The sequence below is a fragment of the Microtus oregoni genome, unplaced genomic scaffold (genome assembly GCF_018167655.1).
Source record: "Microtus oregoni isolate MIOR12 unplaced genomic scaffold, Mior012 000097F_ref0000449, whole genome shotgun sequence".
In the NCBI taxonomy this organism is placed as follows: domain Eukaryota; kingdom Metazoa; phylum Chordata; class Mammalia; order Rodentia; family Cricetidae; genus Microtus; species Microtus oregoni.
In genome coordinates, this window is record NW_024544710.1 from 2,351,157 (window position 1) to 2,423,245 (window position 72,089).

Consider the following 72,089-nt stretch of genomic DNA (forward strand, 5'->3'; position numbering starts at 1 on the left):
CCTACCAGAGATTTCTCAGGTAGTCTTCCTTGATCAATCCTGATTTTTATTAACCCAGAATGAATGCACAGCCTCTCATTTCCTGTGGAAACAAAAGCAAATCCTCTTCTTCAAAGTAACATACCTTTTGACTTCAATTTTGAAGTCAAGGTATTTTCAAAATACCCATTGTGAATTAATCCAGCAGCATTTAAAAGAAAATATCTTTTAGCAGTTGTTGCTCCTTTCTCAGCATTCAAACAATTCAAAGACAGCATAATAACATACAGTCTCAAGATTCTCTGTGTATTTTTCATCTTTATGTGGCTTTATTTTAAACTCTGTTTCTTTTATTTTACTTTTATTTTTGAGATAGGTTCTCTGTTGGCTGTCCTGGAACTCCCTCTGTAGACCAGGCTGTCTTTGAACTCACAGAGATCCACCTGCCTCTCCCTCCCAAGTGTTGGGATTAAAGGTGTGTGCTACCACACCTTGAACTCACAGAGATCTGTCTGCCTCTGCCTCCCAAGCATTGGGATTAAAGGTGTGTACCACCACACCCAACTACTCTCTTTCTTTTTTATTTTAAGGATTTTAACCTTTTTTTCTTCCAATCCTGCATTTATTTTTAACATACAGTAAACCATTTAGAGGTGTTTTTCTTTGAATCTCTCTTTACTGTATATCTCTCTTTTTCTGATTACATGAGTCTTTGATTTACCAAGCAATATGGGTAGGCTTAAAGCCATGGCTTTGACTGCTGGATCCAGCCCCTTTCTGCGATTCCAGCCTCATGGCAGAGGTACTGGCTGTAGCCATGTTTACTGCCACAGCCCTATAGCGTTTCAAGGTCCCTGCCAGCAAGCAAGCTGCAGCAGTGTGCTCACAAACCACACTCAAATGCTCTGTAGTCAGATTGCCTGCCTGAAAGAGTCAGAGTTTGCCCTGGCTGGACGGCCCAGAAAGCTGGCATTTTAAAACAGTGTGGCTTTTTTCCTGGTATGGCTGAAAACCAAAAAGCATGTGGTCAGCTTTTCATCAACACTATGTAAGTGTTTCGTGGAAGGACCTCTTAAAGGAGCTGCAAGGTTTTGCAGCTAATGCTGAGTCAGGAAGCCTCTCTTAAATGAGAGTGCTTGCCTCTAGCAAGCAGAGCAGACCCAAGAAATTGCTGCTCCCAAGAAGCCATGCTTTACTCTATTCTTTTCTGCCCAGAATTACTTCCCACACTCTGTCAGGCTTTATGTGGATGCAGTTGTCCACGTGGGCACCACTCCGTTGTAGAAGGAGCAGGCTGTGTCCTGCTGACTGGCTATCTTAGCCCTGAAATAACCACACAGAAACTGTATTCAGTTAATTACTGCCTGGCCCATTATCTCCAGCCCCTTATTGGCTAACTCTCACATATTAGTTTAACCCATCTCCATTAATGTGTATCGCCACTTGACTGTGGCTTACTGGCATGAGTCTAACCAGTGTCTGTCTTGGGGAGGAGAATCACGGTGTCTGCCTGTCTCTGCTTTCTTCCTCCTAGAATTCTGTTCTGTCTTCCCTGCCTACCTGAGTTCTGCCCTATCAACTAGGCCAAGGCAGTTTCTTTGATAACCAATGAAAGCAACACAAATACAGAAGGGCCTCCTACACCAAAAGTAAGACTGTCCTTCAGGGTTTCTTCTTCATGAAAGAGTCTGCCAAACATTCTGCAGGACACAGAAGAAAATGACTTACAAACTGCCAATATAGGTGGAACTGTCTTTGAAATTTCCTGCTTTATGGAAAAGTCTTCCATATACTATGGACCTGTATGCTGAATATGGGTGTCCCAATATTACAAAAGAATTTTGGGTGACAGTCCAGTAGCCCCAAAGTTACAAAAGAACTTTGAGTGACAGTTCAGGAAGCAAGATGTCTCTGTCAATTCTAGAATTTTAGAAGTTGCTTACTGTTTACGTAGGTAATAGCATATCCTTCTGGAGTCTTTATGGAGTTGAAGAATAGACAGTTATAATTATAATTTTCCTTAGTTATGATAAAAGATTAAGTAGATATAAATATTGTGACTGTAATTCTTGCTTGATACCTATTTTGTTATATGCAACTTTACTATGTTAAAGTTAAAACCTTCCTTTTTATTTAGACAAAAAAGAAGAGATGATATAGGAGGTGATATATGCTGTGAATATGTTTTATTGCCATTGGTTAATAAAGAAGCTGCTTTGACCAATGGTTTAACAGAGTAAAACCAGGTAGAAAATCCAAACAGAGTTGTAGCAAGAGAGTAGGTGGAGTCAAGGTGATGCCATGTAGATGCTAGAGGGAAAAGATGCTCGCATCCCAGTACCAGTAAACCATGAGCCTCATGGTAAAATGTAAAATAATAGAAATGGATTGATTTAAGATGTAAGAACTAGCTAGAAATATACCTGTGATTTATCAAGCAGTGCTTTAATTAATATAATTTCTGTGCCATTATTCTGGGTCTGGAAGGATGAGAAATGAACAAGCAGGCTCTGACTACAGAAACCATCCAGCCCTGGGTTTTTTTGGTTGGAAGGCTTTTGATGACTGATTCTATGTATTTTATGTAGGCTTGATTTGTTGGATATAAACTTTTTTAGGTTGTTTATGTTGTAGAAACTTTCTCTTTCTCCTTCAACCACACAGATAATTTCACTGTGTATATTAATCTATGTTGGCTGTCACATTTTTTTATGACTATTACCTTTTATGACATTTAACAATTGCTTTGAGATCCTCTGACTGTCAAATTTCCCATTGAGAAAACAGCTGCTATTCTGATGGGTTTTCCTTTATATGTGACTTGTGCTTTTTCTCTTACAGATTTTAGTACATTTTATTTGTTATATATACTTAGTGATTTAGCTATTATATGTTGTGGGGATTTTCCTTTTTGATGTTGTCTATTGTAACGGTGTAAACGAATTCAGACAGATTGTAAAAATATATACAGCTTTAATGGAGGAATAGACTTACAGAACCACCTTTCCCGTGGAGACCAGGAAAGCAGAAGCAAGTGCTGTGAGCATGTTCGCCAGATTTATAGGTAAACATTAGCCTGAGGCAAACACACCCCTTAAGGGGCGGGACTCATCCCTACAGTCTATTTTGTGTTTTGTGTGCTTCTTGTATTTGTATGGATGTGCCTTTCACTAGTTTGCTGAATGTTTTTTCCATGATCATGTTGAAGCTATGATCTATGCCACTAACTTGGGATTCATCTATGCCTATATGTCAAGTTGGGAGCCTAGGCCTCTGCCCTTCACATCTATCCCAGCCCCCAGGCCTGGTCTGGACTCCAAATCCCAGGGAGGGGTTAGGACCACTCCCCAGGGTACTTAAGTGATCTCCCAAAAAAAGAACGCATGGTCTTCCTTTCTTCCTCCTGGGGGTCACGTTTCCACAGCTTCCCAGTTCCCCCTTGGGGCCGCCTGAGAGCACAGATCTCCCATTAAACCTGGATATTTCTTAATTTCGCTTGTTTTGATTTGGCTTGATTGGGAATTTTGTGTCGGCAGGGAGCTCATGTTAGGAAATATTCCTAAAATTTTGTAAGTTCCACCGAGATAGGGCAGGCCCTTTCCATGTGTCAGGCCACGTGTTGAAAGGCCCCTAGTCTACACTTTGAGGTCTCTATGCCACACTTAAAACTGGCTTCTGGGCTACAGCAGCTGCGTCTTGGTGAGTCCCTTTTCTTGGCTATGCTATAGGGTTTGGGGGTTACCCATTTGTACTTATTTTTGTCGTTTTTGGATTCCTGCTGAAGTTGTGAGCTCACGTCGGGAATTCGAGTCCCAGGGTGCGGTCAGTCCCATGGAATCAGGCTTGGCTGAGGCGGAGATCTGTTTGTCCTGGGACACCGGGCATCCAATCTCTATGGCCCCTTTTGGACTTAAAAGCCATTTTGGAGGATGCCCTGAAATGGACTTAGGCCTTGTGATTGGACATAGACTCTAAAATGGGCACTTACAGTTCAAAGCCATGTCTGCTGTTGCCCCTGTAAGCCTCTTACAAAAATCTTTTAAAATTGATCCTGTCTGATACAAATAAACAGAGCTTACATATATATGTCCATGGCTTTTGGGCTCTGTGCTCTTGCCCCCCACTTACTAGCCCCCCACTTACTAGCCAGTGTCTCACAGCACCAGAGGCACTGGCCTCTCCCCCACTCCCTCCAGTCCATACTTCCCAACCCCCTCCTGTGTAACAACATTCTTTTCCCTCCCTTTCCCAATTCGGAGGTTCAAGGTCAACTTCCACCTTCCCCTCCCCCTCCTACCTCACTGTTCCACTCCTGGACCCCCTCTGCACACTGGGTTATCCCCTCCCATGCTCCCTTTTCTCTTCCAAATCTCTCTCAGGTAGAAAAGCAGCTAGGTTCCTTTTCTACTAATTATTCTGCTTCCTCAGTCAGTACTAGATATTAGGAAAGAGTTTAAAAAAAAGGTTGATGATAGTCCCCAAACTCCTATATGGTAATTGGTGAAAATGGCCTTTAAAGTTTTTAATGTGAGAGAGGAATCAGCTGAGTCTTCCCAATAGACAAAGTTACAACAATCTATAGGCCTTAGCAGCTGCCCTAAGGTCACAGGAAGGGGAACAAGGGAAGCCAACCACAGGACTCTATCAAGTGTGGCCTAAATGGTCACGTACGATATTGCACTACACCTGCTCTATCTACCAGCAACCTAGACACTGGAAATCACAATGCCCCCATGCAGGCTTGTCCTCTATGCCAAGCCATGGAAATCTGGCCTCATCACCATTGGCAAGTGAAACTGTATACCTATAATTCAAAGGTTTGTTTGTTTTCATGGTGTCCCACATTTTCTTTGTTTGTTTCATTTGTTTTTTATTTTTCTTTTCTTTTGTTCTAATACCTCCACTTTATCTTCTAGTCTTGATATTTTATCTTCTGCTTGATTAATTCTACTTGTAAAGTTTTCTTTTGAGTTTTCTAGTTGAGTTACTGGGTCTTTCAATTTTACCTTAAGTCTCCTAATGGCATTAGAAGGAAAACTTTAACCCAAAGAGGTTAACTATACCCACAAAATCACAGGCAATAAGTAATCTCAAACCAGCAAAACCCAAAGACAGGAAACACATCACACACACACACACACACACACACACACAACCACCATCACCAACAACTACAAAAAATAACAGAAATTAAGAATCATTGATATCTTTCGGTATCAATGGTATCAATTACCCAGTAAAAAGACACAGACTAACAGAATGGTTGCGTCACATTGAAGTTGGACAAGGCAAACCAACAGAAAGCATAAAGCACCAAAAGAAGGTACAAGAATCACAGACCCAGTCATTCACACATTCAGAAATCCCATAAAAGCATTAAGCTGAAAGCTATAATATATACACAGAGGACTTGGGACAGAACCACGTAGGACCTGTGCTTGCTGCTTCAGTCTCTGTGAGTTCATATGAACTTTGCTTAATTGATTAGAGGGACTTGTTCTCCTGCTTTCCTCCATCCCCTCTGTTTCCCATACCCCTGCCTCCTCTTTCAAAGGGTTTATTCCTTGAGCTCTAAGGAAAGGCATTTGATGGAGACATCCCAATTAGAGCTGAGTGTGCCAAGGTCTCTCTCTCTGCAATATATCTGGCTACGGCCACTACATTTGTTCCCTTCTGCTGCAGGAGGAAGCCTCTCTGATGATGACTGAATAAGGCTCTGATCTATAAGTATAGCAGAATATCATTAGGAGTCACTTTATTTTTACTCTCTATTTTTTTAAGAACAGAATTATTTGGTTTAACCCTAGGTCTCTGGGTTATTTAGTCTCTCATTCTTGGTTGCCCAAGCAGTGTGTGGTTACATCTCATGGAGAAGGCCTTAAGTCAAATCAAACATTGGTTTGTTACTCCCACAAACTTTGTGCCATCATCGCCCTAGCATATTTTACAGGTAGGTCAGAATGTAGATCAAAGGGCTTGTGGCTAGATTGGTGTTTACAGTTCACGTTAGATAACCCTCAGAGTACTTCCCATACCAAAGACACTGGGACACGAGAGTGAAGGTTCTATATAGCACTAGCTTGACCTCTCCATGTTCAATGAGTTGTGTAGTTGATGGCCTTGATGTCACTTTGTGGAGAGCAACCTATTGTCTTGGCAATAGCCTGGGTTTCTTGGGGATTTCCATGTGACTCCCTTGAACAACAACTCTATTAGATGTATCCTAGGAGGGGGAAGGGGGAAGAGGCAGAGGTGGAGGCAGGCAGGGGGATTGGGGGAGGCAGGGGAGGAGGGACAGAGATCTGGGGCTAGGAACTGGCTGCCACTGCGCTCTGCTTAGATGTTGGACTCAGTGTGTAGGGGGTGGGGGATGGGGGTGTTCCACTGTGGAGGCAAATGGGAGCTCAGGCACCTTGGGCAGCACCAGCGACTCCCAGCCTGACCCCAGTAAATTGTTTATTGGTGGACTGAGCTGGAAGACCTTACCAGAAAGCCTTAGAGACTATTTTAGCAAATTTGGAGACATCAGAGAATGTATGGTCATGTGTTGAAATAGGAGCAGCAGGCTGCGTCCCCGGCACCCGGCCGCCCCACGGCTAGCTTTACTCGAAATAATTACACGGAAACTGTATTCTTTTAAACACCGCTTGGCCCATTTCTATCTAGCCTCTTTTAGGCTAGCTCTCGCACCTGGACTAGCCCATTTCTAATAATCTGCTGTAGCCCACAAGCTGGCTTACCAGGAATGATCTTAACCTGCCTCTGTCTGGAGTGTGAGAATCATGGCGACTCACTGACTCAGCTTCTTTCTCCCAGCCTTCTGTTCTGTTTACTCCACCTACCCAAGAGTGGGCCTATCAAATGGGCCTAGCAGTTCCTTTATTGCTTAACCAATGAAATCAACAGATTGATATATGACACTCCCCCATCACTTCCCCTTTTTCTGTTTAAACAAAAAAAGGAAGGCTTTAACTTTAACATAGCAAAATTACATATAACAAAACAGTTATCAAGCAAGAATTACAGTTACAATATTTATATCTATTTTATCTTTTATCATAACTAAGGAAAACTATAACTATCTATTCATTCTTCAACTCCATCAAAGACTCCAGAAGGATATAATACTACCTAAGTAAACAAGAAATAAGAAAACTCTAGAAATGACAGAGACATCTCGCTGCCTGGACAGTCACCCAAAGTTCTTTTGTACCATTGGGGCATCCATCTTCAGCCTTCAGGCCCAAAGTATCCAGCAGACATTTTCATCAAGCAGGAAATTCCAAAGACAGTTTAGTCATTTTCTGCTGTATCCTGCAGAATGTCTCGCAGACTCTTTCATGAGTCAGGAACCTGAAAGACCATCTCACCTTTAGGCAAGTTCAGCAGTCCTCTCTCTGCGGGTTCTCTTTGTCCAGTTTATGCAACAGTCCAGGCAAGAACAGTTTCTTGCCCAAATGGCTATCAAACTCTATAAGGATCCTCTTCGATGCCCATCTTCTTCTTGAAGTAGATTGGTGCTGCCAGGAGCAGAGTGTCTCATTGTCATGAAAAGTCCTAAGTTATTAAAACATTTAAAATGCCATATTCTGCAGTCTTTGAAAGATATGAAGAAAGCCTATCTGAAATATATCTATATATATCTAGAAAATCTAAGTAACATGACTACAAACTTTACTATCATCGATGATTATCCATTAGCAACCTCTATTTTCTATTATACATTATATTTTAAATGAACTACACAATCACAATACCTTAATCAAGAGCAGAATTACATATACATATAACAAAATTGACCTCAAATCTCTATCAATAAAGCAAAATCTATACTAATGCAAATTATTCATATCTATATCATATCCCCCTTTAAATGTAAAAGAACATTTATAAACAATATTTTGGGAACATGGGCGCAGTTTTTTCTCTCCAAACTGCTTCCTGCTGAATGGGGGCGTCATTAATTAGGTCTTTCATGGTATAACCTGTGTGCTAGTTTCATCTCAGTTGGCAGTTGAGCGAAGCAATTTTCTGAAGATGTTCACAACAACCTTTCAGGAGGGCGTGGTCTATCATACCAAATTGGAATAGAAAAAATCCACAGGGTCTGGTCCTCTGTGAAAACAAAAGAAGACCCTCTCCAAAGCATCATATTCTTAGACCCAAAATTTGAAATCGTAATACCCTCATATCCATTCTGGTTTAGCTTGGCAGCCCATGTAATGAAATGTCTCTCTGTACTTAGCTCCTTCACAGTCAAAAATTTTAAAGAAAACACAATGTACATAATCCAGACTCTCTGTGAATTTTCCATTTTTACGTGGCTTATTTTTCTTTATTTCTTTTAATCTACAACTATCTGTACTCTGTCTCTTTAAAGACTTTACCCTTTTTTTTAATATTTAGCTATTTTTTTTTATTTTTTTTATTGCGAAAAGAAGAAAAAAAAACATAAACAAAAAACAAGTTTCCACCTCCTCCCAGCCTCCCATTTCCCTTCCCCTCCTCCCACCCTTCTCCCCCTCCTCCCACCCTTCTCCCCCTCCCCCCACTCCTCTCCCCCTCCCTCTCCAGTCCACAGAGCAGTCCGGGTTCCCTGCCCTGTGTTAAGTCCTAGGTCCTCCCCCCTCCGTCCATATCTAGAAAGGTGAACATCCAAACTGGCTAGGCTCCCACAAAGCCAGCACATTAAGTAGGATCAAAACCCCCTGCCATTGTCCTTGGTGTCTCATCAGCCCTCATTGTTCGCCATGTTCAGAGAGTCCGGTTTTATCCCATGCTTTTTCGGTCACAGTCCAGCTGGCCTTGGTGAGCTCCCCGTAGATCAGCTCCACTGTCTCAGTGGGTGGATACACGCCTCGTGGTCCCGAATTCTTTGCTCATGTTCTCCCTCCTTCTGCTCCTCCTTGGGACCTTGGGAGCTCAGTCCAGTGCTCCTGTGTGGGTCTCTGTCTCTATCTCTATCCATCACCAGATGAAGATTCTATGATGATATGCAAGATATTCGTCAGTATTGCTCTAGAATAGGGTCATTTCAGGTTCCCAATCCTCAGCTGCCCAAGGAACTAACTGGGAACCTCATCTTGGGCACTAGGGAGCCCCTCTAGGGTCAAGTCTCTTGCGCACCCTAAAGTGGCTCCCTTAACTAAGAACCGTGCTTCCGTGCTCCCCCATCCAACCTTCCTTCATCCCAATCCTCCCCCTTCCCCAAGCTCCCCCCATTCTCCCCGTCTCCCCCCTCTCTCCCCATCTCCCCTTACCCCCATCCCACCCCACCCCCAAGATCTCAATTTTCTCCCCGGCAATTTTGTCTACTTCCCATAGCCAAGAGGACAACTATATGCTTTTCCTTTGGTTCACCTTCTTACTTAGCTTCTTTGGGATCACCAAGTGTAGACTCCGTGACCCTTGTTTATGGCTAGAAACCAATTATGAGTGAGTACATCCCATGTTCATCTTTTTGGCTCTGGGATACCTCACTCAGGATAGTGTTTTCTATTTCCATCCATTTGCATGCAAAATTTGAGAAGTCATTGTTTTTTAACGCAGCATAGTACTCTAATGTGTAGATATTCCACACTTTCTTCATCCATTCTTCCATTGAAGGGCATCTAGGTTGTTTCCAGGTTCTGGCTATTACAAATAATACTGCTATGAACATAGTTGAACAAATGCTCTTGTCATGTGATAGGGCATCTCTTGGGTATATTCCCAGGAGTGGTATTGTTGGGTCCAGGGGTAAGTTGATCCCGAATTTCCTGAGAAACCGAAACACCGATTTCCAAAGTGATTGCACAAGATTGCATTCCCACCAGCAATGGATGAGTGTTCCCCTTCCTCCACAGCCTCTCCAGCAAAGGCTATCATTGGAGTTTTTTATTTTAGCCATTCTGACAGGTGTAAGATGATATCTCAAAGTTGTTTTGATTTGCATTTCCCTGATTGCTAAGGAGGTTGAGCATGACCTTAAGTGTCTTTTGGCCATTTGAACTTCCTCTGCTGAGAATTCTCTGTTCAGTTCAGTGCCCCATTTTTTAATTGGGTTAATTAGCATTTGAAAGTCTAGTTTCCTGAGTTCTCTATATATTTTGGAGATCAGACCTTTGTCTGTTGCGGGGTTGGTGAAGATCTTCTTCCAGTCAGTAGGTTGCCTATTTGTCTTGGTGACAGTGTCCTTTGCTTTACAGAAGCTTCTCAGTTTTAGTAGGTCCCATTTATTCAATGTTGCCCTTAAAGTCTGTGCTGTTGGGGTTACACATAGGAAGCGATCGCCTGTGCCCATCTCCTGTAGGGTACTTCCCACTTTCTCTTCTATCAGGTTCACTGTGTTCTGACTGATAGTGAGGTCTTTAATCCATTTGGACTTGAGTTTTGTGCATGGTGATAGATATGTGTCTATTTTCATTCTTCTACAGGTTGACATCCAGTTATGCCAGCACCATTTGTTAAAAATGCTCCCTTTCTTCCATAGTATACTTTAGGCTCCTTTATCAAAAATGAGGTGTTCATAGGTTTGTGGGTTAAAATTCGGGTCTTCTATACGATTCCATTGGTCGACTTCTCTGTTTTTATGCCAGTACCACACTGTTTTCATCACTGTAGCTCTGTAATAGAGTTTGAAGTCAGGGATGGTAATGCCTCCAGACAATCCTTTATTGTATAGGATTGTTTTGGCTATCCTGGGTTTTTTGTTTTTCCATATAAAGTTGATTATTGTCCTCTCCAGATCTGTGAAGAATTTTGATGGGACCCTGATGGGGATTGCATTGAATCTATAAATTGCCTTTGGTAGAATTGCCATTTTTACTATGTTGATCCTCCCAATCCAAGAGCAAGGAAGGTCCTTCCATTTTCTGGTATACTCCTCAATTTCTTTCTTCAATGCCTTAAAGTTCTTGTCAAATAGATCTTTCACTTCCTTGGTTAGAGTTACCCCAAGATATTTTATGCTGTTTGTGGCTATTGTGAAAGGTGAAGCTTCTCTGATTTCCCTCTCTGCTTCCATATCCTTTGTGTATAAGTGGGCGACTGATTTTTTGGAGTTGATCTTGTATCCTGCCACATTACTAAAGCTGTTTATCAGCTGTATAAGTTCTTTGGTGGAGTTTTGGGGGTCGCTTATGTACACTATCATATCATCTGCAAATAACGAAAGTTTAACTTCTTCCTTTCCAATTCGAATCCCTTTGATCCCCTTATGTTGTCTTATTGCTATTGCTAGAACTTCAAGTACTATATTGAAGAGGTATGGCGAGAGTGGACAGCCTTGTCGTGTTCCTGAGTTTAGTGGGATGGCTTTAAGTTTCTCTCCATTTAATTAAATGTTAGCTGTCGGCTTGCTGTATATAGCTTTTATTATATTTAGGTATGACCCTTGTATCCCTAATCTCTCCAAGACTTTTATCATAAAGGGGTGTTGAATTTTGTCAAATGCTTTTTCAGCATCTAATGAAATGATCATATGGTTTTTTTCTTTCAGTTTATTTATATGCTGGATTACATTGATAGATTTTCATATGTTGAACCAGCCCTGCATCTCTGGGATGAAGCCTACTTGATCATAATGGATAATTTTCCTAATGAGTTCTTGGATTCGTATTGCCAGTATTTTGTTGAGGATTTTTGCATCGATGTTCATGAGTGAGATTGGTGTATAATTTTCTTTCATGGTTGAGTCTTTGTGCGGTTTTGGTATAAGAGTAACTGTAGCTTCATAAAAGGAATTTGGCCATGACTCTTCTGTTTCTATATTGTGAAATACATTAAGGAGTATAGGTATTAGGTCTTCTTGGAAGTTCTGGTAGAATTCCGCATTGAAACCATCTGGTCCTGGGCTTTTTTTGGTAGGGAGGTTTTTGATAACCTCTTCTAATTCTTCGCGACTAACAGGTCTATTTAGATTGTTCACCTGGTCCTGGTTTAACTTTGGTATATGGTATTTATCTAAAAAAGTGTCCATTTCCTTTACATTTTCCAGTTTTGTGGCATATAGGCTTTTGCAGTAAGATCTAATGATTCTCTGAATTTCCTCTGTGTCTGTGGTTATGTCCCCCTTTTCATTTCTGATCTTATTAATTTGCAAATTCTCTCTCTGCCGTTTGATTAGTTTGGATAGGGGTTTGTCAATCTTGTTGATTTTCTCCAGAAATCAGCTTTTTGTTTCATTGATTCTTTGGATTGTTTTCTGTGTTTCTATTTTGTTGATTTCAGCCCTCTGTTTGAGTATTTCCAGTCTTCTACTCCTCCTAGGTGAGTCTGCTTCTTTTTTTTTCTAGAGCTTTCAGTTGGGCTGTTAAGTCTCCAATGTGAGCTTTCTCAGTTTTCTTTAAGGGGGCACTAAGTGCTATGAACTTTCCTCTTAGGACTGCTTTCATAGTGTCCCATAAGTTTAAGTATGTTGTTTCTTTATTTTCATTGAATTCCAGGAAGACTTTAATTTCTTTCTTTATTTCTTCCTTAATCCAGGTATGGTTCAGTAGTTGACTGTTCAGTTTCCATGAGTTTGTAGGCTTTTTGGGGGTAGCATTGTTGTTGAATTCTAACTTTAATCCATGGTGATCTGATAAGACACAGGTGGTTACTAATATTTTTTTGTAACTGTGGATGTTTGCTTTGTTACCGACTATGTGGTCAATTTTTGAGAAGGTTCCATGAGCTGCAGAGAAGAAGGTATATTCTCTCCTATTTGGGTGGAATGTTCTATAGATGTCTGTTAAGTCCATTTGATTCATTACCTCCATTAATTCTCTTATTTCTCTGTTAGGTTTCTGTCTGATTGACCTGTCCATTGGTGAGAGAGGAGTGTTGAAGTCTCCTACTATTAGTGTGTGCGGTTTGATGGCTGCCTTGAGTTTTAGCAATGTTTCTTTTATGTACGTGGGTGCTTTTAAATTAGGGGCATAGATGTTCAGAATTGAGACTTCATCCTGCTGAACTGTTCCTGTTATGAGTATAAAATGCCCCTCTCCATCTCTTCTGATTGATTTAAGTTTGAAGTCAACTTTGTTAGAGATTAGTATGGCCACACCTGCTTGTTTCTTAGGTCCATTTGCTTGATAAGCCTTTTCCCAGCCCTTTACTCTGAGTAGGTGCCTGTCTTTGTGGTTGAGGTGTGTTTCTTGTAAACAGCAGAATGTTGGATCCTGTTTTCTTATCCAATCTCTTAGCCTGTGCCTTTTAATAGGTGAGTTGAGTCCATTGAAATTAAGTGATATTAATGACCAGTGGATGTTAACTCCGGTCATTTTTTTAGTCGTAGAGTTTGTGTGTTTCCCTTCTTTGATTTGTGTTGATGAAGGGTCTCTAGATGTCTGAGTTATTGTGGTCATTGTTGGACTCCTTGGTTAGTGATTTTCCTTCAATTACTTTCTGTAAGGCTGGATTTGTGGCTGCGTATTGTTTAAATTTGTTTTTATCCTGGAAAATTTTATTTTCTCCATTTATAGTGAATGAAAGCTTGGCTGGGTATAGTAATCTGGGCTTGCATCCATGGTCTCTTAGTTTCTGAAGTACATCTATCCAGGACCTTCTGGCTTTCATGGTTTCCATGGAGAAGTCAGGTGTAAGTCTGATAGGTTTACCTTTATAAGTAATTTGGCCTTTTTCCTTTGCAGCTCTTAATATTCTTTCCTTATTCTGTATGCTTTGTGTTTTGATAATTATATGGCGAGGGGATGTTCTTTTTTGATCCATTCTATTCGGTGTTCTGTATGCTTCTTGAACCTTCATAGGTATATCTTTCTTTAGGTTGGAAAAGTTTTCTTCTATAATTTTATTAAATATATTTTCTGGACCATTGAGCTGCACTTCTTCTCCTTCTTCTACTCCTATTATTCTTAGGTTTGGTCTTTTTATTGTGTTCCATATTTCCTGAATATTTTGTGATGAGAGTTTGTTGGACTTGCTGTTTTCTTTGATCAGAGTGTTTATTTTCTCTATGGTATCTTCAGAATCTGAGATTCTTTCTTCTATCTCTTGTATTCTGTTGGTTATGCTTGTTTCTGTAGACTCTGTTTGTTTACTTAAATTTTCCATGTCCAGCCGGCCCTCTGTTTGTGTTTTCTTCTTTGCCTCCATTTCAGTTTTCAAGACTTGCACCGTTTCCATTATCTGTTTGATTGTTTTTCCTTGGTTTTCTAGGGTATCATTCACTGATTTATTCAGTTCTTCAAACTTTCTGTTATATTTCTCATCCATTTCTATAAGGGCATTTTTTACATGCTGTTTAAGAGTGTCAATTACTTTCATGAAGTCAACCTTATCTACTTCTTCTTGATTAAGGTGTTCATGTCCTCCTGTTGTGAGGTCGCTGGTTTCTGGTGGCTTCATGTTGCTTTTCAGCTTGTTGGGCAAATTCTTGCCTCGGTGTCTACCCATCTCTTCTTCCAAATGCTCCCTTATGGATCTTCTTTACCGGATCAGGTCTCCTTGCCTACCCAATGCTGGATCTCCCCAACATTGTCTCTCCCCAACGCTGGGTCTCCCCAAGGCTGGGTCTCCTGGTACCGAGAGATCAGGCCTCCGTGCTGATGGGCAGGTGGCAAACAAAGCGCCTACCCTGCTTGGTGCAGGCAGGCCAAAGAAACGAAGGAACTCCCGCCTGCTTGGGTGCCCCGAGGATTCGGACCCAGTGCCCAGACAGGCTGGGCTGGGTGATGTTATGTGCAGAAAGAGGGCGGTGGGGCAAAGTGGGGAGGGTTCTGGATGGAAGCTGGGTGGGCTAGGAAGAAAGAGGAGGTATGCAGGGAGTGGGGGCCCTGCCGAGAGCTCAAGAAGGATAGAGGGCCAAGGAAGCTCTGAACTCCCCTTCCCGGGCTGGCGCCGCAGGGTCAGAAACTCACCCCAACGCTGGGTCTCCTGGCGCCTAGAGATCAGGCCTTACCCTTTTTTTTAAACCATTAACTTTATTTTCTATATTCTTTTTCTTCTCTCTCTCAAGCCTACATACATTCATCCAACAGTGTGGTCTTTTATGTCTGAATCTGTTTTATTGTGAATCTGTAACATTTTTTTACTATCCAGGAGCATTTCTTAAAATGTTAAGCATTTCTTTTCTTTTTTTCTAATTTTTTAATTTATTTATTTATTAAAGATTTCTGGCTTTTTGTTTCCATAGCCTGCCCGCAGCGAGCGGGGTGGGCCCTTTGTTTGCGAGCTAAACAAGCAGCGCAGTTTCGATCCGGGCACCGAGTGAAACATCATTGTGGTGAGTGAGTGCTGCGGCAGCTGGGATCATACCTCAGCCCGCCCACACTTCCTGGCCATCCTACAGGGGCTATACTGCCCAAACCGCCTCTCTCTTCCTATCCCATTCAGCTTACATCCAGATGCCCACGCCCCCTGTCTCCCTCCCTCCCTCCCTCCCTTCTTTGGGGCATAGCACCTCCCTGCTCAGCCTGATAGGGTGCTGGGACAGAACCCGAACCAGGAGGACAAAGGGGTGGCCGGTAGTTCCTTTGTTCCCATAGCCTGTCCGCAGCGAGCAGGGTGGGCCCTTTGTTCGCGAGCTAACCGAGCAGCGCGGAGTTTCGATCTGGGCACCGAGTGAAACCTCATTGTGGAGAAACATCTCTGGGGAGTGACATCACTGGGAAGGTACATCAGTGGGCAAGAAGATTTGATCCTATAAAAGAAGATCCAAAGGGGAGTATTGGGAGGAAGAGATGGGCAGACGCCAATGCAGGAATTCTCCCAACAATCTGAAAAACAACATGAAACCACCAGAAGCCAGTGACCCCACAACAGGAGGACATGAACACCTTAATCAAGAAGAAGTAGAAAAAACTGACTTCATGAAAGTGATTGACAACCTTAAGCAGCATATAAAAAACGCCCTTATAGAAATGGATGAGAAGTATAATAGAAAGTTCGAGGAATTGAGTAAATCAGTGAATGAGACCCTAGGAAACCAAGGAAAAACAATCAAGCAGATAAAGGAAACAGTTCATGACTTGAAAACTGAAATGGAGGCAAAGAAGAAAACACAAACAGAGGGCCGACTGGACATGGAAAATCTAGGTAAATGAATAGAGACTACAGAATCAAGTATAACCAGCAGAATACAAGAGATAGAAGAAAGAATCTCAGATTCTGAGGATAACATAGAGAAAATAAACACTCTGATCAAAGAAAACAGCAAGTCCAACAAACTCTCATCACAAAACATTCAGGAAATATGGGACACAATAAAAAGACCAAACCTAAGAATAATTGGAGTAGAAGAAGGAGAAGAAGTGCAGCTCAACGGTCCAGAAAATATACTTAATAAAATTATAGAAGAAAACTTTCCCAACCTGAAGACAGATGTACCTATGAAGGTTCAAGAAGCATACAGAACACCAAATAGGCTGGATCAAAAGAAAACATCCCCTCACCATATAATAATCAAAACACAAAATATACAGAATAAAGAAAGAATATTAAGAGCCGCAAAGAAAAAAGGCCAAGTTACTTATAAAGGTAAACCTATCAGACTTACACCTGACTTCTCCATGGAAACCAAGAAAGCCAGAAGGTCCTGGATAGATGTTCTCCAAAAACTAAGAGACCACGGATGCAAGCCCAGACTACTATATCCAGCCAAAGTTTCATTCACTATAAATAGAGAAAACAAAATTTTCCAGGATAAAAACAAATTTAAACAATACGTAGCCACAAATCCAGCCTTACAGAAAATAATAGAAGGAAAATCACTAACCAAGGAGTCCAACAATGACCACAATAACTCAGACATCTAGAGACTCTTCACCAGCGCAAATCAAAGAAGGGAAACACACAAACCCTACTACTTAAAAAGTGACCGGAGTTAACATCCACTGGTCATTAATATCACTTAATATCAATGGGCTCAACTCACCTATAAAAAGGCACAGGCTAAGAGATTGGATAAGAAAACAGGATCCAACATTCTGCTGCCTAAAAGAAACACACCTCAACCACAAAGACAGGCACCTACTCAGAGTAAAGGGCTGGGAAAAGGCTTATCAAGCAAATGGACCTAAGAAACAAGCAGGTGTGGCCATACTAATTTCTAACAAAGTTGACTTCAAACTTAAATCAATCAGAAGAGATGGAGAGGGACATTTTATACTCATAACAGGAACAATTCATCAGGAAGAAGTCTCAATCCTGAATATCTATGACCCTAATATAAAAGCACCCACGTACGTAAAAGAAACATTGCTAAAACTCAAGGCAGCCATCAAACCGCACACACTAATAGTAGGAGACTTCAACACTCCTCTCTCACCAATGGACAGGTCAATCAGACAGAAACCTAACAGAGAAATTAGAGAATTAATGGAGGTAATGAATCAAATGGACTTAACAGACATCTATAGATTATTCCACCCAAAGAGGAAAGAATATACCTTCTTCTCTGCAGCTCATGGAACCTTCTCGAAAATTGACCACATACTTGGTAACAAAGCGAACTTACACAGTTACAAAAAAATATTAGTAACCACCTGTGTCTTATCAGATCACCATGGATTAAAGTTAGAATTCAACAACAATCCTACCCCCAGAAAGCCTACAAACTCATGGAAACTGAACAGTCAACTACTGAACCATACCTGGATTAAGGAAGAAATAAAGAAAGAAATTAAAGTCTTCCTTGAATTCAATGAAAATAAAGAAACAACATACTCGAACTTATGGGACACTATGAAAGCAGTACTGAGAGGAAAGTTCATAGCACTAAGTGCCCACCTAAAGAAAACAGAGAAAGCACATATTGGAGACTTAACAGCCCACTTGAAAGCTCTAGAAAAAAAAGAAGCAGACTCACCTAGGAGGAGTAGAAGACTGGAAATAATCAAATTGAGGGCTGAAATCAACAAAATAGAAATGCAGAAAACAATCCAAAGAATCAATGAAACAAAAAGCTGGTTCCTGGAGAAAATCAAAAAGATTGATAAACCCCTATCCAAACTAATCAAACGAAAGAGAGAGAACACGCAAATTAATAAGATCAGAAATGAAAAGGGGGACATAACCACAGACACAGAGGAAATTCAGAGAGTCATTAGATCTTACTACAAAAGCCTGTATGCCACAAAACTGGAAAATGTAAAAGAAATGGACGCTTTTTTAGATAAATACCATTTACCAAAACTAAACCAGGACCAGGTGAACAATCTAAACAGACCTGTAAGTCGCGAAGAATTAGAAGAGGTTATCAAAAACCTCCCTACCAAAAAAAGCCCAGGACCAGATGGTTTCAATGCAGAATTCTACCAGAACTTCCAAGAAGACCTAATACCTATACTCCTTAATGTATTCCACAATATAGAAACAGAAGGGTCATTACCAAATTCCTTTTATGAAGCCACAATTACTCTGATACCAAAACCACTCAAAGACTCAACCAGGAAAGAGAACTATAGGCCAATTTCACTCATGAATATCGACGCAAAAATCCTCAACAAAATACTGGCAAATCGAATCCAAGAACACATCCGAAAAATTATCCATTATGATCAAGTAGGCTTCATTCCTCAGATGCAGGGCTGGTTCAACATATGAAAATCTATCAATGTAATCCAGCATATAAATAAACTGAAAGAAAAAAACCATATGATCATTTCATTAGATGCTGAAAAAGCATTTGACAAAATTCAACACCCCTTTATGATAAAAGTCTTGGAGAGATTAGGGATACAAGGGTCATACCTAAATATAATAAAAGCTATATACAGCAAGCCGACAGCTAACATTTAATTAAATGGAGAGAAACTTAAAGCCATCCCACTAAACTCAGGAACACGACAAGGCTGTCCACTCTCGCCATACCTCTTCAATATAGTACTTGAAGTTCTAGCAATAGCAATAAGACAACATAAGGGGATCAAAGGGATTCGAATTGGAAAGGAAGAAGTTAAACTTTCGTTATTTGCAGATGATATGATAGTGTACATACGCGACCCCCAAAACTCCACCAAAGAACTTATACAGCTGATAAACAGCTTTAGTAATGTGGCAGGATACAAGATCAACTCCAAAAAATCAGTCGCCCTCTTATACACAAAGGATATGGAAGCAGAGAGGGAAATCAGAGAAGCTTCACCATTCACGATAGCCACAAACAGCATAAAATATCTTGGGGTAACTCTAACCAAGGAAGTGAAAGACCTATTTGACAAGAACTTTAAGGCATTGAAGAAAGAAATTGAAGAGGATACCAAAAAATGGATGGACCTCCCTTGCTCTTGGATTGGGAGGATCAACATAGTAAAAATGGCAATTCTACCAAAGGCAATTTATAGATTCAATGCAATCCCCATCAAGATCCCATCAAAATTCTTCACAGATCTGGAGAGGACAATAATCAACTTTATATGGAAAAACAAAAAACCCAGGATAGCCAAAACAATCCTATACAATAAAGGATCTTCTGGAGGCATTACCATCCCTGACTTCAAACTCTATTACAGAGCTACAGTAATGAAAACAGTGTGGTACTGGCATAAAAACAGAGAAGTCGACCAATGGAATCGTATAGAAGACGCGGATTTTATCCCACAAACCTATGAACACCTCATTTTCGATAAAGGAGCTAAAAGTATACAATGGAAGAAAGAAAGCGTCTTCAACAAATGGTGCTGGCACAACTGGATGTCAACCTGTAGAAGAATGAAAATAGACCCATATCTCTCACCGTGCACAAAACTCAAGTCCAAATGGATTAAAGACCTCAATATCAGTCAGAACACACTGAACCTGATAGAAGAGAAAGTGGGAAATACCCTACAACAGATGGGCACAGGAGATCGCTTCCTATGTATAACCCCAGAAGCACAGACATTAAGGGCAACATTGAATAAATGGGACCTACTTAAACTGAGAAGCTTCTGTAAAGCAAAGGACATGGTCACTAAGACACAAAGGCAACCTACTGACTGGGAGAAGATCTTCACCAACCCCGCAACAGATAAAGGTCTGATCTCCAAAATATATAGAGAACTCAAGAAACTAGACTTTAAAATGCTAATTAACCCAATTAAAAAATGGGGCACTGAACTGAACAGAGAATTCTCAACAGAAGAAGTTCAAATGGCCAAAAGACACTTAAGGTCGTGGTCAACTTCCTTAGCAATCAGGGAAATGCAAATCAAAACAACTTTGAGATATCATCTTACACCTGTCAGAATGGCTAAAGTCAAAAACACCAAGGATAACCTTTGCTGGAGAGGCTGTGGAAGAACGGGTACCCTCATCCATTGCTGGTGGGAATGCAATCTTGTGCAACCACTGTGGAAGTCAGTGTTTCGGTTTCTCAGGAAATTCGGGATCAACTTACCCCTGGACCCAGCAATACCACTCTTGGGAATATACCCAAGAGATGCTGTATCAAATGACAAAAGCATTTGTTCAACTATGTTCATAGCAGTATTATTTGTAATAGCCAGAACCTGGAAACAACCTAGATGCCCTTCAATGGAAGAATGGATGAAGAAATTATGGAATATATACACGCTAGAGTACTACGCTGTGGTAAAAAACAATGACTTCTCGAATTTTGCATGCAAATGGATGGAAATAGAAAACACTATCCTGAGTGAGGTGTCCCAGACCCAAAAAGATGAATATGGGATGTACTCACTCATAATTGGTTTCTAGCCATAAATAAGGACCACGGAGTCTACAATAGGTGAACCTAAAGAAGCTAAGGAAGAAGGTGAACCCAAGGAAAAACATATAGTTGTCCTCTTGGCTAAGGGAAGTAGACCAAATTTCCCGGGAGAAAATGGGATCTTGGGGGTGGGGTGGGATGGGGGTAAGGGGAGATGGGGAGAGAAAAGGTAGAAGGGAAGGAGGGGGGACCTGGGAAACAGGAGAATTGGGATAAAGGAAAGGTGGATAGGGGAGCACGGAACCACAATTCTTAGTTAAGGGAGCCATGTTAGGGTGGGCAAGAAACTTGACCCTAGAGGGGCTCCCTAGTGCCCAAGATGAGGTTCCCAGTTAGTTCCTTGGGCAGCTGAGGATTGGGAACCTGAAATGACCCTATCCTAGAGCAATACTGATGAATATCTTGCATATCATCATAGAATCTTCATCTGGTGATGGATAGAGATAGAGACAGAGACCCACACAGGAGCACTTGACTGAGCTCCCAAGGTCCCAAGGAGGAGCAGAAGGAGGGAGAACATGAGCAAAGAATTCGGGACCAGGAGGCGTGCATCCACCCACTGAGACAGTGGAGCTGATCTACGGGGAGCTCACCAAGGCCAGCTGGACTGTGACCGAAAAAGCATGGGATAAAACTGGACTCTCTGAACATGGCGAACAATGAGGTCTGATGAGACACCAAGGACAATGGCAGGGGGTTTTGATCCTACTTAATGTGCTGGCTTTGTGGGAGCCTAGCCAGTTTGGATGTTCACCTTCCTAGATATGGACGGAGGGGGGAGGACCTAGGACTTAACACAGGGCAGGGAACCTGGACTGCTCTGTGGACTGGAGAGGGAGGGGGAGAGGAGTGGGGGGAGGGGGAGAAAGGTGGGAGGAGGGGGAGAACGGTGGGAGGAGGGGGAGAAGGGTGGGAGGAGGGGAAGGGAAATGGGAGGCTGGGAGGAGGTGGATACTTGTTTTTTGTTTATGTTTTTTTTTCTTCTTTTCGCAATAAAAAAATAAAAGATTTCTGTCTCTTCCCTGCCACTGCATCCCATTTCCCTCCCCCTCCCCCAATTAATCCCCCCCCCAGCCCGAAAAGCAATCAGGGTTCCCTGTCCTGTGGGAAGTCCAAGGAACCCCCACCTCCATCCAGGTCTTGTAAGTTGAGCATCTAAACTGCCTAGGCTCCCACAAAGCCATTTCTTAAAAACACTAAGTTGCACCATGTAGGGGTAATACGGTACTGCCTGTTTACTGCCAATCTAAACCTTAACTGTGCTGTTATTATGGTAATTACGGCAGTTCCTGCCTGAGGTCAGCACAGTTCAGCATGGAGCAGCTGTTCCTGTCTCAGATCCATTGGTGCCCCTGAGCTGAGCACAGTTCCAGTCACACAGCAAGTCCACATGGAGCCACACTCAGCAGTTTAATTTTGAGACTGAGTGTGCAGCATAGAAGCTCTTTTTATCCAAGTTACAACCAAATCTGACACGCAGAGCACATTGCAGTCTGAAAACACGTCTCTTCCGCCATGCCCTTCTGCCTGCCTAAGCCTGATTCTGCCGCCCGGCAGGAGCGCTGAGAGCACTCTCCTTGATTCCAAGCGGGAACACAAACATCCAGTCCCATAAAATCCATTGAAATGCTTTAAAGCCAGAGTTTGCATTGGAGGCACAGTCCCAAGAAGCCACACTTTAAAATGACGCAGCTTTTTTTCTGCTGCTGTTGCTGAATCAGGAAATCTCTCTACAGCATGCCACTAACAAACAGCAAAAATCTGTGTTAAACTCTCTCTCCCTTATTTTTAAGCCTTCTCAGGTTTTTTAAGTGGATTTAGCCTATCACGTCTGGGCGCCACTCTGTTGAAATAGGAGCCACGGGCTGAGTCCCCAGCACCCTGCCGCCCCCACGGCTAGCTTTACTCGAAATAATTACACGGAAACTGTATTCTTTTAAACACCACTTGGCCCATTTCTATCTAGCCTCTTTTAGGCTAGCTCTCGCACCTGGACTAGCCCATTTCTAATAATCTGCTGTAGCCCACAAGCTGGCTTACCAGGAATGATCTTAACCTGCCTCTGTCTGGAGTGTGAGAATCATGGCGACTCACTGACTCAGCTTCTTTCTCCCAGCCTTCTGTTCTGTTTACTCCACCTACCCAAGAGTGGGCCTATCAAATGGGCCTAGCAGTTCCTTTATTGCTTAACCAATGAAATCAACAGATTGATATATGACACTCCCACATCAGTCATGAGAGATCCCACTATAAAACACTCCAGAGGCTTTGGTTTCGTCACCTTTGCAGACCCAGCAAGTGTAGATAAAGTATTAGGTTAGCTCCACAATGAGTTATATTCCAAGACAATTGACCCCAACGTTGCATTTTCTCGTTGTGGGTAGCCCAATGCAATGGTGGAGGGTGTACACGGGATGCAAAAATCTCGACTTGACTCACATGGGGCACCGAGAGGCCGTTAGATGATGGTCACAAGAACAAAAAAAATTTGTAGCAGGATTATCTGTGAACACTGTAATGAAAGATGTAAAGCTGTATTTCAAGCAGTTTGGCAAGGTGGAGGATGCATTGCTGATGTTTGACAAAATCACCAACAGGTACAGAGGGTTTGGCTTTGTCACTTTTGAGAATGAAGATGTTGTGCAGAAAGTCTGTGAGATTCATTTCCACAAAATCAATAATAAAATGGTAGAATGTAAGAAGGCTCAGCTGAAAGAACTCTTGTTCCCAACTGGAACAAGACACTGGGTCCAGAGGCTGCCCTACAACATGAATGCGTTCATGCTTGGCATTAAGATGTTGGGCTACCTGAACTTTGTGGGAACCTATGGCCAAGGATACCCTAGATTCGTTCCTAACTATGGCTACCTATTCCTAGGCTTCCCAGCAGCAACTTATGGACCAGTGGTGGCAGCAGTGGCAGCGGCTCGAGGATCAGTCCCAAATAGCCACATTGCTCAACCTAATTTTGGTGCACCTGCTTCCCAGGCAGGTTCCAACCAGGTGTGGCCCAGAGGTGTCCCAGGGCCAACAGCCCAGGACTTGTCACCGATCTCTATGGCCCTTCCAGCTAGGACTCCGGAGTGGGGAATTACATAAGTGCAGCCAGCTCACAGCCTGACTCAGGCTTCGGCCACAGCCCTTTGATTGCAATGGCTTTTACAAATGGATACCATTGAATAGGTGCTTCCATTGCCATCTCACTCTGAGAGCATACCTGGATGTCCAGGCAAGACTGGGCGAAGTCCCCACCAGCCTCACTCCTCATCCCAACCAGTGATGGCACACTTTAGATTGAGGGTTGGCCACATCTCATCTCAATCCATGATTTTGGTTTGGTCTGTTTGTTTTCCTTTGGTGGTCTCCCTTTCCCTCCCCCTTTTCCTTTCTCCTTTTCAGTCTCTCTGAATCACATTTGGTAGTGATTTTTGACTTAGTCTTGTATCACCTTAGCTTAATATCTAGTTGAAAGCTAACCTTAGTATACTTGTTGGATATTAAAGAATTTTTTTTAAGAAAAAACAATTTTGCTTTATTTTGTTGTTTTGATTCTGTTCTTACTTTTAAAGGATGCTGAGATGGTGATGTTACTCTCCATTTTTGGTATCAATCCTGAGACTGTAAGAATTTTCATCTGGGACTTTGGCACACACTGAAGCAAAGTTGTGATGTGTGGAGCAGGAGGTGGGCATAGACTCTCTATGTTGCATTGTAGAAGTGGCATGCAGTTGGCTGCTTAACAGACTGACAGTTCATTTTTGTGACGTCTCTTTGTTAACCTAAGTTTATCTATTTTCAGCAATAAGATAAGGGCAGCCATGTTTTGAGCACCTTCCTTTTCTATGAGTGCTTTTTTTCTGTTCAAAGAGGTCATATTATATGGTATTTTTGAAATTGTGAATTCTAAAAAACAAAACCCAAAAATCTTGTAAATATAATTCCATTAACTACATAGAAACTATTAAGAAAGAGAGAATCAAAAATATTTTTGTGGGGGAGTTGCTCCCAGGCAGTTAGGTGCCCTGGAAGGAGGGGAAGGGAGGGAACCTTGATGAAGCTGATGAACTACAAGAGGAAAGCTCCCAGCTGCCAGGCTTACCCAGGATTCCACCCTTAGCGCCTCTGTTGGTGTGATAGACCTAAGAACTGCATTAGCACCCTGCCAACCCAGCAACCTCTTAGTGTACAGCTTCAAATATTATGGTCTAGCTAGATTTTAATTTAAAATATGAAAAACTGCTTTTCCCAAGATATTTTTTAAAGGAAAAAAGCTATAATTTTAATATTTAACATATTTAAAGTTTCCAAACACACCTGTTTTGGCTTACGAGAGGGACAGGGTAAGACATTCTTTTTCAGTCTTAATTTTTAAATGTCTGATCATTTTATATTGTCCAGTCATTTTATCACCTCCAATGGTCCTTAGGGTACTCTGCCTCTCTCCTCACTCTGTCCCACATTCTGTCCCCAGAGATTGATTAATTCTTAATTAATTTTCCTGATTAAATTCTGTATTCAAACCCCCTTAGCCCCTCACCACCTGTGGCAGGCAGGAGAGCTGATCTAGCACCTCACCTGAGCAGCACAATGGAGCTGACTCTGTTGACAGGGATAAGGTGATCTGACTCCAAGAACATGAGTATGGGAGGTATGATCTCACTCCTCATCTGCCATACAGTGGCATGAACAAGGGAAGGTGTTCCCCTGACCCCTCACCACTTGTGACAGGTGAGAAATCTGGGTCTGAGGTCACGAGAACCAGTGAGCTGGCCCAGCATCTCACTGGCTTCAGCACTAGAGAGAACAGGCCCTGAAGTTCACCTGGACAATACAACAGAGATGACCAGGTGAGTCAACGCTGAGGACATAAACAAGGGAGACATAGCCCCACTTCTTGTCTGTAATGTGGCATGGGCTTTTGCCCCTTGCCCCTCACTGCCTACAGCACTTAGGAGAGAAGATCTCACCTGGGCACCACAGTAGTGCCAACCCTGCAGGCAGGGACATGGTTGAGTCTGCTCTAAGGTTGTAAGTGTGGGAGAGCTAACCCTGAGCTCCTTGTCTGACATGTGGTAAGGGAGACAAAAAGATGACCTTTCTGATGCCCCTTGCCATCTACATCAGAATGAGAGAGCTGACCCTGGCCCTTACCAGATGCATCACTAGAGAGAGTAGGCCCTGTACCTTGCCTGGACAACACAGTAGAGCTTACCCCATTGATGGAGGTGTGGGTAAGCTGGCCCCAAGAACATGAGCACGAGAGATCAAGCCCTACCCCTTAGCTACCATACGGTGGCACGGGCAAGTGAGAGAAGTCCCCTCATGCTCTTTTAGGCCTACAACAGGTAGAAGAGCCATTCCTGGGGTCTCTAGAGTGAGAGAGCTGGCCCTGAATCCCACCAGCTGCAGCAATGGGCATAGTGGCCCCTAAACCTCCACTAGGTAACACAGTAGAGCTGGCCCTAGTGGTATAGATGTGGGTGAGCCAATCTTAAGAACACAAGATCAAGAGAATTGACCTTTGGTGCTTACTACATAGGGTGAGTTAGTTGGGGTGGTGCTGGAGAGCTCACCTGGTATTGAGGACAAAAGAGAGCTGGTGGGCTGACCATCAATCACCCAGACCCAAAACCAGAGCTATGAGTTGATCCATCCCATCATCCACCCCATCTAAGACCTGCTGGAGCACGTGATGAGATCAACCCTGCAGGCCCAAAGAAGTACAATCTCTGTGACACAGAACAACAACAAGAGATCCAAGAGGAACCCCAGTAAGGGTTCAGTATTGATGATGTAGTAAAAACCAGACACCTTGAACTGGACCAGTGACTCATTGCAATGAACACTTGGAAGTAATACTATATGGACTGAAGGGCATACAGGATGACTCACTGTGTCACACTAAGCTTTCACAACGAGATTTTTCTTTTTTTCCCTTTTTTCTCTTTGTTTTTTAAATTTTATCTTGTTTTATCCTGGGGAGGTTGCAAGGGTAGAGGGCATATGGGAAGGGCCAGGAAGATAAGTGGGATTGTGATGCATGATGTGAAATCCACAAAGAACCAATAAAAAGTTGAATTTGTTAAAACAAAATCAGTTTTCAAGTCTTAGTGTAGGGGAGTGTGAGTATTAAACCTCTAGAGCTGCAAAGATATCCTGACTTATCCGGAAGCCTGGCTACATTTATTTAGAGCCACAATAGGACAGCTCTGGAGGGGCAGAAAGCTGCAATAGGACAACTCTGGAGGCTGGAGCCACAGTAGGACAGCTCAGTCCTGGAGGTATAGAGCCACAGTAAAAATAGCTCTGGAGTCTGGAGCTGCAATAAGACAGCTCTGCCTTGGGGGAGACGTGTCCTGACTTGTTGGGAAGTCAGGCTACCTGAAGATGGGGTGCAGGGATGTCCCTGCATGCTACAACAATGCTGTTCCTCTCCTGGAGAGCCGCTAAAGCTGAGCTCTGCTTTGTTCCCCTAAGGGAAGTAACTTTCTAGCAGAGCTATCTGCTACTTCTCAGGCCTAAGATGTTATTTCTTTTGCTAACACCCCACTAAAGGGGAAGCCCCTGCAGAAATGTAGCAATCACTTCTGGCTCCAGCGAAAAGTTGTTACTTTTTCTGCTCAGCCTTGCTCAGCCCTGCTTAGGAAGCGTCCCAGCGAGGTTTTCTGTTTTGCTCATCCTTAAGCCACCCCCCCCCCACACACACACCAAGAGAGCATCTCAGCAAGGTTTTTCAGCTCAGTCCCCTAAGGGACATCCCAGCCAGGGTCTTTTATTCTGCACTGGCGAATGAAGACTGTCACTCAAGATTCTGTTGAGAAAGAGATTTATTTGGGAAGGAAGAGTCCAGGAGAGTGGTTGCCTCTGTGTGGGGAGGGGGGAGGGATAAAGACAGCTTCCAACTGAACAGGCAGAGAGGCTTATATAAGGCTTCTTAGGGGCAGAGTTTTCCCAGGGAGAAGAGTTATTGGTTAGTTTTCCTTGCTCAGGGATTGGTTAGTTTAGTTGGTCAAAGGCAGAAATGGCTCTGATCTCAGGGTCAAACTGGGTTCCTTTCACTGTTCCTTTCTAGCCTTTTGACTCTAATCTTAGGACCAGAGAATATTTCTTTCACTGACTCTGATTCTAGGGACAAAGTGTGTTTCTTTGACACTAGTTTCAGAGCCAGGGCATGTTCCTCTGGTTCTGGGTTCAGGGATAAAGATGTTTCTTTCTCTGACTCAGGTCTCAGATCCAGAGTGTTTCTGTCACTGGCTCTGGGTTCAGAGTCAGAGTGCTCAGTGATTGGTTGGTTTCCTGCCTGGGGACTGGGTGGTTCAGTTGGGCAGTTGGGAAGGGGCAGAGATGGCTCTGATTTCAAGGTAAAATTGTGTTTCTTTCATTGGTTCTTTTTAGCTTTTTGACTCTAATCTTAAGACCAGGGTATATTTCTTTCACAGACTCTGATTCTAGGGACAAATTATGCTTTGGCACTGGCTTCAGAGTCAGGGCATGTTTCTTTGATTCTGGGTTCAGGGATAAAGATGTTTCTTCCCCTGGCTCGGGTCTCTCGGATCCAGGATGTGTTTCTTTCACTGACTCTGGCTTCAGAGTCAGGGTGTTCAGAGATTGATTTCCTGCTCCAGTACCCTTTACCCTATACTTAGGTTGTCTTTCTCTTTTCAATGGCCATATCTTTTTGTTTATTCTAATACCATGCTGGTTTTATTATAATATTAATAGCTTTGTAGTACAACTGGAAATTGGGAATAGTGAGGCCTCCAGTAGTTCTTTTATTGTTCAGAATTATTTTTAGCTATTCTGGGTATAGGTTTTTTTAAAACTCTTTTGGGGGCCCTCCACCCAGCTCCCAAATAAGTACCTGGAGACTTAGTCTTACTTAAGAATGCCCAGCCTTAGCTTGGCTTGTTTCTAGCAAGTTGTCTCTGGGCTTTTTCCTTTCTCCAGTCTATAACTCTTTCATTTCTTCTTACTCCATGGCTGACTATGTGATTGGGTGACTGGCCCCTGGTGTCCCCTTCTCTTTTTCTAGCTCTTGCTCTTCTCCTTTTCCTATTTATTCTCTCTGCATGCCAGCCTCACCTATTCTTCTCCCCTGTCTAGTTACTGGCTATTCAGCTCTTTATTAAACCAATCAGGTGTTTTAGACAGGCAAAGTAACACATATTTACAGAGTTAACAAATGCAACATAAAGAATGCAACATATCTTTGCATCATTAAACAAATATTCCACAGCATAAAAGAATGTAACATGGCCGAAGCAGGCCTAGATGACAAGCTCCACGTGAGTGGGAGCAGATCCAGACCAGGAACATTTATGGAAATAGGAGTGAGCCACCGACCTAGGCCAGAGAAGACCTGAGACAGAATTCCACAGGACCAGGTACAGGAGAGCAACCGCTGAGGGAGTGGGCCAGAGCCAGAGACCTCTGTGGGGACCTATGAGGGTGTAGGCAGGAAGCAGAGATCTCTGTAGGTCCGGGGCCTCTGAGGGAGTAGGCCTGAGCCAGGATGTCTGTGGATCTAGGTGCACCCAAGTCTGGGACCCCTGAGGGAGTATATCAGAGTCAGAGACCTTTACAGGACCAACCCCAAGCCAGGGACCTCTGCAGGAATGGATCCAGATCAAGGACATTTACAGAAACAGGTCTGCGCCAACAACCAAAGTTAGAAGAGACCTGAGACAGCAAACTCCAAAGGAGTGGAGCAAAGCCTGGGAGCATTGAGCAACCTCCAGGAACACGGAGTGACCAACTGGGTGACTGGAACTGTGGCACTGACCGCACCATGAGGAACAACTATCTGAGCCTTGGATCCACTGGCACCTGGAAGATTGATCACCAGAGTAACAGACAGCCCCAACTACACCAATTAGAGGAAAAGATGGGTAGACAAGGTAAGAACACATGCAAGCAACAGTACAAAGAGCAACACAACACCAGTAAAATCTAAAGACCCTACAACAGCAAGACTTGAACAACCAAATATAGATGAAGCAGAAGAAAATGACCTAAAAATAACTTTAGAAGAATGTTTGAGACCCTTAAAGAGGAAATGAGCAATCCATTCAAAGAAATGGAGGAAAAGACAAACAAAAATTTGAAGACATCAACAAATCCTTTAAAGAAAACCAAGAAAAAAACAATCAAACATATGAAAGAAACTATTCAAGACTTAAAAACTGAAATAAAGACGATAAAGAAAACACAAGCCGAGGAAATTATAGAAACAGAAATTATGAGAAAATGAGCAGGAACGACAAATATAAGCATGAACAGCAGAATACAAGAGATGGAAGAGAGAATCTCAAGCGCTGAAGATACAGTAGAGGAAATAAACTCATCAGTCAAAGAAAACGTTAATTCTAACAAAAGCTTAACCCCAAATATCCAGGAAATATGGGACACCATGAAAAGATAAAAACTAAGAATAATAGGTATAGAAGAAGGAGAAGTCCAACTCAAAAGCACAGAAAATATATTTAACAAAATTATAGAGGAAAACTTTCCTAACCTAAAAAAAGATATGCCTATGAAGATACAAGCTTACAGAACACCAAACAGACTGGATCAAAAAAAGTCCCCTTGCCACATAATAATCAAAACACTAAACATAACCACCCACTTTAAATCAGAGTGAGAAGAGAGCCTGAAAATAATACCAGGATGGACTGGAATGTGACACAATCAAGGTTAAAGTGGTAGGCTTTTATAGGTTATTCCAATTATTATTTTACTTATTTAACACATTTATTACTTGAACTACATGAAATATGTGTATATAAATATACATTTATATTACACAGTCATAACTATTTTAGCCATATATATATATATCTAAATAAAAATAAATATATATTTAGCTATATATAAAAAAACATATAAGGTGGCTGTTAGTCTGCAGGGCATGGGTCTCAACTTCAAGGAGGTGTTTCAAGAAGTAGACTGGAATGTAGTGAGACCCTGCTGTGTATTTTTGAGACTCTAGACAACTGGTAAAGAGGATCAAGGGTATGAGAGAAGAATCGGGATAATTAAGTTAGGGAAACTTAGGAGACATAGAACCCAAGTCCAAGGAGATCTTGCTTCCTTAAATAAACTTCATTTACATTTTGAAAAAAAAAGAATATTAAGAGCTGCAATGGGAAAAGGTCAAGTAACATATAAAGGCAGACCTATGAGAATAACACCTGACTTCTCAATGGAAAGATGAAAGCCAGAAGGTCCTGTTCAAGTGTTATGTAGACATTAAGAAACCATAGATGCCAGCCCAGACTACTATACCCAGCAAAACTTTCAATTACCACAGACAGAAAAAGCAAGATAATCCACAACAGAACCAGATATAAACAACACCTATCCACAAATCCTTCCCTACACAAAGTACTAGAAGGAAAACCCCAACCCAAAGAAGTCAGCTAAGCCCACAAGAACATAGACAACAGATGATCTCATAGGAGCAAAATCCCCCAAAAGGAAAAGTGCACACAACATCACCAACAAAAAACTAAAATAACAGGGACTAGCAAGCATTGGTCATTAATACCCATTAATATAAATGAACTCAACTCGCCTATAAAAAGACACAGGATAACAGATTGGATATGAAAACAAAATCCATCCTTCTGCTGCATACAAGAAACACACCTCAACCTCAAAGACAGACATCACCTCAGAGTAAAGGGTTGAGAAAAAAATTTTCCAATAAAATTGATCTAAGAAACAAGCTGGTGTAGCTATCTTAATATCTAACAAAATAGACTTGAAACTAAAATCAATCAAGAGAGATAAAGAAAAAACATTTCATATTAGTCACAGGAAAAATTCATCAAGAGGAAATCTCAATAGTGAACATCTATGCCGCAAATACAAGGGCACTCTTATATGTAAAAGAAACACTTCTAAAGCTTTAATCATACATTAAACCCCACAAACTAATAGTGGGAGACTTCAACGCTCTACTCTCACCACTGGACAGGTCAGTCAGACAAAAAATGAACAGAGAAATAAGGGAACTAACAAATGTTATGATTCAAATGGACTTAACAGACATCTATAGAATATTCCTTCCAAACATAAAAGAATATACCTTCTTCTCAGCACCTTATGGAACGTTCTCAAAAGTTGACCATATACTCGATAACAAAGTAAACCACAAGACATACAAAAAATTGGAATAACTCCATGTATCTTATGGATCACCGTGGTTTAAAACTAGAATTCAACAGCAACACTAATTCCAGAAAGCCCACAAACACGTGGAAATTAAACAACGCACATCTGAATCATCAATGGATCAAAAAAGAAATAAAGGGAGAAATTAAAGACTTCCTAAAATTAAATGAAAATGTTCACACAACATACCCAAATTTATGGGACACAATGAAAGCAGTGTTAAGAGGAAAGTTCATAGCACTAAATGCCTACATAAAGAAGCTGGAAAAATCCCACACTAGTGAATTAACAGAATGATTGAAAATTTTAGAACAAAAAGAAGCAAACTCACTCAAGAGAAATAGATGGCAGGAAATAATCAAATTGAGAGCTGAAATCAACAAAATAGAAACAACACAAAGAATCAATGAGACAAGAAGTTGGTTCTTCGAGAAAATCAACAAATTAGACAAACCTTTATCCAAACTAATCAAAAGACAGAGAGAGAATATCCAAATTAACAAAATCAGAAGTGAAAATGAGGACAATAACAACAGGTACAGAGGAAATACAGAGAATCCTCAGGTCATACTTTAAAAACCTATACTCCACAAAATTGGAAAACTTAAAGGAAATGGACAACTTTTTGGATAAATATCACTTACCAAATTTAAATCAAGGCCAGATAAGCAAATTAAACAGACCTATAACTGCTGAAGAAATAGAAACAGTCATCAAAAGTCTCCCCCTGCCCCCCCCCAAAATCCCAGGACCAAATGGTTTCAGCTCAGAATTCTACAAAAATTTCAAAGAACTAACAACAATATTCCTCAAATTGTTCCACAATAGAAACAGAAAGAACATTGCCAAACTCTTTTTATGAGGTTACAATTACCCTGATACCCAAACCACAGAATGACATTACTAAGAAAGAGAGTTACATACCAATCTCACTCATGAACATTAATGCAAAGAATACTAAATAAAATATTGGAAAATTGAATTCAAGAACACAACAGAACCATCTTGCACCATAATCAAGGCGGCTTCATCCCAGAGATGCCAGGATAGTTCAACATATGAAAATCTGTCAACGCAATCCACCATATAAACAAGCTGAAAAATAAAAACCACATGATCATCTCATCAGATGCTAAAAAGCTTTCGGCAAAAATACAGCATCCCTTCATGATAAAGCTCTCAAAGAGAGCAGGGATACAAAGAACATACCTCAACATAATAAAGACAATATACAGTAAGCAAACAGCCAACATCCAACTGATCCCACTGAAATCAGGAACAAGACAAGGTTGTCCAGCCTCTCCTTATCTATTTAATATAGTTCTTGAGGTCCTAGCTAGAAAGACAACAAAAGGAGATCAAGAGGATACAAATCAGAAAAGAAGAGGTCAAACTCTCACTATTTGCTAATGATATGATAGTATACACAAGTGACCCCAAAGATTCTACCAAGGAACTTCTACAACTTGTAAACACTTTCAGTAATGTAGCATGATACAAGATTAACTAAAAAAAAATCAGCAGCTCTCCTTTACACAGATTATAAATGGGCTGAGAAAGAAATCAGAGAAACATCACTGAAGAAGAACGCTTAAAAGATATCCCACACTAGTTCAGAATTGAATATAATAGACGGTTATTTATTTAGGAGTAGACTCACAGATCATAATACTCTGCTCAAACAGTGAATAGTAACAGCCGGAAGGGAGAGAGAAGAAAAAGAATATAGAAAATAAAGTTAATGTCATAAAAAAGGGTAAAGTCTTTAAAGAGACAGAATAAAGTAAAGTGATAGAGTAAAAACAAGCCACGTAAAAATGGAAAATTCACAGAGTCTGGATTCTTTGTATTATTGTGTTTTCTTTAAAGTTTTTGACTGTAAAGGAGCTAAGTACAGAGAGACATTTTATTATATGGGCTGCCAAGCTAAACCAGAATGGATATCATAAGGGTATTATGACTTTAGAATTTGGATCTAAGGATATGATACTTTGGAAAAGAGATTCTTCTTTTGTTTTCACAGAGGATGAGACCCTGTGGATTGCTTCTATCTCAATATGGTATGATAGACCACACCCTCCTGAAAGGTTGCTGTGAATACCCTCAAAAAATTACTTCACTCAGCTGCCGACTGAGATGAACCTGGCACACAGGTTACATCACGAAAGATCTGATTAACAGCGCCCCCATTCAGCACGAAGCAGTTTGGAGAGAAACAACTATGTCCATATTCCCAGATATTGTTTACAGATGTTCTTTTACATTTAAAGGGGGATATGATATAGATATGAATAATTTGCATTGGTATGGATTTTAAGGTCAGTTTTATTATATGTATATGTATTTCTGATGTTGATTAAGGTATTGTGATTGTGTAGTTCATTTAAAAATGTAATGTATAATCAGGAAATATAGGTTATTAATGAATAATCATCAATAATAGTCAAGCTTGTAGTCATGTTAGATTTTCTAGACAGGTAGAGATATATTTCAGATAGGCATTCTTCATATCTTTCAAAGACTACAGAATATGGCATTTTAAATGTTTTAATAATTTAGGGGGCTGATGAGACGCAAAGGACAATGGCACGGGGTTTTGATCCGGCTTAATGTGCTGGCTTTGTGGGAGCATAGCCAGTTTGGATGTTCACCTTCTTAGATATGGACGGAGGGGGGAGGACCTAGGACTTACCACAGGGCAGAAAACCCTGACAGCTCTTTGGACTGGAGAGGGAGGGGGAAAGGAGTGGGGGGAGGGGGAGAAGGGTGGGAGGAAGGGGAGAAGGGTGGGAGGAGGGGGAGGGAAATGGGAGGCTGGGAGGAGGTGGAAAGTTGTTTTTTTTCTTCTCCTTTTCTCAATAAAAAATATTCAAATGTAAAAAAAATAATAATTTAGGGTTTTTCATGACAATGAGACTCGTCTGCTCCTGGCAGCACCAATCTACTTCAAGAGGAAGATGGGCATCAAAGATCCTTTTTATGGAGTTGGTTAGCCATTTGGGCAAGAAACTGCTCTTGCCTGGGCTGTTGCATAAACTGGAGACAGAGAACCCGCAGAGAGAGACTGCTGAACTTGCCTAAAGTTGAGATGGCCTTTTGGGGTTCCGGACTCATGAAAGAGTCTGCTAGACATTCCGCAGGACACAGCAGATAGTGACTGAACTGACTTTGAAATTTCCTGCTTCGTGGAAAAGTCTGCTGGATACTATGGGCCTGAAGGCTGAAGATGGATGCCCCAATGGTACAAATGAACTTTGAGTGACTGTACAGGCAACGAGAGGTTTCTGTAATTTCTAGAGTTTTGGAAGTTGCTTACCTCTTGTTTACTTAGGTAATATTATATCCTTCAGGAGTCTTTGATGGAGTTGAAGAACGGTTAGTTATAGTTTTCCTTTGTTATGGTAAAAGATAAAATAGATATAAATATTGTAATTGTAATTCTTGCTTGATAACTGTTTTGTTATATGCAATTTTACTATGTCAAAGTAAAAGCCTTTCTTTTTTTAACAGAAAAAGGAGAAATGATGTAGGTGGGTCTTCTTTCTATGTGTTGCTTTCATTGGTTACTAAAGAAACTGCCTTGGCCTTTTACTAGGACAGAATTTACATAGGTGGAGTAGACAGAACAGAATGCTAGGAAGAAGGGAAGTGAGGTAGTCGCCATAGCTCTCCTCTCCAAGATGGACACCACTTAGACTCGTCCTGGTAAGCCACAGTCAAGTGGCAATACACATTAATAGAAATGGATTGAATCAATGTGTAAGAGCTAGCCAATAAGACGTTAGAGCTAATGGGCCAAAAGCAATGTTTAAAAGAATACAGTTACTGTGTAATTATTTTGGATAAAGCTAGCCATGCAGGAGCTGGGTGGGAACACAGCCCGCCACTCCTTCTACAAGAAAATGTTCAAATTAAGAAAATCAGAAATCAAAAAAGGGACATAACAACAGATACCAAAAAAATCCAAAGAATCATGATGTTATATTTCAAAATCCTACACTCCACAAAATTAGAAAATCTAAAAGAAATGGATAATTTTATGTATATATACCACTTAACAATGTTAAATCAAGATGAGATAAGCCATTTAAATATACCTTTAACCCCCATGGAAATAGAAAAAGTCATTAAAAGTCTCTCAACCAAAAAAAGCAAAGGGCAAGACTGTTTTAGAGCAACATTTGACCAGACTTTCCAAAAGGGCTAATGTCAATATACTTCAAATTATGCTACAAAATAGAAACAAAACTAACATTGCCAAATTCATTTTATGAGGCCAACAATCACTCTGATAACCAATCCACACAAAAATTCAACAAAGAATAAGAATTAAAGATCAATTTCACTCAAGAACATAGATGCAAACGTAAACAAAAAACATGCAAACCAAATCTCAGAACACACCAAGAAGATCATCTACCACCATCAAGTAGGCTTCATCCCAGAGATGTAGGAATGGTTCAACATACAAAAATCAGTCAATATAATCCACCATATAGGGAAATTGGGGAAAAAATCCACATTATCATCTCATTAGATGCTGAAAAAGTCCTTTACAAAATCTAACACCCCTTCATGACAAAAATCTTTGAGAGGTCAGGAATACAAGGAACATACCTAAACATAATAAAGACTATATACAGCAAGTTGATTGCCAACATCAAGTTAAATGGAGAGAAACTCAAAGCAATTCTACTAAAATCAAGAACAAGACAATGTTGTCTACTCTTTCTCTATCTATTAATATAGCACTTGAAGTTCTAGTTAGAGCAATAAGACATCCAAGGGAGATCAACTGATACAAATTGAAAAGAAAGAAGTCAAAGTATTGCTATTTGCAGATGATATGATAGTGTACATAAATGACCCCAAAAACTCTTCCAGGGAACTCCTATAACTGATAAACACCTTTAGTCATGTGACTGAATACAAGATTAACTATAATATCAATAAGCTTCTTATATTCAAAAGATAAAATTTTTGAGAAAAATTCAGGGAAACAACATCCTTCACAATATTCATGAACAATATGAAATATCTTGGGATAACTTTATTGAGTAAGTAAGTAAGTAAGTAAATGAAAGATCTGTATGATAAGAACTTCAAGTCCTTGTTTGGATGCACACCTTCCTAGATCTGGATGGAGGGGGGAGTGCCTTGGACTTCCCACAGGGCAGGGCACCTTGACTTCTCTTAGGACTGGAGAGGGAGGGGGAGGGATAGTGGGGGAGTGGGATGGAAATGGAGGGATGGGAAGAGGAAGAAATTTTTAATAAATAAAAAAAGCAAAAAAAGAACTTCAAATCTTTGAAAAAAGAAATTGGAGAACATATCAGAAAATGGAAAGCCCTCCCATGCTCATGGATCAGCAGGATTAACAGTAAAAACAGCCATCTCACCAAAAGCAATCCCCAGATTCAACGGAATCCCCATCAAAATTTCAACACAATTTTGTACAGACCTTGAAAGAACAACACTCAACTTCATATGGAAAAACAAAAGACCCACTATAGTTAAAACAATCCTACACAATAAAAGAACTTTCAGAGGTATCACCGTCCCCGATCTCAAACTCTACTATAATGCTTATATTAATAAAAACAACATGGTATTGGTATAAATAAACAGGTGAATCCACAGACAGGCACATCAGTGGAATCAAATCAAAGGCCCAGACATAAACCCATACACCTACAGGCACCTGTTTTTGCCAAAGAAGCCAGAAGTGTACAATGGAAAAAAAAGAAATCATCTTCAACAAATGGTGATGATATAACTGGATGTCTCCATGTAGAAGAATGCAAGTGGATCCATATCTATTGCCGTGCACAAAACTCAAGCCTAAGTGGATCAAAGACCTCAATATAAATCTAGGCACACTGAACCTGATATAAGAGAAAGTGGGGAATAGCCTTAAATGCATTGGCACAAGAGACAACTTCCTGAATAGAGAGCTAGTAGCACAGACACTAAGACTGACAATTAATAAATGAGACCTCATGAAACTGAAAGTTTTTTATAAGGCAAAGGACACTGTTAATAGGACAAAATTGCCAGCAGCCTACAGGATGGGAAAAGATCTTCACTATCCTCATATCTGACAAAGGGCAAATCTCCAAAATATATTAACAAGTCAAGAAACTAGACATCAAAACCCCCAAATAATCCAATTAATAATGATTTAACAATATTAATAATCCAATAAATAAGATATAAATAGATAATTCTCAGTAGTAGAATATCAAATGGCTGAGAAACACTTAAAGAAATGTTCAACATCCTTAGCCCTCAGGAAAATACAAATCAAAACAACTCTGAGATTCCATCTTACACTTGTCAGAATGGCTAAGGTCATAAAAGAGAAGTGGATCTGGTTTTCGGGCTGGTGGGCTGGCAGGGCTATGGGGATGCCTGTGGAGATGGCTTGCGCAGCCAGGCGGTCCCCAGCCAACCAGGACAGGTTTATTTGTATCTACTCCACTTATTTAAATACTAAGAAGACCACAGTGGAGGGGAGGCAGATTTCCATAAGTAAGGCTGTAGAAAACCCTACCTACTGAGATTCAGGATGTATGCTCAGCAGTCGGACTGAACATATTTCAGGAGGAAAACAAAATGTACTCCAGAGAATGGAACCGTGATGTTCAGTACAGAGGCAGAGTCCAGGTTCAGCTCAAACAGGAAGCCTCCGTCTTGTCCAGTTCTTGTCACGTAAGTCAGTGATGCTGTGTGTAGCAGAAATGATAACTAAGCTAAAAACAAGGACACAAAAAACAGGAGGTGCTGACCCAAGTCTTCAGCAAGGAGCGGACAGTAAAAAGGGAAAAGGGAAGAAGAAGTGAAGCGGTGTGAAGGCAAAGCACACAGTCCTACTGAGACATGGGCATGTTTGTGTCTGCGGGAACAGCTTTTGTTTGTGTCATTTAACTGAACTATGAACAAGTATGTCTCCCATCTTCATCAACAGAGTTAACAATGAGATAAGTTTACATCAAAAGTTTGCATCTAGCTTTTATTCTGTAAAAAGGAAAGATTGTGTGTGTAGAAGAAAGAAGAATATTTTTAAAAGATAATGACTGTCCCATAAGCTACTCGAAGTCCTGTATCTGTTTTTCCTCTCTGTAAACAAATTTCAGGTAAATAAGTTTAATAAAATTTGAAATACACACACACACACACACACACACACACACAAACCACAAGTGACAGTTCATGCTGGAGAGGATGTGGAGCAAGGGGAGCACTCCTCCACTGTTTGTGGGAATATAAACTTGTACAGCCACTTTGGAAATCTATATGTGTAGGCAGAGCCCACTCATTTGTTTTCAGCCACCCACACCCAAAATAATCACACAGAAACTGTATTAATTACAACAACGCTTAGCCAATCACTTAAGTGTTTTGATAGCTAGCTTTTATATCTTAAATTAACCCATTTCTATTATTTTATGTTTTACCTCATGGCTCATGGTTTACCAGTACTGGCGCATGGGTGTTTTTCTCCTCTGGTGGCTACGTGGTGTCTCTCTGACTCTGCCTTCTTTCCTCCTCTATCTGCTTGGAATTCCTGCCTTTCTCTGTTCTGCTAAGCCACTGGCCAAAATATACTTATTCATTAACCAATAAAAGCAACACATATGTAGAAGAATTTCCTACATCATATATGGCCATTTCTCAGAAAATTGGAAGTCAATCTATCTCAAGACCCAGCTATACTGTAACTCTTGGGCATATACCCAAAGGACACTCAATCATACCAAAGGACACTTGTCCAACTATGTTCATAGTTGCTTTATTTGTAGTACCCAGAACCTCTCATTCTTGGCCTGCTTTCCATAAGCAATTCTGTGCTGGGTGCACAGGGGCTGTTTGAGCAGGGAGCAGACTGTGTAAGAAGGGAGAGAGAAGTTACTAAGTCATTTGCTGCCTGGTTCTATTTAAGTGGACAAGTAAAATTAAACTCCTGGGACTGGTTTTGAGGATGAAACACAATGCTGTACAAATAGATATATTCAAGAAGTAAAATGGGACACTTGGCCAAGATCCTAGCAAGAATCTGTCTCCCTACTTTGCCGCAGGCTCAGTCCATAGAAACATGTTGTTTCTTGTAATATGCACCCTGAAACTTCTGCTTTCCTTATTTCCCTGACCTTTTGCAAGACCAAGTGTCCTTTGGCAGCCATATTTCTGCACTTCTAACATGCTAGCTGTTGTTGCCCTTAATATTCTTAATATATGATTAAGGTCTTCATTCTTCAATATAAACTATGCTGTTTCTTGTAAACTATTTCATATGCTGCTTGTTTGTGAAATGAAACCTCAGACAAGCTCAAAATGGAAAGATGTATAGGGTAGGATCTTGAAAAGATGGTTGCTCTCCCATTCTCATGCAATGTTGTTTACAACAGACATGGAGCAACCTCAGTGTTTTTTTTAAACAGGTGAACATTAAAGAAATCTAGGTATGTACATACAATGGAATGTATTTTTAGCTTTAAAATTGAAGAAAACACTGCTGTTTGTGATGGCAGGAATGAACGAACCTTCAGGACACCGTGCTTTAGAGAAATTCCAGATTTAGAGAAATTAAAACAGACTGAAAGAATTTACTTTAGTTCACGTACAACTTTATATTGTTAAAATACCTATTCTTTCTAAATGTATCTATTGATACAATATAACATCATCAAAATTTTTAGACTCCCCCTAAAAAACTGAGGAGCTGAACATAAATATATATGGTGAGCTAGATATGTTGATCTTGTAATCTCATCACTCAGCAGAAGTGCTGCAAATTTGATTTCGTCCTGGCTTCTATATATAGTTCAAAGCCAGCCTGGGCTATATAGTGTACCCTGGTCTTAGAAATCAAACAAATAAATAAAATATGTATAGAACTGCAAAAGTCTCATAAAAGTCAAAGTTATTTTGAAAAAATTAAGAAGGACTTGCACTTTTCAGTAAAAGTTAATTCATGATGCAGCAATCAAGACATCATGATGACATGGTAATAAGGACAGGCATATGCAGACTGATGAAACAGAATTGAAAGTCTAGAAGGAATCTTTACATTTAGGGATCTGGTGAGTTGGAAGATATCTGGGCAAATCAAGGGAAAAAGAAATGGGTACAGGTTTTTGCAGCACAATAAGTTTTGTGGGGTGAGGCTTGGACAGAATTTACTGAGAGGGTATGTCCCTGACCACAGGAGACCTTCTTCTTCCAAATTATACCACAGGGACACGATTCAGAAGGTGAAGTGGATAAGAACATTTTCTTGGAGAGGTGAAGCAGTGCTGGCTTCTGGATAGGTGATGCTCTTCAGTGAGATGAGGAATTCCTTGGTCACAGACTTCTAAAAGGTAGAGGTTTTGGACTGTCTTCTGGTTAGAGCTTTGTTTAATCTATGACTAACAGATGTTAGATGCTTTTTTTTTGAGTAACTGATGGGCTATAAAAACACCAATATAATTATTTTTGCTATAGTAAAAGTTGTATAAGAATTTGAGTTTGATGCTGACATGCTTTGAGCTAATAGTCTGAACTTGCTTTGAAGAAGTAAACAAATAGGGGTTATGCTTGACTCACTAATATAACACGATCAACTAATTTTATGATAAAAGTTTCAAGATAATTCATTAAGGTATGAAGAAAACTTTTTAGACTGTCTGAGACAAATGGATCTTTTCCTGCAGGAAACTAAGCCAGAGCTAATAACACAACATACACAAATTAACTCAAAGAGAGATCCATAAAGAGATCTACAGAACTACACTGAAGATATTTAAATATTTAAGAACAACACAGAAGGAAGTCTCCAATACCTTAGATTACAAAGAGATTTCTTACTCATGAAAAAATATTTAAGAACAACACAGGAGGAAGTCTCTGATACCTTCGATTACATGGAGATTACTTATGACATCAAACATGGTCTACTAAAAATAAAATTGGGCTGGGGAGATGATGCATCCAGTAAAGAACTTGCTCTTCAAACAAGAGGACCTAAGTTCGTATCTTCATCTATCCACATGAAAGTCAGCTGCTGCAGTGCACTTATAATCTCAGTACTGGTGGGGTACAAGAGACAAAAGGATCCCTGGAGTTTGTTGGCCAGTCAATCTACCTGAATCAGTGAGCTCTAGGATCAATGAGAGACTCTGTCTCAAAGACTAAGTGGCAAGTGATTGAGGGAGGCATCTGACATCTATTTCTGGTCTCCACATACATATGCACTCATGTATATGTAGGCATATACACACATGCACACACAAAATTGAATCATCAAGATTCAAAAGTATTTCAAAAACACTATTCTATTAGGTATTAAAAGATATGCAACATACTGATAGAAATTACCATCCAACATTTTTTCTCCATTGATCCATCAGTGGACGTTGTAGCTATTTCCAGCTTTAAAAGTTTTTTGCATGTATGTATGTAACGTGTGTGTGGTGCATGCAGCAGTAAGAGGAGAACATCAGATCACCTGAAGCATAGTTGTGGTCCACCATGTGATGCTGGGAACCACACCTGGTTCCTTTGGAAGAGCAGCAAGTGCTCTTAATTGCAAAGCCATCTCTCCAGCTTTGTTTCCAACGTTTTGCTAATGTTAAGTGCTGCTGCGGACATGATATGCAAACATCTGAGATTGTTTTCAACTCTTAAAACATATATCCAGAGGTAGAATTGCTTGATCATATGGTGTGTGTGTGTGTGTGTGTGTGTGTGTGTGTGAGAGAGAGAGAGAGAGAGAGAGAGAGAGAGAGAGAGAGAGAGAGCCCAAGCTGACCTAGAACTGCTATATGTGTAGGCTGGTCCTGAACATGTTTTCCTTCTCAGTGCTGTGATTACAGGCTAAGGCAACATCACAAAAGGGAAAGTGGAAAGTCAGTTTAGGACTGGGGCTATTGTTCTCCTATGCTCACTAGTCATATAGCTCTTTTACACAGGTTCTCTCTCTCTCTCTCTCTCTCTCTCTCTCTCTCACACACACACACACAAAGAGAGAGAGAGAGAGAGAGAGAGAGAGAGAGAGAGAGAGAGAGCGCCAAATTTCACTTCTACTCATCTGTCATTTCTCCTTCATCAGGAAATATTATGAAAAATTTCCAGTTTAAAATCATACAGGCTGTGAAAAACACAGAAAACCAGGATACAGAACGTTTGAAGCACAGCCAATTACATCATCCAAAGACCACCTATGCTCATTTTTGGTATTTTTAGAACTCAAAGGTTCTCCATCCCCCTCCTCTCTTCCCCAGAGCCTCAGCTTATAACCAAAGTGACAGACGGAAGATGAATGCATGCCTTGCTCATTTTTCATGCCCTGATGCTGTAGTCACTGTTTCCTTATAGGCCTTTTAAAATTATGAAAACATAATTTCAGTTGAAACTGAATGAATGACACTGCATTTCGACAAAATTCCACAGGGTAGGGGATGGAAGATGAGTCATAGGTGGACGAATCAGCCATATTAGAGAACCTGGGAAGGCAAGTGGAGTTGAAAACTTGATTCATCTACTAATTTTCTGGCTCAGGATTTGTCAATCACTACAGCCTGGCAAATAAGATTAGAGAAGAGTCGTGGGAGGGAAGGGGTGACGCAGCAAACTGCATACACTCGAAAAAAAAAAAAAAGCCCAGACAATTGCATAATCACACTGCGGCAACAGGTCCGGGTCCGACCTCCCCCTCCCAATCCCTGCAGCCCCTGCGTGGCTGGAGAGACAGTTTGCGCAGGTCTGCCCACTGCGGCTCTCTGCAGTCTGTCTGCTTCTTCAGTAGCCATCGGAGCAGCCGTAGGCGACCCTGCGTCTCCACCAAGACCACCAGGCTTCAATCCTGCTATCCCAGCTTCAGCACCGCCTTTTATCCCCACTGCTCGCTGCTTGTCATCACTCCAGCACTCTGGCTACCACTGCTTGGTCCATCTCCGCCCGGCCACCGCGCATCTGCTATAATTGGTGAGTCTTCCTGCAGAGGTCAGGTCTCCTGATCTGCGGGCTTAGCCATCATAAGTGCAGGTGATCTTTTGAAAACAATGGCCGAGTCAGCCGATCATAAGGAACTGTCTGAATCCAACCAGGAAGAGCTTGGTAGCCAGATAATGGCGGAGGGGCAGGGGGAATGTCAGGACCGCAGTGAAGGTGCCTCTGCTGAGCATGGAGAAGGCGGGGAACGCGGTGAAGAATCCGCTGCTGCTGGAATCGGGGAAGAGGGAAAAGGTGACGAAGCTGCTGCAGGGTCCGGGGAAGGTGCGGCGAAATGCGAGGATGCTGATGAGAACTCTGACGCAGATCGTCCAAAACGACTTATCGGTTATCTTTTAGATACCGATTTTGTTGAAAGTCTCCCGGTGAAAGTTAAGTACCGTGTGTTAGCTCTTAAAAAGCTTCAAACAAGAGCTGCCCATTTGGAATCCAAATTCCTGAGGGAATTTCATGACATTGAAAGGAAGTTCGCTGAAATGTATCAACCTTTACTGGAAAAAAGACGTCAGATCATCAATGCAGTCTATGAACCCACAGAAGAGGAATGTGCATATAAATCAGACTGTGAGGACTATTTTGAGGAGGCGATGGATGAGGAGGAAGAGACTAACGGCAATGAAGAGGGCATGGTGCATGAATATGTGGATGAAGATGATGGTTATGAGGACTGTTATTATGACTATGATGACGACGACGAGGAAGAGGAGGAAGATGAGAGCACCGGGGCCACCGGAGGAGAAGAGAGCAACGAAGAGGATCCTAAGGGGATTCCGGACTTTTGGTTGACTGTTTTAAAAAAACGTTGAAGCAATCACTCCTTTGATTAAGAAGTATGACGAGCCTATTCTGAAGCTGCTGACAGATATTAAAGTGAAGCTTTCGGAACCCGGGGAGCCGCTCAGCTTCACACTCGAATTCCACTTCAAACCCAATGAATATTTCAAGAATGTGGTGTTGACAAAGACTTATGTCCTTAAGTCAAAGCTTTCATGCTATGATCCTCACCCCTACAGGGGAACTGCCATTGAGTATGCCACCGGCTGCGACATAGATTGGAATGAAGGAAAGAATGTCACTTTGAGGACCATCAAGAAGAAACAGAGACATCGCATCTGGGGCACAGTCCGAACTGTGACCGAAGATTTTCCGAAGGAATCTTTCTTCAATTTCTTCTCTCCTCATGGGATCAACTTAAATGGAGGGGATGAAAATGATGATTTTTTACTTGGTCATAATTTACGTACTTACATAATTCCAAGATCAGTGTTATTTTTCTCAGGCGATGCACTTGAATCTCAGCAGGAGGGTGTAGTTAGGGAAGTAAATGATGAAATTTATGACAAAATTATTTATGATGATTGGATGGCTGCAATTGAGGAGGTTAAAGCTTGTTGCAAAAATCTCGAGGCATTGGTAGAAGACATTGATCGCTAAAGCAGAGTAGATGCTTCTGAAATTAGCTGTCCTACATGCAGTTACTGAAGACATAAGCAGTTAATTATAGTCTTGTGTTCTGTATTTTTCCTGTCATGCCAGTTTAAAAATTCAAATACTAATTAATCTGACCTTGCATTGTAGTGGTATGATGTTTTCAAAATATGTAGACTGTGGCAAATGATTAAAGACATTAATATAGTGTGTAGTGCAATTCTCCTGAAGTCCTTGTGCCATGTAGCTATTTATCTGTGGCTGTGAATATTATTAGAAGTGATAAATGAGGCTATTTATTTACAAAGAAAATATTGGTAATCCCCCTACGAGTGTTTTGCTATTTTGTCCCTTGATTTCTTAGTGCTTTAATCAATGGGCTTAATTTTATTGTGCCTGTATCTTTTTGCAGTAAATATACAGTAGAATTTAAAGCTTTAATGCATAAGAGGCCTGCATATGGTTGAGAATTTCTGGCAAAAATCACATTTATTATTGATAATAAATAGCTTGTGCACAGGCTCTTGTATTGTATGTAACTGTGATAAATATTAAAACTCAGTTGTATTGAAATTACTGTTCATCATTGAAGTGTGAGTTACAGTATTTTCAAAAGTTGCAAATATTGTTCTGTGTAATTGTGCAAATTGTGATTACAGTGTATAATTTTCTTTTTTAGTATATTGAGTCATTTGTGAAATAGACATGACCATTTCTGAAAATATAGTTCATATTCTGTTCCTTCACTGAAAAATAAAATAAATAAAAATTTCATGGTGTTTCATGTTTTAAAAATTGAACATTTGAATTTTAAAGGCAGTAAGTATGTTCATTGGAGGACACATACAAAATATTGAAAATATACATTAATTAAAATCAAAAGCATCCATCAAAGATAAACACTTAATATTTTGATTTTTCTACAGTTATTTTTGTATGTGTTTATACTTGAATGCAAATTTACCCACACTAACATATATATTCTAAAATTATTTATAATTGATCTAATTTTAATCTAGATTGGGTTTCTGGGAAACAAAAATCTTAATTTTAATCAATCCAGTAAATTCATTGCTGTTTATTAATGTAAGTACTCTTTATAAATATCAGGTTCCTAAATGCTAGCCTGTAGTTTAAATTTCTTATCTATCTTTTTGCAGTATCATTTGTATGTATTACCTTATGACACTGGAGGGAGCATTGACTGGGAACAGTGGGACACAGACAGTCAGACCATCCAGAGCTGAGTTTGCCTTTGTCCCTTGGGGAAACTCAGATGTTTGACTTCTCCCTATGATAAGCTCTGAAGAATCACATCCATCCTCCAGGATAAGGGGCCTTCTTGGTCACTTTTGTGTCACATATAAGTTGTGAGTAGTGAGGAAATGCTAACTTGTTTTTGTTATCGCTGCCTACCTACACTTCCATCCCACGTTTGTGATTTCACTGAATTATAACCCAAGTGGGACAAAAGCTTTGGTATGATTTATTCTTCCACTGTTCACTATTGAACATGCCTCCTCCTTCAGACTGAGGCCCAGAGAGGTAAGTTTCCAGCACACCCATTTTTCTTGCTTCTGCCTGATTCAACTGGGGAAGAAAATAGGAGCTTTGCCCTTTTTATTCCATTTCAAGCAGGACCTTCAAAGTCAAGTTGTCCCCAATATGATAATAGATGCTCTGGTGATTTTCTTTAAAATTGCATTAAGTGGAAGTCTGCAGGGACACAGACAACCTGTCACATAAAGAAACAAAGGATTTTTTGCCACTGTGCATCTTGTAAATGCAGACAGCTGTTCACTTTTACTACAATTAATATTGACCTTTGAAATTTACTAATACTCCCAAACTCATGCTGCAAATAGTGCTTCTTTTTTTTATCGTGTTACTGCTTCTATGCACTAAAAAAAATCAGGAACACAAAAAATATTTTTAAAGCTGAGGGTGGTGGTGCACACCTGTAATCCAAGACCTTGGGAGGTGGAGGCAGGAGGATAAAGAGTTCAAGGCCAGCTTCAGCTATATAAGGTGTTTAACATCTGCTTGGGCTATGTGAGACACTGTTGCAAAAATAAATAGATAATAAATATCAGAAACATGGATGACTCCTGTTGTTTCGAAGAAAATGCTTATCATCTTGCAGCTTCCCATGGCCTTTTCTGTTGTCTCCATGAGCTAGAATGGTAAATGTGCTTTTTCTGTATTTGCCTAGAAATAAACAGGCAATTAGCAGGCCAGGATCCCATTGCTATAATTTTCCTGTCAGTGCCTTCTGTCAAATGTACGCAAGGAATGCACCTAGTGTTCACCAAGCCTTTTTTAGTCCTCACTGCAGAGAAAGCAAGCACATATTACAGAGGACCATAGAATGGATGCATAAGTGTTAGAACACCATGCAGAATTTGGTCTTTGTGTACTTTGATGGCATATATAAGGAAGTAGGGGGTTGCTCTAGATTGGACACTGGCAAAAAAATTGGATCTATTTATGAGTTGTATCTCAATAAATCTTAATCATGCTGTACCTGGGAAGAATAGGAAAATAATAGAGTTATACTTGGTAAAGCAGTTGAAGTCTGGCAAGATAGCACGGAAAGGCACTTGCCACTCAGCTTGATGATCTGAGTTTGATCCTCAGAATCCACACAAGCAAGGAGATAATGTACTCTTGCAAGTTGTGCTCTGACCTCCACAGGTATGTGTGTGTGTGTGTGTGTGCGTGTGTGGACACACACACGCACACAATGTAAAAAAAGGTGCACACATTTTAGCATCTCTATGGGGGTATTTGACATTCCGGAGCGTAGCATAGTGACCTTTTATTTTGCATATGCTTAGACAATTCAGTGACCTAGCTTTGTCTCATTTTATTACATTCCCCAAGTAATCTTGTGTGAGGTTGTTATTCTACAAAATGACTTATGTCCAACAACAGAATAACAGGGCCTACAAGTATGAACAAGGCCAGTTTCTTGATGTCAGGGATTGCTTTTCTTTTTCCTTTTTCTTTAATCTTTTTCTCAGGGAGACAATTTGAGGCTCCATTGCTCCCCTAGTTTGGGGTAGGAGGGAGGTTCGTTTAGATTTATCTTTAGTGTAAGGATCTTTCAAGCCATGAGGTTGGGCTATCAGTCTTAGGCCATCCCATAGTCCTGCACCAGAGTTTAGGTCCGAACCATGTTTTAAAAAATAGGATTTAAGCCGGGCGGTGGTGGCGCATGCCTTTAATCCCAGCACTCTGGAGGCAGAGGCATGCGGATCTCTGTGAGTTCGAGGCCAGTCTGGTCTAGAAGAGCTAGTTCCAGGACAGGACCAAAAAGCTACGGAGAAACACTGTCTCGAAAATAAAAAAAAAATAAAAAATGAAAAATAGGATTTAGAAGCTGGAGAGATGACTCATCAGGTAATAAGATTCTTGCAGAGGACCTAGGTTCAATTTCCATCCTCCACATCAGGCAGTTCTCAACTGTCTGTACTCTGGCTCCAGGGGATCTGACTCCCACTTCTGACTTACAAATACACCTTCCCTCATGCATACCCATACCCATACATAGACACAGACAAATATACTCTCACACACTTACATTTCTTTTTGAATTGTGGTAGAAAGACTACTCTGTGGTTAAGAGCACTTCCTGCTCTTGCAGAGGACCTAGATTCAGTTCCCAGCACCCACATCAAGTGGCTTACTACTGCCTGTAACTCCAGTTCCAGGGGGAATCCATCACCCTCTTCTGGTCTCCATGGGTATTGCACATACAGCACATAGACATACATGCATGCAAAACACCCACACATATAAAATAAAAATAGACAAATAATTAAAACATAAAAACAACCTAAAATTATGATTTCACCTTGATTATCTTTATACTTGCTTTTTTGTTATTTTTTGTTTGTTTGTTTTTTTGAGGCAGAGTTTCTATGTGCAATAGCCCTAGCAGTCCTGGAACTTGCTTTCTAGACCAGGCTGGCCCCAAACTCACAGAGATGTGCCTGCTTGTGTCTCCCGAGTGTTAGGATTAAAGGTGGGCACCACCATGCTCGATTATGCTTGCATTTAAAAGTGAATTATTGGGCTGGAGAGATGGCTCAGAGGTTAAGAGCATTGCCTGCTCTTCCAAAGGTCCTGAGTTCAATTCCCAGCAACCACATGGTGGCTCACAACCATCTGTAATGGGCTCTGGTGCCCTCTTCTGGTCTGCAGGGATACACACAGACAGAATATTGTATACATAATAAATAAATATTTTTTAAAAAGCCTTTAATCCCAGCACTTGGGAGGCAGAGGTAGGCGGATCTCTGTGAGTTCGAGATCAGCCTGGTCTACAAGAGCTAGTTCCAGGACAGGCTCCAAAACCACAGAGAAACCCTGTCTCAAAAAACCAAAAAAAAAAAAAGTGAATTATTCATGTGATTCTGGACTCCAGAAGGTTATTTGTAGAAAATGTTAGTTAGGAACGACTTCTGAGAGTTTTTGTCTTTTTAGGGAATAGTCTGAAAAATAAAAAATACAATTTCATTTTTAATACATGATAATAAATACATTAAGGTACTGGGTCTTTAAGGTCAGGCTATCTGAATTCCAATCCCAGCTCTGTGATTTATTAGCAGAATAACCAGGTGCATAAATACTATATGTATTTATCTTTGTTATTAATTAATGTTTGCATTTGTGAAAAATTCAAAACCACACATTATTAAGTTATTAATTATTAATAATTATTCTCCTAATTGCTTTCCAATGTAAACAAAGTAAAAGTATATACTTTGCATTTTAATAACAACCTCCAAGATATCTGCAAATACTAAGACAGACTAAGTGGCAAGTTGAGCAGCAAGTCTTAAATTATTCACAAGACTGGTTTATTAGTTACTTTCTGTTGTTGAGACAGTACACCATAACCCAAAACAATTGATGAAAGACTTTATTTTGGCTTATGATTCCAGAGGGATAAGAGTCCATCGTGGCAGGGTAGCCTGGAAGCAAGCAACAGGCATGATGGCAGAAGCATGATACTGAGAGTTTACATACTTAACTGCAAGCAGGAAGTAGAGAGAGATAACTGGAAGGGAAGCTATGCTATAAACTTTTAAAGCCCACTCCAACGATTTACTTCCTTCAGCAAGACTGCACCTTCCTATAACTATTCCAAAATACTGACACCAACTGGTGAGCAAGTTTTCAAATACCTGAGTCTATGGAAGACACTTCTCATTCAAATAATCATACTTGGCTCATAAAAATTAAGATAAATTACTATTGATGTATTTCTACATTGCCAAGTATATTTATAGCTTTTAATTTGTGTTAATTTAGCTCAATATTCATTTCAGGTCATTTGCTCAGTGGTTGTGGTAGTTTGAATAAGAATCCTTGCATAGGCTCATATATTTGAATGCTTAGTCATTAGGGAGTAGCATTACTTGAGAAGGATTAGGAGGTGTGGACTTGTTTAAAGAAGTGTCTCATGGGGGATAGGTTTTGAGGTTTCAAAGATACAAGCCAGGCCCAGTGTCCCTTTCTTCCTCTGCCTGCCCTGCAGATACAGATGTGGAACTCTTAGCTACTTCTCCAGCACCATGTCTGCCTGCATGCTGCCATACTCCCAACCATGATGATAGTGGACTAAACCTCTGAAACTGTAAGCAAGCCTTGATTAAATGCTTTCTTTTATAATAGTTTCCATGGTCATGGCAGAACACTGACAAAGACAGTAGCCAATAAATATATCATGAATCTCATTTTAAATATGTGGTACTCAGAGATAAACAAAATATAGAAAATAAAATTATGTGAAACTGTATGGAAATCATAGGTATATAACATTTGAGCTTTCAGTTAGCATACAAATATATGCAATATGAACTCTGTTATTTATAAAGCAGAATATCTTCTAAAAAGAAACATAACACATCTGTGAGATATATTTTCTTCAAATTATTTGTAAAATAACACATTTTAAAAAGAGAAACAAATGTTCAAATTGAAGTAGTTTCTGTCTGCCATTTTAAAATAAACACTATTAGTTATCTATTGGTCTATGTGTTCTAAGACAATAAAACAGGAGTTCAAACAGACAATACGTAACCTACTTCTTCCATAATCTGCTTGCTCATACATACACTGTCACACCTCCCACTGACTCTGCATTCATGGATTTTTGTGTGTCTGCCCATTTTTCTGTGTGTGCACAGATGAATTTGAGATGGAACATTAAATATGATAGGAGGGTGTGAGGAGGCTCATGACCACTCCTCATAAAGGATCCCAGCCCTTTTGTGGTTTTACTCTTTCAGGAGTGAGTGTTTGCATGGACAGAGAGAATGAGGGGAGAGGAAGACTAGTTTAGCCTGACTTTTGGTCTATGACTGTGAAGTCATGGAGGCATATCTGTGAGTATGCCATTGAGTATTTGGAAGCACATACATACTAGCCAAAAAGAATAAGTGAAGCATTACTGTTCAGACCCAGGTGCCTTATAAAATTATGTTTTATGTGTAAGGATACAATGTGGTCTATGGTGGGTGAGAAAAAAAGATAGTACTGTATAAGCAGGTGCCTTAAAGGGTTTTGCAGAAATTGGGAAATGTGTACATGTTTTTTTTTCACTTTGAAATCTAAAATCTTCTCTTTAGGTAGTGAAAAGAAGTATCGACAATCATTTCTTGGCTTTTGACTAAATTTAAGTGGAGAACTAAAGGTGACAACCTAGAAGGAAATAAAAATTTAAGTGGAATGTCTTAGCAATGGGTAATGTAAGAAGTTTTGGATTACTTAAGTTTTGATGTGACTCAGATCTCAAGTACCCACAAAATAACTATTCTTTTGATTAATGTAATATAATTGTGTTTTGGTCCTAGGACAGAATGGGAGCTCGGATGTACAGCAAGTATGTACACATACACAAGAAATGGTACATAAAAAGAATTACTGTTTGTGATGCCTGCTGAGCACTTCATTCAATGTCATTCCTCCTGAAGGTGCATTTAGAAGAAAAGATAGGTAATATGTAATTATCTAGTTATATTTCACTAGCACAGTAAAATAGAGCTATGTATCTATTAATTTAAACCTTGTACCAAATGTTCTATACCTCTATGTAGTGTATTACTTGGCCTAAAAAGAAGCTGTTAAGGCATTTGTGTTTGGAAAAATTAGTGTCAAAATAATTTCATAAGTCAACTTCATGAAAATGATAAAAGTCATACTTTATTATTAATTTACTGTTGTGTTAAACCATGTTTACCAAAAGCAAATTGGAGAAGGAAGTTCCACTGTGGAATAATCTTCTTTTACACTGTAAAGATTTGTCACTTGAATTGGTTTAATAAAACACTGATTGACCTGTAGCCAGGCAGGGTGTCCAAACTAAGGATGATGGGAAAGAGAAGGGTGGAATCTGGAGTCACCAGATTCAGAGGTGATGTGGTATTCCTCTCTGTATGCTATTAATATGCTTTATTACCATTGGTTAATAAAGAAGCTACTTAGCCTATGGTTGGGCACAATATAGCTAGGTGGGAAAACTAAACTGAATGCAGGGATAAAGAAGGTGGAATCATGCAGACATCATGTAGCTGCCCTAGAAGCAAGATGTGAGATAACAAACCATGAGCCTCATGGTAAAATATAAAATAATAGAAATTGGTTAATTTAAAATGTAAGAGCTAGCTTCGAATACACCTGAACTGTTGGCCAAACAGTGTTGCAATTAATATATAGTTTCTGTGTGATAATTCAGGTCTGGGTGGCCGGGAAACAAAAGCACAGTCTCCTTCTATATAATGGTGCCCAACAGTTGGCAACACAATCCACAAAAAGCCTAAGAAAGCTTCAAAAAAGGGCTTCTAGACTCACAAAATGGGAGTCAATTGGAGCTTCTTAATAGCTGCATCTTTTCAGATAGATTCTGTTTGCTGGCCACAAGTAGAGGTGCAGCTTCTTTGAGAGATGGCTTCCTGGTTCATACTGGTAGCACAAATGGCTCTGGCTCTTTTGGGAGGTCCTGCTACAAAGCATTTAAATGGGGTTTGTGAGAAGAGTGCTACAAGTTGCTTAATGGTGAAATAGACCTCTGCATCCCTGGATCTGGGGTGGTGAGTGTGGCTCGCAGAACTGGTGGTTAACATACCCCTGCCATGTTGAACAAGGTGGAGTAAAAAGGCAAAGCCATAGCATTAAGTTTAGCCAAGCCTCTTGGCATTTAAAAAGTACTCCTGGTTAGAAAAGAAATACAGATACCCAGTAAACATAGATTCAGACAAAAAAGACCTCTGAATGGACCACAGTATGACTGATAAATGTGCATAGTCTTGGGAAAGAAAAAAGAGTAGAAACAGTTACAGATTAAAATAATGATTTAAAAATTCTTAAAAAAATAGAGTAATACAATATATGCATATTAAGCCACATAATGATGGAAAATATACAGAGAGTCTGAATTATTGTGTATTCTTTTAATTTTTTGACTGCAGAGAGACATTTGATTCTGGGGTCTGCTAAACTAAACATACACACACACACACACACACACACACACACACACACATATATATATATATATATATATATATATGGTAACTTGACTTCAAAACTTGAGTCTAAGGATATGTTACTTTGGAAAAGAGGTTCTGTTTTTGTTTCCACAGAAGATAAGAATCTGAGGATTCCTTCCAGGCTGCTGTGGTTTGATGGGAAAAGACCCCTCAAAAGGTCTCCATGAACTCTAAAAATACTTCACCCAAAAACATCTGGAAGCTGTTTAGAGAAAACAATGCCAAAATTCCCCAAAATGATTGTTTATAAATGCTTGTTTTCATTTAAAGGGGGTTAATTATAAATGGTTAATAGTTAAAGCCAATCTCATTCTAAAAAGGGGGTATCTGATATAGAAATGAATATGTTGCTATGGGCTTTGGTTTATTGATACAAATTTAAGGTCAATATTGTTACATGTATATTTCTACTCTTTTTAAAGATATTATGTTTATATGGTTCATTTAAAAATATGTATAATTTAAAAACACAGATTAATAGTCATTTATGATAGTCAAACTTGTTAGGTTTCTAGAAATACATTTCAATTAGATAGTTAATCTTCAACACTTCAAAGACCTACAAAATATGGCATTTAAAAGGTTTTAAGAACTTAGACTTTTCTCATTGGTGAGACATGTCTGTTTCTGGCAGCACCAATTACTTCAGAGAGGTATTGAAATTCATTGTGGAATTTGTCTTCAACATGACAAAAATAGTTATTTGGACAAGAAACTGCTCTTGTCTGGACTGCTTGATAGTATGCTGTATAAAATGGACATGCAAGACATACAGAAAAGTGACTGCTGAACTTTCCAAAATATAGGATGGTCCTCCAGGGTGCCTGCTTCACAAAAGAAAGTGCTAGTCATTTTGCAGGACACAGAAGAAAGCAACTGATAAACTTTGTAATAACAAGGCAGAACAGATCTTCAAATTTTCTGCTTCACTGAAGTGTTTGCCAGATACTATGGGCCTGTAGGCTAAAGATGGATGCTCCAATGATATGGAAGAACTTTGGGTGACTGTCCAGGCAGAAGATATATCTGTCAGTTCTAGAGTTGTGGAAGTTGCTTACAATGCACTTCCTGTTTACTTAGGTAATATTATATCCTTCTGGGTTCTTTGCTGGAGTTGAAGACAGATAGTTATAATTTCCTTAGTTATGATAAAAGATAAATTAGATATAAAACTTTAGATTCACAATGATAAATAGACTAAATATTATAACTGTAATTCTTGCTTGATACCTGTATTATTGTATGCAATTTTACTATGTTAAAGTTAAAACCTTCCTTTTTATTTAGACAGAAAAGGAGAGATGATGTGGTATTCCCGTCTGTATACTCTGAATATATTTTATTACCATTGGTTAATAAAGAAGCTACTTTGGCCTATGGTAGGGTAGAAGAATATAGCTAGGTGGGAAAACTAAACTGAATGCAGGGAGTAAGAAGGCAGAGTCAGGCAGACATTAAAGTAGCTGCCCAAGAAGCAAGATATGAGGTAACAAACCATGAACCTCATGGCAAAATATAAAATAATAGAAATGGGTTGATTTAAGGTGTGAGAGCTAGGAATATGCCTCAGTCATTGGTCAAACAGTGTTGCAATTAATATAGTTTCTGTGTGATTATTCAGGTCTGGGTGGCCAAGGAATGAAAGTGCAGTCTTTCTTTTATACAAGAGAGAGCAGGAGATAAACATACCATGCTAATAAAGGTACTACCACATGGCAGAGTATAAATATGAATATGGATTAGCTTAAAATGTAAGTGACAGTAATAAGCCTGAGATGTTGGCTGCACATTTCTAATTTATATTAAGCCTCTCAGCCAATTATTTGGGAAGCGACTGCCAGGTATTTGGGAACAGGCAGGTGAAAGAGAAATGTTAACTACAAAGTTTGCTTCACTTACATATCCAAGTCACAGTCTATCACTCTAAAGGTGGTAAGATATGGGAGAACAGAGCCAATAAATGAGACAGACTGAAGTCTCATGCAATAATCAACTTTATTCAGAGTATCAGGCAATTTATACTATGAGGGTTTCATGTGAGTACAGTATAGAATCACAAGGACAAGCCTCATGTGGCAGACAAGCTGCACATAGCAAATCCATGTTTTCCATAGAGGCATATAAACAAATAAAAATAGCTAGTTGTGATGAATAATCTGAAGTAAACTCACTCCTGTCCACTATACCTGGGACGGGCATGAGAGCACATTCTAAAGACAAATCCGTGGTTTTGAAGAAACTGTGGTTACAAGACTCTTGTCTTGTTTTCCTGAAGTTTCCTCACAAGGACTCAGAATTCTCCCATGACTTCATTCTTGGACCATGTTCTGACAAAAGTCCATCATTGACGGAATTCAGCATAGGAACTCAATCAGGAACTGAATAACCGGTTCACCCTCTGGATTGCACTCTGGCTCATTATCTGGCTCATTATCGCCAGCTTTGGGATCCAATCCAGGTCCATAGGCAAAGTGCTGCCAACAGTGAGCTGGACCCCGTCACATCAATCAGTCATTAATCATGATAATTCCTAATTTCTCATAGACATGCCCATAGCCCAATCTTATCCAGGCAACCTCACAACTGAGACTCACTCAGAGGACTCTGGGCTGTTTCAGGCTGATAACTGAAGCTACTACCTAGGATTTCCTATCACTTGTGAGCTTAACATACAAATACATCAGTTACAGCCACAATCTTCCAATTCTTGTCTCCAAGATTTCATGTTAATACCACAATATAAACCACAGTTCAACTTTTAGATATGTTTGATCTTTTTTACTTGTGTGTGTATCACATGCATGCCTGGGTATGATGGTTGTGCACCACTATGTGGATGCTGGGAAATGATCTCAGGTCATCTGCAAGAACAACAAGTTCTCTTAATCCCCAAGCCATCTCTCTAGTCCCCAACAGTCCAAATTTTATAAGTCTCACAGTCTAAGAATTTCAACATTTTAAAAGTCCAAGGTCTGTTTAGATATCAAAGTCTGTTAAGTGTGTAATACTGTAAAATAAAAATGTTAAATATTTTATTATCCCCAAAGGGAAAAACAGCTTGTAGTTACAATCAGATCAAAGCAGCCCCCAAAATCCTGCAGTGTAAATAAAATCCTTCAGTGCAGTATCTTATATCTGGAAATCATTCATGGCCATCTGGGTTCTAAAGCATTAAGCATGCTCTGCCATCTGTAGCATATATAGCTTGTTTTAAACACAAGCTCATGTTGGCACAACCCCATATCTGCCACTGTCCTTGGCGAACAACTAGGGGCTCTTCAATGTGAATGAGGCTTCTCTGCATGGATTCCAGCTCTGCCAAAAAAATGCCAAGCCTCAGCTGCTCTTTATGACTCCTTCATGCCTTCAAAACTAGAACCACTCAATCATATCACAAGGACACTTGCTCAACTATGCTCATAGCCGCTTTGTTCATAATAGTGAGAACCTGGAAACAACCTATACATCCCTCAACAGAAGAATTGATAAAGAAAATGTGGTATATTTACACAATGAAGTACTACTCAGTCATTAAAAAACAATGAAATCATGAAATTTACAAGCGTATGGATAAAACTAGAAAAAAATCATCCTGAGTGAGGTAACCCAGACCCAGAAAGATACACATGGTATGTACTCACTTAAAACTGTATATTAGCTGTAAAGTAAAGGGTAACGCTATTACAATCCACAGCAGAGAGGCTAGGTAACAAGGAAGGCCCAAGTAGTGAGGGCACTTGGATCTCCCTGGGAGGGGGAAATGGAATTGATTTTGTGGGTGGACAGGGGGCAGGTGGGGTTGAGAACAGGAGAGATCAAGTGTGTGGGGGTATGCAGGCAGGGGAGTACTGAAAGAGCCGACTGGAAAGAGGGGCGGCATTTCAGGGTCAGGTAGAAACCTGGCGCAAGGGAAACTCCCAGAAATCTATAAGGATAACCCAAGCTAAGACTCCTAGCTATTGTGGATATTTAGCCTGAACTGCTCATCTCTTGTGACCAGGCAAGACTTCCAGTGGACGGAGTGGAACACCAACCCAGTCACATAACCTTTGACCTACAGTCTGTCCTGCCTATGGGAAGTACTGGGGTAAGGGTGGCACAGAGACTATGGGAGTGGCCAACCAACAACTGGTCCAACCTGAGACCCATACCACGAAAGTGAGCCTGACATTGCCTGGAGCACCAGGACTGAAAGGTTGGATGGCCCAGAGACCTAGGATAGAACCAAACATGAGTGGCAAAAAACCTCAATGTAATGATGCTTAATGATATTCAGCTATACTCAGAGATTTGTGCCTAGCCTAATAGTCATCAGAGAGGATTCATCCAGCAACTAGTGGCAACAGAAGCAAAGACCCACAGTCAAGCATTAGTTTGAACTCAGGAAATCCTACAGAAGAGGGAGGAGGAAAGATTGTAGGAGCCAGAGGGTCAAGGGCATCACAAGAAGACCCACAGAATTAACCAACATGGGCTCATAGAGACTAAACTGACAACCAGGGAGCCTATATGAAACCAACCTAGGCCCTCTGCATATATATGATAGTTGTGTGGCTTACTCTTCTTGTGGGACTCGTAATAGTGGAAGCAGGGGCTGTCTCTGACTCTTTTGCTGGGTTGTCTGTTCAGTCTTAATATGAGGGGAGGTGCTTAATCTTAGTACAACTTGATATACCGTGATTTGTCAATATTCATGGGAGGCCTTCCCTTTTCTGAATAGGAGGACTGGATGGGGGATGAGGCAAAGGGGAGGTGGTGAGGAGGAACTGGGAGAAGAGGAGGGAATGGAAACTGCGGTCAGGATGTAAAACAAACAAACAAAGAAACAAGCAAGCAAAACCTACTAGTACTACAATGGAGACAAGTTCTTTCTGCTGCCTTAATGTATAACCTTACCTCCCTTAGATCACAGCTTCTATATGCTGACCTGAGAAAATACTGCCTAGGTTTCATCCTAATGATGCTGACCTCTTATTAATCACAGAATCAGCTGTAGAGTGGAGGGAAATGCACTAATCCAGGCCTCCATTACTGCATTTCCCTCCACCCTACTCCTACAAGTTCACATAGAAGTCTAGTAAGCTCTGAGTACTCACTTTAAACTAGTTTAAAGTTCTGAAAGTTTCCACAATCTTTCCCCTTAAACATATGGGCAGGTCTATTACAACAACACTACGCTCCCAATAACAATTTCTGTTCTAGTTTCATTTTGTTGCTGGGATAAACCACTTATTTTTTAAAAAAGCAACTTATAGAAAGAAAGGGTTTATTTGACTTACATGTACAAGTCCATCACTGAGGGAAGTCAGGGCAGCAACTCAAACAAAAACTGAGGCAGAAACTATGAAGGAATCTGATCACTGACTTGCTCTCTGAACTGCATTTTGTCTTACTCCTTGACTCACATTTAGGTAGCCTTCTTATATATCCCAGGACCACTTGACTAGGCCTGGTGCCACCCACCCACAGTGAGCTGGGCCTTCCCATATTAATCATCAATCAAGACAATCTCTCACAGAAATGGCCATAGGCCAATCTGATGCTAGGTTGTATCTAGTTGATAGTTGGAATTAATCAGGACAAGTAACTATGTATTCATTAAATTTCATATTTCAAATTTAACATGCTTTCACATAATCACATTCTTTCTCTGCTACCCACTCCACACATACACATCTGGATGATCCAGAATGAGAAGCTCATAGATTCTCAGAAGCCAATATCAATGAGTGTATTGACATTTAATATTTCTCCCTCAGCTCTTAAGGTATACAGAAGCAACAAAATGTGTTTTGCATATGCGTACATGTTTGCATCTGTGTGAATGTGATTATTTCATTGGTGAATACACCAGTAACACATGGGAATAATGAGATAAATTTTGTTATTGCAAATATTGCCTAACCTTTACCAAGAATCCTGTAGCTAAGGGAAGAATGATGCATTTCTTACTAGGACAAAGTGCCTTTTACTGCACATATTAGAGGAACTGAATCGTTTTTCATTACTAAGACCCATATTAGCCAATCCAAAATATTTACATTTCATGTTCAAGCATTAAACTTCCATATTCTTACTATAAATTAATATGGTGTTTATAGAACATTTCAGTGTTAGAATGGGTATATATAGATTTGGCCCACTTTTGGCCTTTCTCATTTGTATTTAATTTTTTCTGGCATCATTATTAAGAAGATTATCTTTCATACCTTGAGTGGTTATGAAAGCTTTGACTACACATGTGCATTTTTTTCTGGTCCCTATATTAGACTCCATTAGGCTATAAGTCTGACATTAGGAAGTGTAAGTCATATAATTTTGCTTTAATTTTCAAGATTATTTCCCTATTTAGGTGGCCTTTGAAACTTCATGTGAATTTTTAAGTTCTTTTTCTATTTCTGTATAATCATCCATGAAATTTTTTATAGCAATTGAATTTATTTACTAGATTGATTTTGGTAGCACTGTCTTTTTACAATACAGGATCTTCCAGGTCATGAACATGGTATGTCACCATTTATGTCTCACTGAATTTCCTTCAGTACTGTTTTCCAGTTCACAGTGTTTAACTTTGTTGGTGTACAAAAGAGTTCCACAACAGCCCAAAATGCATTATAACAAAGGTTTATTTTGGGTGGGGATAAACTCACAGAAAGAGTAGCAATCTGAAGTCCTCTGCATGTGCTGGGATCTAGAACCGAATTCAGCCACCAAGAGAACCACACAGTCTTTTCATCTGCATTTATAATACATGAGACCACGTCCAAAGTGGGCTGGTGTCTTAAAGGCTATTGACTGAAGGAGTTCCCACAGCATTGCTTTGTTAGTTAAATTAACTCTCAAATATTTTGTTCTTTCTAATGCCAATATAAATTGAGCTGTGGAATTGCTTTTGTTAATTTCCTTTTTTGATCTTTCATTGTTAGTGCACAGAAATGCAGCCATTTGGTTATACATTAGAACTTTACTGAATTCTATTATTAATTCTGTAATATTTTATGTAATATTTAGGAGTTTCCCTATATATTATGTCATTTATACATTTACATTTTCCTTTTCATTTTAAAAGTTTTTTTCCTTTTTTTCTTTTTTTTATTGAAAAAAAAATTTCTGCCTCCTCCCAGCCTCCCATTTCCCTCCCCCTCCTCTCCCTCCTCTCCTCCTCCCCCCACTCCTCTCCCCCTCCCTCTCCAGTCTGAAGAGCAGTCAGGGTTCCCTGCCCTGTGGAAAGTCCAAAGTCCTCCCCCCTCCATCCTGGTCTAGGAAGATGAACATCCAAACTGGCTAGGCTCCCACAAAGCCAGAACATGAAGTAGGATCAAAACCCAGTGCCATTGTCCTTGGCTTCTCAGCAGCCCTTACATTTTCCTTTTCAATATGGACACCATCAGTTTCAGTTTTTTTATAATTATTTTTCTCATTTTTTTGTTATTTTATTTTCCCCCTTTTATTGAAAATAGATTCTTCTCTCACAAAATATATCCTGATTACAGTTTCTCCTCCTTCTACTCACCCAAGATTCGCCCCACCTCTCCTCTTATCCAGATTCACCTCCTTTCTGTCTCCCATGAGAAAAGAACAGGGCTCTAAGGCATAATATTAAAATATTATAACAAAATAAAATATAACGAGAGAAAAACTATCATTATATTGAAGTTATATAGGAACAGGACAAACCAACGGAAGAAAAAGAACTCAAGAGAAGGCACAATAATCAGACACACACTCCTTTGCACATTCAGGAATCCCATAAAAACACTCAATTGGGAGATATAATATTTGCACAGAGGACTTCGTGCAAACCCATGAAAGCCCTGTGTTTGCTGCTTCAGCCTCAGTGAGTTCATATGGGCTTTGCTTAGTTGTTTTAGAGGGCCTTGTTTTCTTGATACCCTCCACCTCCTCTGGCTCTTATATTCTTTCTGCCTCCTCTTCTCTGGGGTTTCCTGAGCCCTGAGGGGTGGGGTTTGATGGAAACATCCCATTTAGGAATCTCTATCTCTCTGTCTCTCTCTGCATTATATCTGGCTATGGGTCTCTGTATTTGTTCCCATCTGCTGTAGGAGGAAGCTTCTCTAATGATCTCCCTAACTATTTTAACTAAAATCCTAATAACATGTTGACTTAAAGTGGTAAAAGTAACTAACATAACTATACTTCCTGGTATTAGAGGAAAACCTTGTCATCTCTCACTATTGAGCATGTTAGCTGTATGCTTTCACAATATACTTAACATACTCATATTAGTTTCTATCCTACTTTATTGGGTATTTTCATTATGAAAATGGGTTGAGTTTTGTGAAGGACTCTTTCTGCTTCTACTGAGATGATGTGACTTTTGTCTTTCACTGTTCATCTGATATCTTATGTTGCTTAATCATTACATATTGAATCACCTTTATAGGAATGAATCTCATTAGTTTATGATACATGATTTTAATTTTTTTCCATTTATTTGTATTCATGTGTGTGTGTGTGTGTGCATGTGTGTGCATGTGCATTTGTGTGCAAATGTTTATGTGGAAGTCAGAATATCCTCTTCTATCACTCACCACCTATTATTTGGAGGATGAGTCCCTCCCAAACCCACAGCTCATATTTTCTCAGCTAGTCTAAAAGCTAATTAGTCTGTCTGTTTTAATTCTGGCATTATAGGCACACACTGCATGATTGACTTGTTAGATGAGTGCTGAGATCCAGACTCCAGTCTTCATGATTGCTCAGTAAGGGCTCCTAACTTCTGAGCTACCTAGGTAGTCCTTGTATAGAGTCACCTGGGAAGAGGGAACCTCAGCTGAGGAATTGCCTTCATTATATTGGCCTGTGGGTGTGTCTGTGGGTGGTCTTCTAATTAATGATTGATGGATTGATGTAGGAGAGGGCCTCCCTGGGCAGTCAGTTAGTTATGCCTGAGGTGTAAAAGAAAGATAGTTGAGGCTCCAGCCTATTATGTTCACCCCTGCTGATGCAACTTTCAACTTTCAGGCTTCAGGCAGTACCCACACAACCTGTTCATCTACAGGGTCCTTGTGTACCATATCCCACCTATTTACCCAGCCAGATTCTTCATATCTTGCTTCAACATCTGTCTAGGTGAGTCTGTCTGGTCCTCCCCTCCACTCTGTCCAGATCCCATATCTAGCTTGGACCCAACAACCAGTGTCAAAGCCTAGTCTGGCCACTGCTGTTTTATGTTATCCCTAACTTCCAGGCTCCAGACATGACCTATGCTTCCCACCCACAATCAATAAGCCCCTTGCATGCCACATTAAATCTCTCTGCCCAGCCAGATCCTGTAACTCTTGTCCCATAACCTTTCTGGAAGAGTCTGCTTAATCTTTCCTTCATAAATCCACTCCCAATCCAAAGATCTAACCTGGGTCCCACACCTAATAGCCCATGTTAGATTGACCACCTCTTCTTGCACTGCCTGCAACCTACAGGTTTTGGCCATTACCCATGCTGTCTGCCCATAGTCTAAAAGGCTCTTTGTATACCCATCCAACCTTTCTGCCTAGATAGATCCCTAGGCAGATGACTCTACCTGACTCTCCCTTCCATACACCATCTCAAAATGCCAGATATACCCCTAAACTCCATGTTTGAATTAAGATGCACATGGTGCACTCCAAACCCAGCCCCATTTCTGCCTGATTTCATTTCATTGGAAATGACATGATAGAGACAATTCAGGGTTTGAAAACAGAATTCAAAAAAGAGATAGAAATACTGAAAAGAACTCAAGCTGAAATGGAGATGAAATTGAAAAAAAATCAATAATCCAACTAAAAAACTCAAGGTAAAGGCTTACAAAAAGAGTAAATCAAACAGAAGATAGAATATCAGAACTCAAAAATACACAACTAGACTAAATAAGCAAAGAATATGAGAGAAATAGAAACACAAGAAAATAATTGTGCAGGAAATGTAGGACACCATGAAAAGTCCAAACTTTCAAACCATAAGAATAGAAGAGATTAAAGAATCCCAAGTCAACAAAATCATGAAGAACACTTCCACAAATTAAGGAAAGACTTATGCATGTAGCTTAAAAAAGGCATTTAAAACAACAAATACACAAGAACCTAAAAGATATATTATAGTTAAACTATCATGCATAAAAAGAAATATTATTGAGAACTTCAGGAGAAAAAAAATGCAAGTCACATAAAAGGAAATCCTATCAAAATAACAGCTGATTTCTCAATGAAAACTTAAGGAAAGCCAGAAAAGTCTATGTATTCCATTCCAAGTTCTAAAAACCAGGACTAACAACCTAGACTATTGAACCAAGCAAAAACATTTTCCATGATTGAAAGAGAATAATTCTCACAAACACAAATAACCTAAAAAATTATATCTAATAGACCAAAGCTAAACAAAATCCAGGGAGCAGTACTTGAGGATGAAGAGAGGAATAATCTTAGCCAAGGGACTCTAGAGAAAAAAGAAACAAAGCTAAATTGCCAAATGATAAGAGGCCACCACGAAACAACAGAATGTTTACAATAAAAACACTTTTAATAACTTTAATGATCAATGGCCTCTATGATAGTTTAATTGATCAAGAATAAAATCCATCTATCTCTTGTCTACAAGAAACTCCTCTTACCTTTAAAGATAGGCACTTCCTTAGAGTGAAAGGATGTTTGAAAAAGTACTTCAGTCAAAATGGACTTGGAAGCAAGCAGCCATTGTTATCCTAATATCTGATAAGACAGACCTCAGAATCGAAATAATCAGAAGAAATAAAGAATAACACTTCATTATAATCAAGGGAACAACTAGCCATGAAGACACTACAATCCTAAACATTTATGTACCAAACTATAGTGCACACTATATCTGAAAAGTATATTACTGGAATTAAAGACACAGATAAACATCAACCCACTAATAGCAAGTGAGTTCAATACACCTACTTAGTCTAATATACAGGTCACTAAGGGATCTCTAATAGGCTCAAAGATGGCAAACATTTCACTGACAGATTTTGACTTTTACCCTGTTCTCTCCCTTCCTAATCATTAGATTACATTCCTAAAACTAGTCCCCAAGGTCTATTCCCTTATCTGGCCACTGACTCATTCCTGAGACTAAACACCAAGGTCCAACAATCAAAATTCATTATTCAGTTAATGTGCTCAATTGGGACTTGGTGTCTGGGTGTATCCTGTTCTGTTAGGGGGAGGGAGGGCTGTTCCAACCCCCTACCTTGCTGCTGTGACTTGGACCATGACTCAGATCTGTCTATAGGACCCCCGAGCCAGTTCTTCCACTTTCCCGACTAGCCAGTGCCTGTTCACTTCACCCAGCAGTGTCTAATCGATGATTTTTCCTGTCCTAAACATTCCCCGAGTCACCGGGTGATAACCACTGAGTGTCTGGCACCATCTCCCTCTGTCTTGGGGGAGGGGAGAATGCACCCTGCCTCAGCCTTCAGTGGCCATAGTGAGTTTCCTTAGACAGCTGTCAGGTACTTTCCATTCAGTTCAGCTTGTTTTCCTTTAGCTTTTGGTGGCCTCTCTGCTGGAATCTGGCGCCTGTTCTTAATCTTCTGAAAATCCTGTTCCTCTCTTGGTGGGGGGTTGGGTGATGATCTCTCCCTTCCAGAGACCCATATCCTGTCCACTTGAGATCCCTGGGGACACCCTCAGCTCTCAACTCTGGTTCCCGGCCACCAGTAGCAAAAGGAATCCACTCTCTCCATCTTGACCTTTGACCCTGCCCACTTACCTCTCCAAAACTTTAGACAGTATCCATGGTTGTGTCTACAAACTCTTGCTACAGCTTCTCTGCTCATCTCTAAATCTAAAACATTAACTCTGGGATCCCCTCACAATCTCTTCCCCCCTCCTCTCAACCCCAATCCCTCACACTGTCTTAGATTCTATGAATTTCTCTTACCAAAAACTCATCACTCACATGTCTTACCTGCCCTCCCCTCAATGCCTGCACATTTAACCCTTTACCCCAACATTCTCCAGACCCTCTTCACTCCTGTTCAGAGACTCTTGAAGACCTGGCCATCCCTCTCACAAATAAGAGGGTCCTCTAGCTACTTCTGCCTACACTTTTTGTACAGATGGCAGCTCTTTCCTGTCAGATGATCACCATGTTGCAGGATATGCAACAGTCTTAGATAATGCCATCATCGAGGGGACCTCCTTACCACCCCCACACCAATCAACAGACAGAATTACTAGCCCTCACCAGAGTCTTCCAAATCACTGAAAATATATCATTAATGGTGTATATGGACTCCAAATATGCTTTCCATATCTTGCTAACACATTCAGCCATTTGGAAGGAATGAGGATTTACAGACACAAAATATAATTCAATTATTAACTCTTCAAATATCCATAACCTCCTTAAAGCCTCTTCTTTACCCTCTCAAAAGGGCTTGATTCATTACAAAGCACATCAGACTGATCCCTCCACTGTCAATAAAGGCAATAATTGCACCAACATGGGAGGCCATCAAGCTGCCCTTCCATCCCTTACAACTCAACCCTACTACATAACTCAACCTACTACATAACTCAAATAACAAAATATCTAGCTTTCCTTCAACACAGGACAGTATTTGCTAATCACATCAAATATTTACTCTAATACTAAATCGCTTCTATTGTCTCTCCAAACACACCTGACTCTCACCACAGCAGATAAGACTTTTTACAGAATCTACCCCCAAATCTACAATGTATGTCAGTGAACTAACCCAACCTCCTTTATATGACTCCACCTTTCCCTATCTCACTAAGTTATTGTTATGCCCAGACTTGCGAAGTCCCCTCAAAACCAACAAGGAGACAGAGTCCCGTATGTGAAAGAAAAGAGCCTTTATTATTTTTATACAATTTGTAAACTCGGTATCTGTGTGTCCAACATATTGGAATAATCGGAGCGCCACGAGCTCAGTTAGAGTTGGGTTTTTAAAGTAGTAAACGTGGGGGTGAGGGATTTTTAAGGTTCAGGACCCCTGATTGGCTGACATTTGTCTAGGGGTGTCCTGGTGAGTGTGTGCTGGCAGGTGATCCGATCTACAACGGTTGGAACTTTGGGCATTTTCTTTGGATGGACTGTTCTTGGGTGGTGCTCAGGTAATCTCAGTTTGTGGTTCTTCCTGCAATCAGGTATTGCTTCAGGGAAAACTACTGAGACTCGGGCCTCAGTTAAATTTGTTGATGGCTGAGTCCTACACTGGCAGGTGATAATGGCTGGAAGTTAAGAAATTCCTTTGGGCTCTACATTTTTCTCTGCTCCCCTCACTTCCTCTTCTCTCCCCTTCAACCCTCTCCCATGGTCCCCATGCTCCCAATTTACTCAGGAGATCTTGTCTTTTTCTATTTCTCTTGTAGATTAGATCCATGTAAGTCTCTCAGGGTCCTTTTTTGTTGTCTAGGTTCTCTGGGATTGTGATTTGTAGGCTGGTTTTCTTTGCTTTATGTTTTAAAATCACTTATGAGTGAGTACACATGATAATGTCTTTCTGGGTCTGGGTTACCTTACTCAATATGATGTTTTCTAGCTCTATCCATTTACCTGATTAAAAAAAACAATTTACTCAAAGATATTTTAAATTTATGGTATATTTTGTTATAAAAATATTTTTATAGAAATGACCCAAATTAAATTGAATCTATCCCTGGATATGAAACTTGTTTAATTGTTGTGATGATACATAGGAGAATATTATTATTTTTAAAAGTGTTCAATAAATTTTAGAATTTGTGGCTACAAAAAAAAGAAGTTCCTTTGGGTGGACTGTTTCTATTTAGCTTATCATGGCTGGCTCCTATATTTCCCCTTCACAAGCACCAATGACAGGACCCAGGGTCCTGCTGCTTGGTCATGGTTTTAAGGAGGTATTATTGGGACCTAACATCTACTTTAGTTAATAAATTTATTAATTGACAACTCTGGACCTATTTTTAATATATCAACAGGCACTATAAGTAGTTATCTTGTCCCCCATGCCAGGGAGATCCCCCTTGTCTCAAACTTTAACCAGTTCTGGGCAGGGAGCATGGGACGGCATGTTCCTTTCCACAGCTACTTTAAGCTCATATTGGGGTGTTGTCATCAGGGCCCAAGCAGGTTGAAAGGCTAGTCAAAGGTAGGGAGGAAATTCAGGCAATGGGGCACTCATCAGACTCCGTTGAAGGAACAGAGAACGTTCATATCAGCTGGACTGGTCCACATTAGCTTTTAGGAAGTCGAGGGCTCTCTGCCATTCAGAGCAGTTTGTAGTCAGCAACGGATGCTTAGATGCATCTGTCAGCCAAGTGGAAGCCTACTGAGATAAGTTTAAACTAGGAACAGAAGTCAGAATTTACGTACTTAAAGAAAAATCCATATAGTAGAAAAAAAGCAGATACTGGGTATCTGTAAACAGAAGGAATAGACTCATACCTTTGAGTCCTAGCAAAAACTACAGATTTTGATTAGAAGCATGTATATTTTTCTGCTGTCCAGAGAACCATGTATGGTTTGGACAGAGATGTCATTGGCCTGATGAGAAATACCTTTGATGGAGGAAGGTCATTGGTTAAGTAATAAAGAAACTGCTTGGCCTCATAGGTTAAAACATAGATGGGAGGAGTAAACAGAACAGAATGCTGGGAAGAAGAGGAAGTGATCTCAGACTCGACAGCTCTGCTCTCTGGAGAGAGACGCCATGCTCCCAGCTCCTGGGCAGACACATGCGATGAAGCTCCTACCCAGGATGGACGTAGGCTAGAATCTTTCCTGGTAAGACTGGTGCTACTTATATTATTAGATATGGGTTAAAGCAAGATATGAGAGTTAGCCAGAAGAGGCTAGATAGAAATGGGCCAAGCAGTATTTAAAAGAATACAATTTGTATGTTGTTATTTCGGGGCATAAGCTAGCCAGGCGGCCGGGGTGCTGGGGATGCAGCCCCGCCACTCATATTACAACATACCTTTTAGTTCATATTTAAATGGCAATGAGAATAAATCTAAAATCTTGAGCTTGTGACCCAAATAGTAAGTAGTCATTACTCTATAAGCTTATTAGAACTATACAATAGAGGGGGGGGGGGAAGAAATCAGAAACATTTTCCATATATTAATCTGTATTACATCTTAAGTCATTTTTTGGACCCTCAAAGCTTATTAACTTTTATATCTTCAGACTTAAAACATTTTTTAAGAGACCTAGTAGCTTTAGAATGAGCTAACAAGCTGGCTGTAGCTTTGTGGAAGGATCTAGATACCTTTTGCTACTAAACTGACATTATAACTGCTCTAGTCATTAATACTATCAGAGATCCCAGAAGGATAAATAAAGTATATCTGAGTACAGACCAAATAGTTTCTGAATCTATTAAAAATGACAGGGACCAGAGTCCATATACAGTTAGTCATATCCAGGTCTCCATAGCACTGAAGGCAGAAGTATCCAGAACAGCAGTCTTACAGTCTTAGCCAGGCCCATAAGGCAAATTTTTTTCCTGTGGAAGAGGGACATGGAAAAGACTGACCTTATTTTGTCTATGCAAAAGTGGTGTAATCAGTTTTTTTTTTAATGTCCTGCTGTTTGTCCACAGTCTGGACTGGATCCTGGCAGCAGGTGTTGCACTAGGGCTCCTCGCCCAGTGGTCAGCATAATTATAATCCAGGTGGAGACATCATGGTGTCCCATAATCCTTTTTGGAGACCTTGGGTTACTGCTAGGATCTGAGTCTCTGCTTAATATCATAAGCTTTTAAATCATTATTTTAAATGCCATATTCTGCAGATCTCTGAAGTATGAGGGCTGCCTAGGTATATCTGATTAGACAGACTTTGTTTTTAGTTACTTGTATTAGGTTTGACTTTGAAAACATGTACAAGGATCTAAATAAGGCTTACTCCTGTAATTAATTATATCAGTAATTTAAGGATGACTGACTAACTTGCATTTCCTAGCAGTCTATAATAAGTTAGCAGCTCTTATAAGACTAAAACTTTATATTTTGTAATGATTTTGAATTGAAGCTAATAAAGAAACTGAATTAGTCATTCCGAGGGTAAACACAGAACAAGTTTATATCTAGCTGTCAATTCTGTCTTCTGTGAAGGCAAGGAACAGGTCCCAGGGTGAAATGGTAACAGGAGGGAGTCTAAGATTTAGCATTGCCCCAGGGCAAATTGAGACTCAGGTCTACCTTCCTGCTGATCTATAAAACCCATCTTGGCAGGCTGTACCAAGTTGCCCTAGGAAAGCTGCCCTGGGCTCTATATTTTTTCCCCTTCACAAGTACTGGTGACAGGACGCAATCATGGGTCTTATCTGTCCATGGGCTCAAGGGGGTGATACTGGAACCTCAATACCATCAGTCAAATAGTATTGACCCATTCTCAAACAAAAGCCATCAGTCTGTTGATAAGGCAGGGAATGAGAGCTGAAAGTAAGGTGGTTAACCAAGGAGACCAGTTGAACAAGTTTTATACCATCCAGCTTCAGCGTGAGCATTTTATTTTTTTATTGTTAATTTATTTCTTAACAAGACCATTGAATCTCTAATTACCCCAGAGTGACCGACATAGAAACAACATTTTTTTTTACCAGAAGAGGAAGACCAAACCTCTTAGTATTAATACACAAATTTATGACTCAGTTTATCTAAATAGCTTAAACCCAACCAAGTTAGCAAAGACAAGGAAGCTAAACACGCATTTTTTAAGCCTGAGTAGACCTTGAACAAGGAAATACATTTTTAAACCATTAGTTAATATTTTTAATGCTTTGCTCTTTTAATATAGTTTTTCATATTATAGTGATCCCCCATTATAAAATTTGTCCATTGTTATTTTATGACTGCAGCTTTGCCTATGTTATGAATTTTAATTTAAACATCTGACATGCAGGTGGTCCTAGACTACTCCTGTACAACAACTCCCAAAAGATGGAGATCCATAGGCTTGGATGCTATTCCAAGCCCTCTATCAAACTGCTTAGGTCATTGTCTTCTGCATCACAAGAAATGAACATTTCCATTTTTGGTTAGCTTTTGGTGCTTGTGGCTCTGACCCTAATTTTTAGCCTTTTATTTTAAGTTTAAATGTTAACAATATAAAACATTTTATAAGCACAAATGTTCCAAAGCCTTAAAAATTATTTATTTTTTTTCTAAAACATGAAAATCTCTTAAATGTCTTCCTGCAATATCAAAAATGAAGTACTTCTTTGGTCTCACATGACAGCATACACATAGCCTGTCTTTTATATCTCAGCCTGCTCCATTTCACTGTAGCTGGTATTTCTGGTGACTATCACCTGGCACTGGCATTTCTAAAACTATTAAGGTCCATCCTTGCAACTGCACACTCTTTGGGACTCTAGTCCTACCATACATTTGTAATGCTCAGATGTTTCCTATGATCCCTTTATGTCGTTATAATCATTATCATCTGGGCGACTCTTATGTTAACAAAGTCTAACTGTCATAGCCAGGTACATTTTTGAGTATAAAAACGTTGAGGTGCAGCTTTAATACACACACACACACACACACACACACACACACACACAATGTGAGAGGTTTATTGGAGTTGGTGCAGAGGTTGCCTCTGAGTGAGAGTGGAAGGAAAAGAGAGCAGGGATATATGACACTTGCTTTTTATAAGAGGATATAACACATGCACATAGAGTGTGTGCCTTGTGGCAACAGTAGCAACAGTGTCACAGGGATGGTTGATCCCTGTTGTCACTTGGTCTCTGTGGGCAGGTTGATGGAAATGCCTGAATGCTAACACTATTGATCCCAACATATTTCAAGTCAACTACAGACTGCTACAGAAACTTGACAGCCCCAAATTTTCCCTCAGAATCTGCATCCTAGACAGTTCCAAACAACTAGTCCTATGTGGTCCATCTTTACAAACTATTCTAATGCTGCTTGCACTTCTCTATTCCCAGATGGTCCCAAAGAGCCTAGACATTGACACAGCCTGCTATTCCCGACCTTAACCTACATTCCAGCTTCCTTGGATCTCTAACAACAATACCTCAATATCAACAGGAAGGAGCCAGAAAGAATGATGCTGTAATAAGCATGGAAACAGAGTCCTCTGAATGAATAAAAAAAGGGGAATCTGTAGTGTAGATAGAGCAGGAAATTTATAGAATAAGAATGAATGTAACTTGGTGTAATGTAAAAGCATTTCTTCTTGTGTGTTGATGGGGGAGTGTCATATATCAATCTGTTGATTTCATTGGCTAAGTAATAAACAAACTGCTTGGGCTCATAGCTTAGAACATAGGTGGGTGGAGTAAACAGAACAGAATGCTGGGAGGAAGAGGAAGTG

General features: G+C 40.2%; 1 protein-coding gene and 2 pseudogenes across 1 annotated transcript; all 3 read left to right on the forward strand.

The window, feature by feature from the left end:
* Nucleotides 1-4,638: 4,638 nt before the first annotated feature.
* Nucleotides 4,639-23,790, forward strand: LOC121442867 (annotated as a pseudogene).
* A 14,415-nt stretch (nucleotides 23,791-38,205) lies between these two features.
* LOC121442916 lies at nucleotides 38,206-38,628 on the forward strand (annotated as a pseudogene).
* Nucleotides 38,629-43,705: 5,077 nt separating this feature from the next.
* LOC121442841 (nucleosome assembly protein 1-like 2) lies at nucleotides 43,706-45,980 on the forward strand. Its single transcript, XM_041644498.1, is given in 2 exon segments — nucleotides 43,706-44,574; nucleotides 44,576-45,980. Coding segments are annotated over 2 exon segments (1,383 nt in total). The 5' UTR covers nucleotides 43,706-43,830; the 3' UTR covers nucleotides 45,215-45,980.
* The last annotated feature ends 26,109 nt before the right edge of the window (nucleotides 45,981-72,089 follow it).